This window comes from Chiloscyllium plagiosum, unplaced genomic scaffold, assembly GCF_037043375.1.
Source record: "Chiloscyllium plagiosum isolate Xiang-an unplaced genomic scaffold, Cpla_swu_hap1 HiC_scaffold_33, whole genome shotgun sequence".
Taxonomy (NCBI): domain Eukaryota; kingdom Metazoa; phylum Chordata; class Chondrichthyes; order Orectolobiformes; family Hemiscylliidae; genus Chiloscyllium; species Chiloscyllium plagiosum.
Window position 1 is genome coordinate 42,737,962 of NW_028270171.1, and position 71,532 is coordinate 42,809,493.

A 71,532-nucleotide genomic window follows, 5' to 3' on the forward strand; every position below is an offset into this window, starting at 1 on the left:
TCCCATATCTCTCTATCATCTCACAACCACCCCTCCAACCACATGTAGCCAAAGCACCAACCTTCCCCCCCCCCCACCCCCGTCTGGATTAGAGGAAGAGGGAGACGTCAGAGAGACAGAGTGTGTCAGAGATAGAGGGAGGAGCAGGAGGGAGAGAAATTTAGTCAGAGAGAAACAGAGCGAGGGAGGAGAGAGAGAGAGAGACCGAGTGAGGGGGATGGAGAGTGAGAGAAGGTGGAGAGAGAGTGAAGGAGCAGGGCGAGAGTGAGAGAGAGAGAGAGAGAGACGGAGAGAGAGAGAGAAAGAGAGAGGCAAGGCAGAGATAAGGTGAGGGAGGGAGAGAGAGAGAGAGAAATAGGGGAGGACATAATGAGTGAGGGGTCAGAGAGAGGGGGACAGAGAGAGGGGCAACAAAGATAGAGGAGGAAAGAGAGAGGGGGACAGAGAGAGAGGGACAGAAAGAGGAGGACAGAGAGATGGGGGACAGAGAGAGAGGGGGACGGAGGGGGGGACAGAGAGAGGAGGACAGAGGGGGCGGGACAGAGAGCGGGGACAGATAGAGGGGGACAGCGTGAGGGGGGACAGAGAGAGGAGGGACAGAGGGAGGGAAACAGGGAGAGGGGACAGAGAGATGGGGACAGAGAGAGGGGAACAAAGAGAGGGGGCACAGAGGGCAACAGAGAGCGGGGGACAGAGAAAGAGGATAAGAGAGAGGGGAACAGAGAGAGGGGACAGAGAGGGGGGAGAGTGAGCGGGGGACAGATAGAGGGGGACAGAGAGAAAGGGGGGCAGAGAATGGTGGAGAGAGAAGGTCTCAGAGAGGGGTGGTCAGAGAGAGGGGGACAAAGAGGGGGTCAGAGAGAGGGGGGACAGAGAGTGGGGGAACAGACAGTGGGAGGATAGATAATGGGGGGAAGGAGAGAAAGGCCGACAGAGGTGGGGATGGGGGAGAGAGAGAGAGAACAGAGAGAGGAGACACAGAGGGGGGGAACAGATAGGGTATGGGGAGAGAGAGAGGGGGACAGAGAGAGGGGGCACAGAGAGAGAGAGGAGACAGAGAGAGGGGGACACAGCGCGAGGGGTCAGAGATAGGCAGGACATAGAGGGGGCAGAAAGAGAGGGGGGACGGGGGGAACAGAGAAGGAAGGGACAGAGAGGGGGTGACAGAGATAGAGGGGGAAAGAGAGGGGGGACAGAAATAGGGGACAGAGAACGGGGACAGAGAGAGGGGGACAGAGAGAGGGAGCCAGAGTGAGGGGGACAGGGAAAGGGGGACAGAGAGTGGGGACAGAGATTGGGGACAGAGCGAGGGGGAGAGAGAGAGGCGGGACAGAGAGGGGGGCAGAGAGGTGTGGACAGAGAGGGGGGCACAGAGAGAGGGGGGCAGAGAGATGGGAACAGAGGGGGGAGAGCGTGGGGGAAAGAGAGAGTGGAACAGAGAGAGGGGGGAGATAGAAGAGGTCAGGGAGTGGGGGCACAGAGAGAGGGGTGACATAGAGACGGGTGACAGAGAGAGGGGGACACATTGTGAAGGGTGACAGAGACAGGGGAACAGAGAGAGAGGAGAACAGAGAGAGGGGGAGAGAGGGGGGGAAGAGAGATGGGGACAGAAAGGGGGAACAGAGGGGCGACAGAGAGGAGGGCGGGGAGGCAGACAGACAGGGGACAGAGAGAGGGGGGACAGAGAAAGGAGGGACAGAGAAAGGGGTGGACAGAGAGAGGAGGAACAGAGAGGGGGGACAGAGAGAGGGGACACAGAAAGAGGGGACAGAGTGAGAGTGAACAGAGAGGGGGTACAGAGAGAGAGGGGACGGGTGATCAGAGAGATAGGGGGACAGAGGGAAGGGGACAGAGAGGGGGGAGAGAGAGGGGGACAGACAGAAGGGGACAGAGAGAGGCGGACAGAAAGGGGGGACAGAGAGAGGGGGGACAGGTAGAGGGAGAGAGGGGAAAGAGAGTGGGGGACAGAGAGAGGGGAACAGAGAGAGGTGGAAGATAGAAGAGGTCAGGGAGTGGGGGTACAGAGAGGTGGGGTCAGAGAGAGGGCGACATAGAGACGGGCGACAGAGAGAGGGGACAGAGGGAGAAGGGTGACAGAGAGAGGGGAACAGAGATAGAGGGGAACAGAGAAAGGGGGAGAGGGAGGGGGACAGAGAGATGGGGACAGAGAGGTGGGACAGAGGGGGCGACAGAGAGGGGACTGGCGTGCAGAGAGAGAGGGGCGACAGAGAGAGACAGGGGACAGAGAGAGGGGGACAGAGAGAGGGGTACAGAGAGAGAGGTGACGGGGGAGAACAGAGAGAGAGGGGGACGGGGGGGACAGAGAAAGGGGAGAGAGAGATAGGGGACATTGAGATGGGGATGGGGGACAGAGAGGGGTGAGAGAGAGAGGAGTACAGAGAGGGGGGACAGAGATTGGGGTCAGAGAGAGCGGGAGAGAGGGGTGGAACAGAGAGGCGGAGAGAGAGGTGTGGACAGAGAGGGGGCACAGAAAGAGGGGGACAGAGAGAGGGGCACAGAGGGGAGAAGAGAGCGGGGGACAGACAGAGGGGAACAGAGAGAGCGGGCAGAGAGAGGGGTGACATAGAGACGGGCGACAGATAGGGGAACAGAGAGGGGAACAGAGAGATGGGGACAGAGAGGGGAGACAGAGGGGAAGATGGGGCGCGGAGACAAAGAAAGAGGAGCGACAGAGAGAGACGGGGACAGAGAGAGGGGGTCAGAGAAAGGGGGGACAGAGAAAGGGGTGGACAGAAGGGGGGACGGAGAGAGCGGACAGAGAGAGAGTGAACAGAGAGAGGGGTACAGAGAGAGGGGGGACGAGGGGAACAGAGAGAGAGGGGGTACAGGGAGGGGAGGCCGAGAGAGTGGGACAGAGAGAGGGGGATAGAGGGAGGCGGACAGAAAGGGGGAAGGGGGACAGAGAGAGGGGTAGAGAGAGGCGGGACAGAGAGGGGGACAGAGAGGGGTGGACAAAGAGGGGGGCTCAGGGAGAGGGGGAGAGAGAGTCAGGAACAGATGGCGGAAGAGAGCGGAGGACAGAGAGAGGGTAACAGAGATGGGGGGAGATAGAAGAGGTCAGGGAGTGGGGGGACAGAGAAAGGGGGATCAGAGAGAGGGGTGACATAGAGACGGGTGACAGAGAGAAGGGGACACAGCAAGAAATGCGACAGAGAGAGTGGAACCTAGAGAGAGAGGGACACAGAGATGGAGACAGAGAGTGGGGAACAGAGGGAGCGACAGAGAGGGCGCGAGTGGGGCAGAGAGAGGAGCCGACAGAGAGCGAGAGACTGGAGACAGAGAGAAGGGGGATAGAGGAAGGAAGGACAGAGAAAGGGGGAGCAGAGAGAGGGGGACAGCGAGAGAGTGAACAGAGTGACGGGTACAGAGGGAGGACGGGGAACAGAGAGAGGGGGGACAGAGATGGGGATAGAGAAAAGGGGAGAGAGATAGGGGGACAGAGAGATGGTGACAGGGGCAGAGAGGGGGGACAGAGAGAGGGTGGAGAGAGAGAGGGGGAGAGAGAGGGGGACAGAGAGGGGGACAGAGAAGGAGACAGAGTGGGGGTCAGAGAGATGGCGCAGAGATTGTGGTATAGAGGGGCGGGACCAAGAGTGGGGACAGAGAGTGTGGGACAGAGAGTGGGTAAAGAGTGTGGGGGGCAGAGAAAGGGGTGACAGAGCAAGGAGCGGACAGAGAGAGGAGGTAAAGAGTGTGGGAGGCAGAGAGAGGGGGTGAGCGAGCGAGGGACAGACAGAGAGAGGGGGACAGAAGGAGGGGGGCAGTATTGGATGGGGTTGGGGGACGGGGCGTTGTTGGATGAAGATGGGGAGGGGGGCGGTGTTGGACGGAGATTGGGGGAGGGGCGGTGTTGGACAGGGTTGGGGAGGGGCGATGTTGGACGGGGTTGGGAAGGGCCGGTGAAGGACGGGGTTGGGGGAGGGGACAGTGTTGGACGGGGTTGGGAGGGGGCGGTTTGTACGGGGTTGGGGGAGGGGGCAGTGTTGTATGGGAATGGGTGAGTAGGTGGTGTTGGACGGGTTTGGGGGAGGGGCGGAGTTGGACGGAGATAGGGGAGGGGTGGTGTTGGACAGGGTTTGGGGAGGAGGCGGTATTGGATGGGGTTGTGGGAAGGGCGGTGTTGTACAGGGTTGGGGAGGGGGCGATTTGGACTGATTTGGGGAGGGGCCGTGTTGGATGGGATTTGGGGAGGGTGCGGTGTTGTACAGGGTTGGGGAGGGGGCGGGTTTTACGGTGTTCGGGGAGGTGGCTGTGTTGGATGAGTATGGCGGAGGGGGCGGTGTTGGATGGGGTTGGGGAGGTGGCTGTGTTGGATGAGTATGGCGGAGGGGGCGGTGTTGGATGGGGTTGGGGAGGGGGCGGTGTTGGCCGGTGATGGGGGTGGGGGCGGTGTTGGATGGGGTTGGGGAGGGGGCGATTTGGATGGGATTTGGGGAGAGTGCGGTGTTGTACGGGATTGTGGAGGGGGCGGGTTAGACGGGGTTCAGGAAGGGTTCGGTGTTGGACGGTGTTGGGGAGGTGGTTGTGTTGGATGAGTATGGCGGAGGGGGCGGTGTTGGCCGGTGATGGGGGTGGGGGCGGTGTTGGACGAGGTTGTGGGAGGTGGCGGTGTTGGACAGTGTTGGGAAGTGGGTGTTATTGGAGGGGGATGGGGCAGGGGGCGGTGTTGGGCAGGATTTGGGAAGGTGGGTGTTGAATGGGGTTGGGGGAGCTGGCGGTGTTGGACAGCGTTGGGGAGGGGGCGGTTTTCGATGCAGTTGGGGAGAGGGCGGCGTTGGACAGGGTTGGGGAGGAGGCCATGTTGTATGGTGTTGGGGGAAGGGGTGGTGTTGAAGGGGTTAGGGAGAGGACAGTGTTGGATGGGGGTGGGGGTGGGGGGCGATGTTGGATGGTTTTGGGGAGGGGACGGTGATAGATGGGGATGGGGACAGAGTGGTGTTGGACGGGGTTGGGGAGGGGGCGGTTTGGACGGGGATGGGGAGGGGGCGGTGATGGAAGGAGTTGGGGTGGGGGCATGTTGGACGGGGTTGAGTATGGGTCGTTGTTTGACAGGGTTAGGGAGGGGTCGGTGTTTGACGGTGTTGGGGAGGGGGCGGTGTTGAATGTGATTGGGGAGGGGGCAGTGTTGGAATGGGTTAGGGGACGGTGCGGTGTTGGACGGGGTTTGGGAGGGGGAGATTTGGATGGGGTTGGGGGAGTGTGCGGTGTTGGATGGTTTTGGGGAGGGGGTGGTGTGGAACGGGTTTGGGGGAAGGGGTGGTGGGGGACGGTGTTTGGGGAGGGGGTGTTGTGTGAGAGGGTTGGGGAGGGGGCGGTGTCAGACAGGGTTGGGGAGGTGGTGGTGTTTTACATGGTTGGGGGAGTGTGCCGTGTTAGACGGGGTTGGGGTGGGGGAGATGTTGGACGGGGTTGGGGGAGGGTGCGGTGTTGGACGGTGGTGGGGAGGGGCCGGTGTTTGACGGTGTTGGGAATGTTGCAGTGATGGATGGGGTTGGGTGAGGCGGCGGTGTTGGACGATGTTGGGGGAGGGGGAGGTGTGGGAAGGGTTTGGGGGAGGGTGTGGTGTGGGACGGGGTTGGGGGAGGGGGCGGTGTTGGACAGGGTTGGGGAGGGGGAGGTTTTGGATTGGGTTGGGGCGGGTGTGGTGTTTGACGGTGTTGGGGGATGGGGTGGTGTGGAACGGGTTTGGGGGAAGGGGTGGTGTGGGAGGGTGTTGGGGGAGGGGGTGTTGTGTGAAAGTGTTGGGGAGGGGGCTGTTTCGGACAGAGTTGGGGAGGCGACGGTGTTGTACGTGGTTGGGGGAGGGTGCTGTTGAATGGGGTTGGGGAGGGGGCGGTGTTGGACGAGTTTGGGGTGAGGCAGCGGTTTTACATGGGGTTGGGGAGGGGGCAGTGTTGGACAGAATTGGGGAGGGGGCAGTGTTGGATGGTGTTGGGGGAAGGGTGCGGTGTTGGACAGGGTTGAAGGGAGGGTGCAGTGTTGGGCGGGTTTGGGGAGGGGGTGGTTTTGGATGGGGTTGGGGAGGGGGCAATGTTGGACGGGGTTGGGGGAGGGGCCGGGGTTTGACGGAGTTGGGAATGATGCAGTGATGGACGGGGTTGGGGAGGTGGCGGTATTGGAATGGGTTGGGGGTGGGTGCGGTGTTGGACAGTGTTGGGGGATGGTGTGGTGTGGAACGGGTTGGGGGAATAGGTGGTGTGGGACGGTGTTGGGGAGGGGGTGTTGTGTGAAAGTGTTGGGGATGAGGGTGTTTTGGACAGGGTTGGGGTGGTTGCAGTGTTGGACGGGGTTGGGGGAAGGGGGCGGTGTTGGACGGGGTTGGGGGAAGGGGACGGTGTTGGACGGGGTTGGGGGAGGGGGCAGTGTTGGACGGGGTTGGGGGAGGGGGCAGTGTTGGACGGGGTTGGGGGAAGGGGCGGTGTTGGACGGGGTTGGGGGAGGGTGCGGTGTTGGACGGGGTTGGGGGAAGGGGGCGGTGTTGGACCGTGTTGGGGGAAGGGGGCGGTGTTGGATGGGGTTGGGGGAGGGGGCAGTGTTGGACGGGGTTGGGGGACGGGGCAGTGTTGGAGGGTATTGGGGGAAGGGTGCGGTGTTGGACGGGGTTGGGGGAAGGGGGCGGTGTTGGACCGGGTTGGGGGAAGGGGGCGGTGTTGGACCGGGTTGGGGGAAGGGGGCGGTGTTGGACCGGGTTGGGGGAAGGGGGCGGTGTTGGACCGGGTTGGGGGAAGGGGGCGGTGTTGGACGGGGTTGGGGGAGGGGGCAGTGTTGGACGGGGTTGGGGGAGGGGGCAGTGTTGGACAGGGTTGGGGGAGGGTGCAGTGTTGGACGGGTTTGGGGAGGGGGTGGTTTTGGATGGGGTTGGGGAGGGGGTAGTGTTCGACTGGGTTGGAGAGGTGGCGATGTTGGATGGTGTTAGGGAGGGGTTGATGTGGGACGGGATTGGGAGGGGGTGGTGTGGGACAGGGTTGGTGAGGATGCGGTGTCGAAAGGGGTTGGGGAGGCGGCGGCGTTGGACGGTGTTGGGGGAGGGGGAGGTGTGAGAAGGGTTTGGGGGAGGGGTGGTTTTGGACGCGGTTGGGGAGAGGGCAGTGTTGTACGGGGTTGGCGGTGTGGGGCAGGTGTTGGACGAGGTTGGGGAGGGGGCAGTGATGGACGGTGTTGGGGTGAGGGGGCGGTGTTGGACGGGGTTGGGGGAAGGGGCGGTAATGGAGGGGGTTGAGGGTAGTGGGCATTGATGGAGGTTTTGGGAGGGGGCAGTGTTAGACAGGGTTGGGGGAGGGTGCGGTGTTGGACGGAGGTGGGGAGGGGCCGGTGTTTGACGGGGTTGGGAAGGATGCAGTGATGGATGGGGTTGGGGTGAGGCAGCGGTGTTGGACGATGTTGGGGAGTTGGCGATATTGGAATGGGTTGGGGGAGGGGGCGGTGTTGAACTGGGTTGGGGAGCGGGAGATTTTGGATGGGGTTGGGGGATATGGTGTTTGACGGTGTTGGGGAGCGGGAGATTTTGGATGGGGTTGGGGGATATGGTGTTTGACGGTGTTGGGGGATGGGGTGGTGTGGAATGGGTTTGGGGGAAGGGGTGGTGTGGGACAGTGTTGGGTGAGGGGGTGTTGTGGAACCGGTTTGGGGGAAGGGGTGGTGTGGGACGGTGTTGGGGGAGGGGGTGGTGTGTGAAAGTGTTGGGAGGGGGCTGTTTCGGTCAGAGTTGGGGAGGCGACGGTGTTGTACGTGGTTGGGGGAGGGTGCCGTGTTGGACAGGGTTGGGGAGGGGGAGATGTTGGACAGGGTTAGGGGAGTGTGCAGTGATGGACGGGTTTGGGGTGAGGCAGCGGTGTTACATGGGGTTGGGGAGGGGGCAGTGTTGGATGTTGTTGGGGGAGGGGTTGAGGGGTTTGTGATGAGGTGGTGTTGGACGAGATTGAAGGTGGGGGCGATGTTTGATGTTGTTGGGGGAGGGCGGGGTGTTGGACAGGATTGGGGAGGGGGTGGCGTCGGGAGGGGTTGGGGAGGAGGTGGTTTTGGACGGAGTTGGGGAGGGGGTGGTGATGTACAGGGTTGGGGTGGGGCGGTGTTGGACAGTGTTGGGGTGGGGGCGGTGCTGGACGGGGTTGGGGAGGGGGAAGTGATGAACATGGTGGTGTTAGCGGGCGGTGTTGGATGGGGTGGGAGTAGGGGGCAGTGATGGGCGGGGTTGGGAGGGGGCGGTGTTGGACGGGGTTGGGGGAGTGGAAGTGTTGGACGGGGTTGGGGCAGGGGGCCGTGGTGGACGGGTTTGAGGAGGGAGCAGTTTTGTACGGGGTTGTGGAGGGGTCGGTGTTGAACGGGGCTGGGGGAGTGGGCGGAGTTGGATGGTGTTGTTGGAGGGGGCGGTGTTGGACGGAGTTGGAGGAGGGGGGCGGTGAGGAATGGGGTTGGGGAGGGGGCGGTGTTGGATGGTGTTGGACGAGGGGGCTGTGTTGGGCGGGGTTGGGGGGAGGGGGCAGGGTTAGACCGGGTTTGGGGAGGGGGCAGTGTTGGACGGGGTTGTGGGAGGGTGCGGTGTTGGATGGGTTTGGGGAAGGGGTGGTTTTGGATGGGGTTGGGGAGAGGTGGTGTGGGACGGGGTTGGTGCAGTGGCAGAGTTGGACGGTGTTGGTGGAGGGGTCGGTTTTAGGCATGGTTGGGGGAGGGGGCGGTGTGGGACGGCATTGTGGGAGAGGGTGGTGTCGGACGGGATTGGGGAGGTGGTGGGGTTGGACAGTGTTGGGGAGGTGTGGGATGGGTTTGGGGAAGGGGGTGGTGTGGGACGGGATTGGGGGAGTGGGTGTTGTGGGACAGGTTTGGGGAGGGGGCGGTGTCGGCAGTGTTGGGGAGGGGGCGGTGTCGGACAGTGTTGGGGTGGGGTGCGGTGTTGAACGGGGTTTGGGAGGGGCCTGTGTTGGACAGGGTTGGGGGGATGGGGAGGTGTTTGACGGTGTTGGGGGAGGGTGCGGTGTTGGACGATATTGGTGAGGGGCCGGTTTTGGACGGGTTGGGGAGGGGGCAGTAATGGACAGGGTGGGGTGAGGGGGCAGCGTTGGACGGCGTTGGTGTAGGGGGCGGTGATGGAGGGGGTTGAGGGTAGTGAGCAATGATGGAGGTTTTGGGAGGGGGTGGTGTTGGTCGGGTTTTGGGGAGGGGGCGGTGTTGGATGTTGTTGGGCGAAGGGGCAGTATTGCACGGGGTTGGGGGAGGGGGCAGTGTTAGACCAGGTTTGGGAGGGGTGGTGTTTGAAGGGGTTCAAGGGAGGGGGCAATGTTGGTTGTGGTTGGGAATGGGGCAGTGTTGGACGGGTTTGGGAGGGGGTGGTTTTGGACAGGGTTGGTGAGGTGGCGGAGTTGGATGGTGTTGGTGGAGGGGTCGGTGTTGGACATGGTTGGGGGAGGGGTTGGTGTGAGATGGATTTGGGGACGGTTTGGTGTGGGATGGGGTCGGGGAGGGGGCGATGTTGGACGTGGTTGGGGAGGATGCGGTGTTGGACGTGTTTGGGGAGGGGGTGGTTTTGGATAAGGTTGGGGAGGGTGGCGGTGTTTTACAGGGTAGGGTGGTGGGGCGGTGTTGGACAGTGTTGTTGTGGGGGCGGTGCTGGACGGGGTTGGGGAGGGTGGCGGTGTTGGACGGGGTTGGGGGAGGGGGAGGTGTTGTACGATATTGGTGAGGGGCCGGTTTTGGACGGGGTAGGAGAGGGGCCAGTGATGGACGGGTTTGGAGTGAGGGGATGGTGTTGGACGGGGTTCGGGGTGGGGCCGGTGATGGAGTGGGTTGAGTGCTGTGGGCGGTGATGGAGTTTTTGGGAGGGGGCGGTGTTGGTCGGGTTTTGGAGGGAGGGGGAGGTGTTGGATAGGGTTGGGGAGGCGGTGATGTTGGGCAGTGCTGGAGGAGGGGTTGGTGTGGGACGGGTTTGGGGAGGGGGTGGTGTGTGACGGGTTTGGGGAGGGGGTGGTGTGGGACAAGGTTGGGGAGGGGGCAGTGTTGTACAGGGTTGGGGGTGGGGCGGTACTGGACAGTGATGGGGTGGGGGCGATGTTGGATGGGGTTGGGGAGAGGGAGGTGTTGGACTAGCTTGAGGAAGGTGATCTGGTGAACAGGGTTTGGGAAGGGCCCGAGTTGGACGGGGATGGGGGAGAGTGCAGTGTTAGACGGGATTGGGGAGGGGTCGGTTTTGGACGAGGTTGGGGGAGGGGGCGGTGTTGGACGGGGTTGGGGAGGGGGCGGTGTTGGACGGGGTTGGGGAGGGGGCGGTATTGGATGGTTTAGGGTGAGGGGGCAGTGTTGGGTGGGGTTGGGGGCAGTGTTAGACCGGGTTTGGGAGGGAGCGGTGATTGAAGAGGTTCACGGGAGGGGGCAATGTTGGATGTCGTTGGGGGAGTGGGTGTTGTGGGACAGGGTTGGGAAGGGGGCGGTGTCGGACGGGGTTGGGGTGGCGGCATTGTTGGATGTTGTTGGGGAGGGGGAGGTGTGGGACGGGTTTGGGAGAGTGGGTGGTTTGGGATGAGGTTGGGGGAAGGGGCAGTGTTGGACGGAGTTGGGGGCGGATGCGGAGTTGGACGGGTTTATGGAGGGGTTGGTTTTAGACGGGGTTGGGGAGGGATGGTGTTGTACGGGGGTGGGGGGTGGTGCGGTGTTGGACAGTGTTGGGGTGGGGGCGGTGTTGCACGGGGTTGGGGAGGGCCGGTGTTGGACGAAATTGGTGAGGGGCCGGTTTTGGACGGAGTGGGGTGAGGGGGAAATGTTGGACGGCGTTGGTGTAGGGGGGGTTATGGAGGGGGTTAAGGGTAGTGGGCGGTGATGGAGGATTTGGGAGGGGGCAGTGTTGGTCGGGTTTTGGATGGAGATCGAAGTTTTGGATGGGGTTGGGGTGGGGGCAGTGTTGGATGGTGTTGGGCGAAGGGGCTCTGTTGTACGGGGTTGGGGGAGGGGGCAGTGGTAGACCGGGTTTGGGAGGGGTGGTGTTTGAAGGGGTTCACGGGAGGGGGCAATGTTTGTCGTGGTTGGGGATGGAGCGGTGTTGGACAGTGTTGGGGAGGGGGAGGTGTGAGATGGGTTTGGGGGAGGCGTTGGTGCGGGATGGGGTTGTGGGAGGGGCTGATGTTGGACGGGGTTGAGGAGGATGCGGTGCCGGACGGGTTTGGGGAGGGGGGCGGTGTTGTACGGGGTTGGGTGGTGGTGTGGTGTTGGACATTGTTGGGGTGAGGGTGGTGCTGAACGGGGTTGGGGAGGGGGAGGTGTTGGACTAGGTTGAGGGAGGGTGCGGTGTGGAACGCGGTTTGGGAGGGGCCGATGTTGGATGGGGTTGGGGGGTGGGGGAGGTGTTGGACGTGTTTGGGGGAAGGTGCAGTGTTGGACAATATTGGTGAGGGGCCAGTGTTGGACAGGATAGGGGAGGGGTCAGTGATGGACGGGGTTGGGGTGAGGGGGCAGTGTTGGACAATATTGGTGAGGGGTCAGTGATGGACGGGGTTGGGGAGGGGGAGGTATCGTATAGGGTTGGGGTGGTGGCGCAGTTAGGCTGTGTTGGGGAAGGGGTTGATGTGGGACGGTTTTGGGGGAGGGGGTGTTGTGGGACAGCTTTGGGGAGGTGGCGGTGACAGACGGGGTGAGGAGATGAGGAGGTGTTTGACGGTGTTGGGGGGAAAGGGAGGTGTTGGACGATATTGGTGATGGGCCGGTTTTGGACGTGGTAGGGGAGGGGCAGTGATGAACAGGGTGGGGTGAGGGGGCAGTGTTGGACGGGTTTGGGATGGGGCAGTGTTGGTCGTGGTTGGGGAGGGGACAGTGTTGGATGGGGTTGTGGGAGGGTGCGGTGTTGGACGGGTTTGGGGAGGGGGTGGTTATGGACAGGGTTTGTGAGGTGGCGGAATTGGATGGTGTTAGCAGAGGGGTCGGTGTTGGACATGGTTGGGGTAGGGGGCAGTGTGGGACGGCATTGTGGGAAGTGGCAGTGTCGGACAGGATTGGGGAGGGGGCGGGGATGAACAGAGTTGGGGGAGCGGGGGTGTGGGACGGGTTTGGGGGAGGGGTTGGTGTGGGATGGGGTTTGGGGAGGGGGTGGTTTTGGACGGGGTTGGGCAGGGTGGCGGTGTTTTACGGGGTTGGATGGTGGGGCGGTGTTGGACGGGATTGGGGAGGGGGCGGTGTCGTACAGGGTTGGGGTGGTGGCGCAGTTAGGCTGTTTTGGGGAAGGGGTTGGTGTGGGAATGTTTTGGGGGAGGGGCTGGTGTGGGACGGGCTTGGGGCAGTGGGTGTTGTGGGACAGGTTTGGGGAGTGGGCGGTGTTGGACGGGTTTGAGCGCAGGATGCGGAGTTGGACGGATTTATGGTGGGGTTGGTTTTAGACGGGGTTGGGGAGGGGGTGGTGTTGTACGGGCGTGGGGTTTGGGGCGGCGTTGGATAGTGTTGGGGTGGGGGCAGTGTTGTACAGGATTTCGGAGGGGCCGGTGTTGGATGGGGTTAGGCGGATGGGGAGGTGTTTGACGGTGTTGGGGAGGGTGCGGTGTTGGGCGATATTGGTGAGGGGCCGGTTTTGGACGGGGTAGGGGAGGGGGCAGTGACGGACGGGGTGGGGTGGGGTCGGTGTTGGACGGAGTCGAGGGTAGTGGGCGGTGATGGAGGTTTAGGAAGTGCTGGTGTTGGTCGGGATTTGGAGGGCGAGGGACGTGTTGGACAGGGTTGGGGAGGGGGCGGTGTTGGATGGTGTTGGGCGAGGGGGCAGTGTTAGACTGGGTTTGGGAGGGGTGTTGTTTGAAGGGGTTCACGGGAGAGGGCAATGTTGGTCGTGGTTGGGGATAGGGCAGTGTTGGACAGGTTGGGGAGGGGACAGTGTTGGACGGGGTTGTGGGAGGGTGCAGTGTTGGACGGGTTTGGGGAGGGGGTGGATTTGGACAGGGTTGGTGAGGTGGCGGAGTTGGATGGTGTTGGTGGAGGGGTCGGTGTTGGACATGGTTGGGGTAGGGGGCAGTGTGGGACGGCATTGTGGGAAGGGGCAGTGTCGGAATGGATTGGGGAGGGACAGTGTTGGGGAGGGGGAGGAGTGGGACAGGTTTAGGGGAGGGGTTGGAGTGGGATGGGGTTGGGGAGGGGGCGATGTTGGACGGGGTTGGGGAGGATGCGGTGTTGGACGGGTTTGGGGAGGGGGTGGTTTTGGACGGGGTTGGGGAAGGTGCCTGTGTTTTACGGGGTAGGGTGGTGGGGCGGTGTTGGACGGGATTGGGGAGGGGGCAGTGACGTACAGAGTTGGGGTGGTGGCGCAGTTAGGCTGTTTTGGGGAAGGGGTTGGTGTGGGACGGTTTAGGGGGAGTGGGTGGTGCGGGACGGGATTGGGGAGGGGGCGGTGTCAGACGGGGTTGGGTAGGCGGCATTGTTGGACGTTGTTGGGGGAGGGGGAGATGTGGGACGTGTTTGGGGGAGGAGTTAGTTTTGGACGGGGTTGTGGAGGGGGTGGTGTTGAACGGGGTTTGGGAGGGGCTGTTGTTGAACGGGGTTGGGGGATGGGGAGATGTTTGGCGGTGTTGGGGGAGGGTGCAGTGTTGGATGATATTGGTGAGGGGCCGGTTTTGGATGGGTTAGGGGAGGGGGCAGTGATGGACGGGTTTGTGGTGAGGGGGCGGTGTTGGACGGGTTTGGGGGAAGGGGTGTTGTGCGACAGGTTTGGGGATGGGGCGGTGTCGGGCGGGGTTGGGGAGGCGGCAGTGTCGGACAGTGTTGGGGCGGGGAGGTGTGTGGGGGGTTTGGGGGAGGGGCCAATGTTGGACGGGGTTGGGGGAGGGGGAGGTGTTGAACGTGGTTGGGGGAAGGTGCAGTGTTGGACGAAACAGGGTTGGGAGGTGGGGCGGAGTTGGACAGTGTTTGGGTGGGGGCGGTGTTGGACGGGGTTGGGGGGAGGGGGAGGTGTTGGATGGGATTGGGGGAGAATGCAGTTTTGGACGGGATTGGGGAGGGGTCGGTGTTAGACGAGTTTCTGGGAGGGGAGGGTGTTGGACTGGGTTGGGGGCACGGTGTTAGACGGGGTTTAGGAGGGGTTGGTGTGGGATGGGGTTGAAGGTGGGGGCGATGTTGAATGGTGTTGGGGAGGGGTTTTTGTGGGACGCGGTTGGAGGAGGGGGTGGTGTGGGCTGGGTTTGGGGAAAGGGGTGTTGTGGAACAGGGTTGGGGAGAGAGCATTGTCGGACGGTTTTCGGGAGGCTGCGGTCTTGGACAGTGTTGGGGGAGGGGGAGGTGTTAGACGCTTTTGGGGAAGGGGCGGTGTTGGACGGGGTTGGGGAGGGGGCGGTGTTGGACGGGATTGGGGAGGGGGCGGTATCGGACGGGGTTGGGCAGGCGGAGGTGTTGGGTGGTGTTTGGGGAGGGGATGGTGTGGGACGGGTTTGGGGGAGGGTGTGGTGTGGGACTGGTTTGGAGAGGGGGTGTTGTGTGACAGGGTTGGGAAGGGGGCGGTGTCTGATAGGGTTGGGGAGGCGGTGGTGTTGGAGGGTTTGGGGAGGGGGTGGTTTTGGACGGTGTTGGGAGGAGGCAGTGTTGAATGTGGTTTGGTAGGGTACGGTGTTGGACGGGCTTGGGGAGAGTGAGAGGTGTTGGACGTAGTTGGGGGAAGGAGCAGTGTTGGCCAATATTGGTGAGGGGCTGGTTTTGGACGGGGTAGGTGAGGGGGCAGTGATGGACGGCATTGGGGTGAGGGGGCGGTGTTGGACGGGGTTCGGGGTACGGGGCAGTGATGGAGGGGGTTGAGGGTAGTGGGCGGTGATGGGGGTTTTGGGAGGGGGCGGTGTTGGACGGGTTTGGGGGAGGGGGTGGTGTGGGACGGGGTTGGGGAGGTGGCGGTTTTGAACGGTGTTGGGGGAAGGGGAGATGTAGGACGGGGTTGGGGGAAGGGGCGGTGTTGGACGGAGTTGGGGAGGGAGAGTGTTGGTCTAGGTTCGGGGAGGGTGCGGTGGTGAACGGGGTTTGGGAGGGGGTGGTGTGGGACGGGATTGAAGGTGGGGGCGGTGTTGAATGGTGTTGGGGGAGCGGTTTTTGTGGGATGAGTTTGGGAGAGGGGGTGGTGTGGGACAGGGTTGGGGATGGGGCGTTGTTGGGCGGGGTTGGGGCGGGGAGGTGTGGGGCGGGTTTGAGGGAGGGGCCAATGTTGGATGGTGTTGGTGGAGGGGTCGGTGTCGGACGGGGTTGGGGAGGCGGCGGTGTTGGGCTGTGTTGGGGGAGGGGTTGGTGTAAGACGGGTTTGGGGGAGGGGGTGTTGTGGGACAGGGTTGTGGAGGGTTGAGGAGGATGCGGTGCTGGACAGGTTTGGGGAGGGGGTGTTTTTGGACGGGTTTGGGGGTGGGGCGGTGTTGTACGGGATTGAGGGGTGGGGCCGGTGTTGGACAATGTTGGGGCGGAGGCGATGTTGGACGGGGTTGGGGAGGGGGAGGTATTGGACTAGTTTGGGGACGGTGCGGTGTTGAACGGGGTTTGGCAGGGGCCGGTGTTGGAAGGGTTTGGGTGGAGGGGGAGTTGTTGAACGTGGTTGGGGGAAGGTGCAGTGTTGGACGATACAGGGTTGGGAGGTGGGGCGGTATTGGACAGTATTTGGGTGGGGGCGGTGTTGGACGGGGTTGGGGGGAGGGGGAGGTGTTGGACGGGGTTGGGTCAGAGTGCAGTTTTGGACGGGATTGGGGAGGGGTCGGTGTTGGTCGAGTGTCTGGGAGGGGGCGGCGTTGGACTGGGTTGGGGGAGGAGGCGCTGTTGGACGGGTTTGGGAGGGGGTGGTGTGGGACGGGGTTGGGGAGGGGGCGGTGTTGGGTGGTGTTGGGGGAGTGGATGGTGTGGGACGGGTTTGGGGGAGGGGTTGTTGTGGGACAGGGTTGGGGAGGGGCGGTGTCGGACAGGGTTGGGGAGGCGGCGGTGTTGGACGGGTTTGGGGAGGGAGTGGTTTTGGACGGTGTTGGCGAGGAGGCGGTGTTGGAAGGGCTTGGGTGGAGGGGGAGCTGTTGGACGGGGTTTGGGAGGGGGTGGTGTGGGACGGGGTTGAAGGTGGGGGCGGTGTTTAATGGTGTTGGGGAGGGGTTTTTGTGGGACGCGGTTGGGGGAGGGGGTGGTGTGGGCCGAGTTTGGGGGAAGGGGTGTTGTGGAACAGGGTTGGGGAGAGAGCATTGTTGGACGGGTTTCGGGAGGCGGCGCTCTTGGACAGGGTTGGGGAGGGGGAGGTGTTGAACGCTTTTGGGGGAGGGGCGGTGTTGGACGGGGTTGGGGAGGGGCGGTGTTGGACGGGATTGGGGAGGGGGCGGTGTCGGACGTGATTGGGGAGGCAGAGGTGTTGGGTGGTGTTGGGGGAGTGGTGGTGTGGGACGGGTTTGCGGGAGGGTATGGTGTGGGACTGGTTTGGGGGAGGGGTTGTTGTGGGACAGGGTTGGGGAGGGAGCGGTGTCGGACAGGGTTGGGGAGGCGGCGTTGTTGGACGGGTTTGGGGAGGGGGTGGTTTTGGACGGTGTTGGGAGGAGGCGGTGTTGAATGGGGTTTGGTAGGGGCCGGTGTTGGACGGGCTTGGGAGGAGGGAAAGGTGTTGGACGTAGTTGGGGGAAGGAGCAGTGTTGGACAATATTGGTGAGGGGCCGGTTTTGGACGGGGTAGGGGAGGGGGTAGTGATGGACGGCATTGGGGTGAGGGGGCGGTGTGTGACGAGGTTCGGGGTAGGGGGCAGTGATGGAGGCGGTTGAGGCTAGTGGGCTTTGATGGAGGTTTTGGGAGGGGGCGGTGTTGGACGGGTTTTGGGGGGGAGGTGTTGGATGGGGTTTGGGCGAGTGGGCCGTGTTGGACGGGTTTGGTGAGGGGGCGGTGTTGGACAGGGTTGGGGAGGGGGCGGTATAGGACAGGGTTAGGGAGGGGGAGGAGTTGGACGTGGCTGGGAAATGGGGGAATGTTGGACGGGATTGGGGAGGTGGCGTTGTTGGGGGAGGGGGCGGTGTTGGACGGGGTTTGGGAGGAGGTGGTGTGGGAAGGGGTTGAAGGTGGGGACAATGTTGGATGGCGTTGGGGAAGGAGTTGGTGTGGAATGGGTTTTGGGGAAGTGAGTGGTTTGGGGGAGGGGGTGGTGTAGGACAGAGTTGAGGGGGCAGCTTCGGACGGGGTTGGGGATGAGGTGATTTTGGACGGGGTTGGGGAGGGGGTGGTGTTGGACGGGGTTGGGGAGGGGGCGGTGTTGGACGGTATTGGGGAGGGGGTGGTGTGGGACGGGTTTGTGGGAGGGGGCGGTGTTGGATGGGGTTGGGGGACGGGCCAGTGTCGTACGGGGTTGTGGAGGCGGCAGTGTCGGGCGGTGTTGGGGAAGGGGATGGTGTGGGACGGGATTGGGGAAGGGGTGGTGTGGGACGGGTTTCGGGGAGGGGGTGTTATGGGACAGGGTTGGGAGGGGGCAGAGTTGTACGGGGTTCGGGGGTTGGGCGGTATTGGATAGTGTTGGGGTGGGGGCGCTTTTGGACTGGATTGGGGAGGGGGAGGTGTTGGACTAGATTTTGGGCAGGTGCGGTGTTGAACAGGGTGTGTGAGCGGCAAGTATTGAACGGGGTTGGGAGAGGGAGTGTTGGACGGTATTGGGTGGGGTCGGTGCTGGACGGTTTTGCGGGAGGGAGCAGTGTTGGATGAGTTTGGGGGGAGGTGGTGTGGGATGGGGTTGAAGGTGGGGGCGGTGTTGGAAGTTGTTGGGGAAGGGGTTGGTGTGGGATGGGTTTGGGGTAGGGGGTGTTGAGGGACAGGATTCGGGAGGGGGCAGTGTCGTACGGGGTTGGGGAGGCAGCAGTGTTGGACGGTGTTGGGGGAGTGGGTGGTGTGGGACGGGTTTGGGGGAGGGGCCAGTGTTGGACGAGGTTGGGGGAGGGGCCGGTGTTGGACGGGATTGGGAAGGGGGCGGTGTTGGACGGGGTTGTGGAGGCGGCGGTGTTGGACGGGGTTGGGGTGTGGTGCGGTGTTGGACAGGTTTGTGGGAGGGGGCGGTGTTGGACGGGATTGGGGAGGGGTCGGTGTTGGACAGGTTTGTGGGAGGGGGCGGTGTTTGACTGGGTTGTGGGAGGGGGCTGTGTTGGACGGGGATTGGGAGGGGGGGTGTGGGATGGGGTTGAATGTGGGGGCAGTGTTGGATGGTGCTGGGGCGGGGTTTGTGTGGGACGGGTTTGGGGGAGTGGGTGGGGTGGGACGAGTTTGGGTGAGGGGGTGTTGTGGTACAGGGTTGGAGAGGGGGCGGTGTCAGACGGGGTTGGGGAGGTGGCGGTGTTGGACGGTGTTGGGGAAAAGGGGAGGTGTGGGACGGGTTTGGGGGGAGGGGACCGTGTTGGACGTGGTTGGGGGAGGGGGCGGAGATGGATGGGATTGTGGAGGGGGCGATGTCAGACGTGGTTGGTGAGGCGGGGTCTTGGGCGGTGTTGGGGGAGGGGGAGGTGTGGGCCGGGTTTTGGGGAGGGTGTGGTGTGGGGCGGGGTTGCGGTAGTGTCCAGTGTTGGACGGGGTTGGGGAAGGATGCGGTGTTGGACGTGTTTGGAGAGGGGTTGGTTTTGAAGTGGCTGGTGGAGTGGGCGGTGTTGGATCCTGTTGGTAAAGGGGGCGATTATGAACGAAATTGGGGGAGGGGGCGGTGTCGGACGGGGTTGTGGGAGGGGGAGGTTTTGGACGGGGTTGGGGGAGGCAGCAGTGTTGGGCGGTGTTGGGGGAGGGGTTGGTGTGGGACGGGTTTGGGGGAGGGGGTATTGTGGAACAGGGTTGGGGAGGGGGCAGTGTTGTATGGGGTTGGGGAAGGATGCGGTTTTGGACGTGTTTGGAGAGGGGTTGGTTTTGAAGTGGCTGGTGGAGTGGGCGGTGTTGGATCCTGTTGGTAAAGGGGGCGGTTATGAACGAAATTGGGGGAGGGGGCGGTGTCGGACGGGGTTGTGGGAGGGGGAGGTTTTGGACGGGGTTGGGGGAGGCAGCAGTGTTGGGCGGTGTTGGGGGAGGGGTTGGTGTGGGACGGGTTTGGGGGAGGGGGTATTGTGGAACAGGGTTGGGGAGGGGGCAGTGTTGTACAGGGTTGGGAGGTGGGGCCGTGTTGGCCAGTGTTGCGGTGGGGGCGGTGTTGAACGGGGTAGGGGAGAGGGAGGTGTTGAACTAGTTTGGGGAGGATGCGCTGTTGAACAGGATTTGGGAGGGGCCGGTGTTGGACGGGGTTTGGGGAAGGGGGTGGTGTTGGATGGGTTTGGGGGGAGGTGACGGTGTTGAGCGGGGTTAGAGTTGGGGTCGGTGTTAGACGGGGTTTGGGAGGAGGTGGTGTGGGACGGGGATGAAAGTGGGGGCGGTGTTGGAAGGTGTTGGGGAAGGGGTTGGTGTGGGATAGGTTTGTGGGAGGGAGTGGTGTGGGATGGGGTTGTGGAGGGGGTGGTGTGGGACAGGGTTGGGGAGCGGGCAGTGTTGTACAGAGTGGGGGGTGGGGCGGTGTTGGACAGTGTTGGGGTGGCGGCGCTGTTGGATGGGATTGGGGAGGGGGAGGTGTTGGACTAGGTTTTGGGAGGGTGCGGTGTGGAACAGGGTTTGTGAGAGGCCAGTGTTGGACGGGGTTTGGGGGAGGGGGTGGTGTTGGATGGGGTTGGGGGAGAGTGCAGATCTGGACGGGATTGGGGAGGGGTTGGTATTGGACGGGTTTCGGGGAGGGGGTGGTTTTGGACTGGGTTGGGGGAGGGGGCGGTGTTGGACGGGGTTGGGGGAGTGGCCAATGTTGGACGGGGTTGGGGGGGTGGTGTTGGACAGTGTTGGAGATCGGAGAGGTGCTTGTTGGGGTTGGGGGGATGGGGCCATTTTAGACGGGGTTTCGGAGGGGACGATGTTGGACGGAGTTGAAGGAGAGAGTGGTGTTGAATGGGGTTGGGGAGGGGGCAGTATTGGATGGGATTTGGGAGGGGGCGGTGTCAGACAGATTTGGTGAGGAGGCGGTGTTGGATGGGTTTGGGGAGGGGGCGGTGTCGGACGGTGTGAGGGGAGGGTACAGTGTTGGGCAGGTTAGGGGAGGGGGTGGCGTTTGACGGGGATAGAGATGGGGCGGTGTTGGATGGTAGTGGGGAGGGGGCGGTGATGGGGAGGGGGCGGTGTTTGATCGGGTTGGGGAGGGGGCAGTGTTGGATGGTGTTGAGAAGGGGCCGGTATCGGACAGGTTGGGGAGGGGTTCGGTTTTGAATGGTGCTGGGGGAGTGTGCAGTGTTGGGTGGTGTTGGTGGAGGGGGCAGTGTTGGATGGTGTTGGCGATGGTGCTGGTGTTTGATGGGGTTGGTGTAGGTGGCAGTGATGGACGGGGTTGGGGTGAGGGGGCGGTGTTGGACAGGTTTGGGGGCAGGGAGCAGTGTTTGACAGGGTTGGGGAGTGGGCAGTGTTGGACGGTGTTGGGGGGTTAGGGTGGTGTTGGAGAGTGTTGGGGGTGGGGGCGCTGCTGGACGGGGTTGTGGAGGGGGAGGTGTTGGACTAGGTTTTGGGAGGGTGCGGTGTTGAACAGGGTTTGTGAGGGGGAGGTGTTGGACGGGGTTGGGGGAGAGTGCAGTGTTGGACGGGATTTGGGTGGGGTCGGTGTTGGACGGGTTTGGGGGAGGGAGCGGTGTTGGATGGGTTTGGGGGGAGGTGGCGGTGTTGAGCGGGGTTGGGGTTGGGGTCGGTTTTAGACGGGGTTTGGGAGGAGGTGGTGTGGGACGGGGTTGAAACTGTGGTGGTGTTGGATGGTTTTGGGGAAGGGGTTGGTGTGGGATAGGTTTGGGGGAGGGGTTGGTGTGGGATGGGGTTGTGGGAGAGGGTGGTGTGGGACAGAGTTGGGGAGGGGGCAGTGTCTTACGGGGTTGGGGAGGCAGCGGTGTTGGGCGGTGTTGGGGGAGGGGTTGGTGTGGGACGGGTTTGGGGGAGGGGTTGGTGTGGGGTGGGGTTGTGGTGGGGGTGGTGTCGGACGGGTTTGGAGGAGGGGGTATTGTGCGACAGGGTTGGGGAGGTGGCAGTGTTGTACGGGGTTGGGAGGTGGGGCGGTGTTGGACAGTTATGGGATGGGGGCGGTGTTGAACAGGGTAGGGGAGGGGGAGGTGTTGGACTAGGTTGGGGAATTGGGGCAGTCTTAGACGGGGTTTCGGAGGGGGCGATGTTGGACGGTGTTGGGGGGTCGGTGTTGGACATGGTTGGGGGAGGGGGCGGTGTTGGACGGGATTTGGGAGGGCGCAGTGTCAGACAGGTTTGGTGTGGAGGCGGTGTTGGACGGGTTTGGGGACAGGGCAGTGTTGGATGGGGTTGGGTAGGCGGTGGTGTTGGACGGTGTTGGGGAGGGGCGGTGTTGGAGGGGGCAGTGTTGGACGCGGTTGGTGAGGGGGCCATGTTGGGCGGTGTTGGGGAGGGGCGGTGTTGGACATGGTTGGGGGAGGGGGCGGTGTTCGATGCGGTTTGTGGAGGGGACAGTGTTGGACGGGATTTGGGAGGGGGCGGTGTCAGACAGGTTTAGTGAGGAGGCAATGTTGGACGGGTTTGGGGACAGGGCGGTGTCGGACGGGGTTGGGTAGGCTGCGGTGTTGGGTGGTAGTGGGGAGGGGGCGGTGTTAGGGAGGGGGCGGTGTTTGATCGGGTTGGGGAGGGGGCAGTGTTGGATGGTGTTGAGAAGGAGCCGGTATTGGACAGGGTTGGGGAGGGGTTCGGTTTTGAACGGTGCTGGGGGAGTGTGCAGTGTTGGGTGGTGTTGGTGGAGGGGGCAGTGTTGGATGGTGTTGGCGATGGTGCTGGTGTTTGATGGCGTCGGGGTAGGTGGCAGTGATGGACGGGGTTGGGGTGAGGGGGCGGTGTTGGACAGGTTTGGGGGCAGGGAGCAGTGTTTGACAGGGTTGGGGAGTGGGCAGTGTTGGACAGTGTTGGGGGGTTTGGGTGGTGTTGGACAGTGTTGGGGGTGGGGACGCTGCTGGACGGGGTTGGGGAGGGGAGGTGTTGGACTAGGTTTTGGGAGGGTGCGGTGTTGAACAGGGTTTTGAGGGGGAGGTGTTGGACGGGGTTGGGGGAGGGAGCGGTGTTGGATGGGTTTGGGGGAGGGAGCGGTGTTGGATGGGTTTGGGGAGGAGGCGGTGTTGAGCGGTATTGGGGAAGGGGTGGTGTTGGACGGGGTTTGAGAGGAGGTGGTGTGCGACGGGGATGAAAGTGGGGGCGGTGTTGGAAGGTGTTGGGGAAGGGGTTGGTGTGGGATAGGTTTGTGGGAGGGAGTGGTGTGGGATGGGGTTGTGGAGGACAGGGTTGGGGAGGGGGCAGTGTCTTACGGGGTTGGTGAGGATGCGGTGTTGTGGGACAGGGTTTAGTGAGGGGCAGGTGTGGGACTGGTTTGGGGGAGGGGGTGGTGTGGGGCGGGGTTGGGGGAGGGGGCTGTGTCGGACAGGGTTCGGGACGGGAAGGTGTCGGACGGGGTTGGGGGAGGGGTTGGTGTGGGACGGGTTTGTGGTGGGGGTGGTGTCGGATGGGTTTGGGGAGGGGGTATTGTGGGACAGGGTTGGGGAGGGGGCAGTGTTGTACAGGGTTGGGAGGTGGGGCGGTGTTGGATAGTGTTGGGGTGGGGGTGGTGTTGAACAGGGTTTGGGAGGGGTTGGTGTTGGACGGGTTTCGGGGAGGGGGCGGTTTTGGACTGGGGTGGGGTAGGGGGCGGTGTTGGACGGGGTTGGGGGAGTGGCCAATGTTGGACGGGGTTTGGGGAGGGGGTGGTGTTGGACAGGGTTGAGGAGGGGGTGGTGTTGGACAGTGTTGGTGATTGGGGCGGTGATTGATGGGGTTGGGCAAGGGTGTAGTGTGGGACCAGGTTGGGGGGATGGGGCCGTTTTAGACGGGGTTTCGGACGGGGCGATGTTGGACAGGGTTGGGGGAGAGGGTGGTGTTGAATGGGGTTGGGGAGGGGGCAGTGTTGGACATGGTTGGTGAGGCGGCGGTTGTTGGATGGTGTTGGGGTGGGGCGGTGTTGGACATGGTTGGGGAGGGGGCGGTGTTCGATGCGGTTGGGGGAGGGGGCGGTGTTGGACGGGAGAAGGGAAGGGGCGGTGTCAGAAAGGTTTGGTGTGGAGGCGGTGTTGGACGGGTTTGGGGACGGGGCAGTGTTTGACAGGGTTGGGTAGGCGGCGGTGATGGATGCTGTTGGGGAGGGGGCGGTGTTGGACGGTGTTAGGGGAGGGGGCGGTGTTGGACGCGGTTGGTGAGGCGGTGGTGTTCGACATGGTTGGGGTAGAGGGCAGTGTTCGATGCGGTTGGGGGAGGGGGCAGTGTTGGACAGGGTTGAGGTGATGGAGCTGTGTTTGACAGGTTTGGGATGGGGGCGGTGTTGGACCGTGTTGGGGAGGGGGTGGTGTTTGATGTGGTTGGGGGGAGGGGGCAGTGTTGGACGGTGTTGGGGAGGGGGTGGTGTGTGAAAGGGGTTCGCGGGAGGGGGCAATGTTGGACGGGGTTGTGTAGAGGGGCAGTGTTGGACGGGGTTGGGGGAGGGGCAGTTTTGCACGGGGTTGGGGAGGGGGCGGAGTTGGACGGTGTTGGGGAGGGTGTGGTGTTGGACGGGTTTGGTGAGGCAGCGGTGTTGGACATGGTTAGGGAGGGGGCAGTGTTCAATGCGGTTGGGGGAAGGGGCAGTGTTTGGCAGGGTTGGAGTGGGGGCGGTGTTGGACCCTGTTGGGGAGGGAGCGGTTTTGAACGGGGCTGGGGGAGGGTGTGATGTTGGATGGGGTTGAGGAGGGGGCGGTGTTGGATGGTGTTGGGGTGGGGGCGGTTGTGAACGGGGCTGGGGGAGGGTGTGATGTTGGATGGGGTTGAGGAGGGGGCGGTGTTGGATGGTGTTGGGGTGGGGGCGGTTGTGAACGGGGCTGGGGGAGGGTGTGATGTTGGATGGGGTTGAGGAGGGGGAGGTGTTGGACTGTGTTGGGGATGGGGGCGGTGTTTGATGTGGTTGCGGGGGGGGCAGTGTTAGATGGGGTTTGGGAGAGGGCGGTGTTGGACAGGGTTGGGGGAGGGGGTGGTGTTGAATGGGGTTGGGGAGGGGGCAGTGTTGGACGGGTTTAGCGGAGAGGGGCACTGTTGGACGGGGTTGGGGAGGGGGCAGTGTTGGACGGGGTTGTCGGAGAGGGGCACTGTTGGACGGGGTTGGGGAGGGGGCAGTATTGGACGGTGTTTGGAAGGGGCCGGTATTGGACAGGTTTGGGGAGGGGTTCGGTTTTGAACAGGGCTGGGGGAGTGGGCAGAGTTGGGTGGTGTTGGTGAAGGGGCAGTGATGAACGGGGTTGGCGTGAGGGGGGCGGTGTTGTACAGGGTTGGGGAGGGGGCGGTGTTGTCGGTGTTGGGGAGGGGGCGGTTTTGAACGGGGCTGGGGGAGTGTGCGGTGTTGGACGGGGTTGGGGTAGGGGGCGGAGTTGGACGGGGTTGGGGCGGGGGAGTTTGAAGGGGTTCGCGGGAGGGGGCAGTTTTGGGTGGTGTTGGTGAAGGGCAGTGTTGGATGGTGTTGGGGAGGGGGTGCTGTGGGATAGGTTGGGGGAGGGGCAGTGTTGAACTGGGTTGTGGGAGAGGGCAGTGTTGGACGGGGTTGGGGAGAGGGGGCGGTGTTTGACGGGGTTGGGGAAGAGGCGGTGTTGGACGGGGTTGGGGAGGGGCGGAGTTGGACGGGCCTGGGGGAGTGGGGGGTGTTGGACGGGGTTGATAGAGGGGGTGGTTTTGGACAGGTTGGGGGAGGGTGCAGTGTTGGATGGTGTTGGGCAGGGGGCAGTGTTGGGCGGAGTTGGTGGAGGGGGCAGTGTTTGGCGGGATTGGGGTGAGGGGGAGGTGTTGGACAGGGATGGGGAGGGGGCAATTATGGTCGGGGTTGGGGGAGGGGGCAGTGATGGACGGGGTTGGGGTGAGGGGGCGGTGTTGGACGGGGTTTGGAGGATGGGGCAGTGATGGACGGGGTTGGGGAGGGGGCAATGAGGGACGGGGTTGGGGAGGGGGCGGTGTTGAACGGGGTTGGGGGAGGGGGCAGTGATGGATGGGGTTGGGGGAGGGGCGTTGTTGGACGGGTCTGGGAGAGGGGGGTATTGGATGATGTTGGGGAGGTGGCGGTGTTGGACGGGTTTAGGGAGGGGGCAGTGTTTGACTGGCTTTGGGAGGGGGCGGTGATGGACAGTGTTGGGGAGGATCGGTGTTGGACATGTTTGGAGAGGGGGCGGTGTTTGACGGGGTTGAGGAGGGGGCAGTGTTGGACGGGGTTGGGGTGGGGGCGGTGTTGGACTGGGCTGCGGGAGGGGGCAGTGTTGGACAGGTTTGGGGAGGGGCCGGTGTTTGACCGGATTGGGGAGGGGGTGGTGTTTGATGGGGTTGAGGGATGGGGCGATGTTGGACGGGGTGGGGGGAGGGGACGGTGTTGGACGGGTTTGGGGAGGGGCCGGTGTTTGATGGGGTTGAGGGATGGGGCGATGTTGGGCGGGGTGGGGGGAGGGGGCGGTGTTGGGCGGGTTTGGGGAGGGGCTGGTGATGGATGGGGCTGGGGGAGGGGGTGGTGTTGGGTGGGGTTGAGGGAGCGGGCGGTGTTAGATGGGAATGGGGTGAGGGGCTGGTGTTGGATGGGTTTGGGGATGGGTCGGTGTTTGACGGGGTTGGGGGATGGGGCAGTGTTGGATGGGGTTTGGGAGGGGGCAGTGATTGATGGGGCAAGTGGGAGGGTGTGATGTTGGATGTGATTGTGGGAGGGGGCAGTGTTGGATGGGGTTGGGTGTGGGGACAGTGTTGGATGGGTTGGGGAGGGGGCGGTGGTGAATGTCAGGCTGTGGGCGTTTTTGGACGGCAATGAGGGTCAGGCTGGTCCAGGTGTGTGGTCGGCAGTGAGGGCCAGGAATTGGGTGGTGTGTGGACGGTGGTGAGGATCCAGCTGGGGGCAGATTGTGGACGGCCGTGAGGGTCAGGCTGGGGTGGTAAGTGTCAGGCTGGGGGTGGTGAGGGTCAGGCTGGCGACGGTGTGTGGAGGGCAGAGAGGTTCAGGCTGGGGGTGGTGTGTGGATGGCCGGGAGAGTCAGGCTGGGGGATGGTGTGTGGGCAGGATGTGAGGGTCAGGCTGCAGGCAGTGTGTCGGTGCAGTAAGGGTCAGGCTGGGGGCGGTGTGTGGGTGGCAGTGAGGGTCAGGCTGGGGCTGGTGTGTCAGTGCGGTGTGGGTCAGGCTGGGGGCAGTGTGTGGATGGCAATGAGGGTCAGGCTGGGGGCGGTGTGTGGACGGCAGTGAGGGTCAGGCTGGGGGCGGTGTGTGGACGGTGGAGTGGGTCAGTCTGGGTATGAGGTGTCAACAGTGGTGAAAGTCAGGCTGAGGGCGATTGAGGGCAATGTCTGGACGCGGGCAGGGTCAGGCTGGGGGGGTGTGTGGACGACAGTGAGGGTCAGGCTGAGTATGATGTTGGACAGCGATGAGGGTTAGGCTGGGGGCGGTGTGTCTGGGCGGTATGGGTCATTGTGGGGGCGGTGTGTCAGGGGCAGCAAGGGTCAGGCTGGTGGCAGTGTGTGGATGACGGTGATGGTCAGGCTGGGAACGGTGTGTGGGTGGGGTTGAGGGTCAGGCTGGGGGCGGTGTATCCGGGCTTTGAAGGTCCGGCTGAGGGCGTTGTGTTGGGACAGTGAGGGTCAGGCTTTGGCAGTGTGAGGACGATAGTGAGGTTAAGGCAGGGGGTGGGTGTGGACGGCATTGAGGGTCAAGCTGGGAACGGTGTGTTGTTGGCAGTGAGGGTCAGGCAAGTGGTGGTGTGTGGACAGCAGTGAGCGTCAGGCTGTTGGTGTTGTATGGACAGCGGTGAGAATCTGGCTGGGGCGGTGTTTCGGCGGCCGTGAGGGTCTGGCTAGGGGCGGTGTGTGGATGGCACTGAGGGCCAGTCTCGGGCGGTGTGTGGGCAGGAGTGTGGGTCAGGCTGGGGGCGGTGTTGGACAGCAATGAGGGACAGGCTGGGTGCGGTGTTGAATGGCGGTGAGGGTCAGCCTGGGGGTGATATTGGACGGCAGTGAGCGTCAGGCTGTTGGCATTGTGTGGACAGCGGTGAGGATCAGGCTATGGCGGTGTTTCGGCAGCCATGAGGGTCAGGCTCGGGGCGGTGTGTGGATGGCACTGAGGAGAAAGTGAGGTCTGCAGATGCTGGAGATCAAAGTTGAAACTTTATTGCTGGAACAGCACAGCAGGTCAGGCAGCATCCAGGGAACAGGAGATTCGACGTTTCGGGCACAGGCCCTTCTTCAGGAATGAGCAGAGAGTGTTCAGCAGAAGAAAATAAAAGGTAGGGAGGAGGGACTTGGAGGAGGGGAGTTGGAAATGTGATAGGTGGAAAGAGGTCAAGGTGAGGGTGATAGGTCGGAGTAGGATGGAGGCGGAGAGGTCAAGAAGAAGACTGCAGGTCAGGAAGGCGGTGCCGGGCTGGAGGGATCCGGCTGAGACAAGGTGGGGGGAGGGGGGATGAAGAAACTGGTGAAGTCCAAGTTCATCCCCTGCGGTTGGAGGGTTCCCAGTCGGAAGATAAGACGCTCCTCCTCCGACCGTCGGGTTGTTGTGGTTTGGCGGTGGATGAGTCCAATGACCTGCATATCCTCGGTGGAGTGGGAGGGGGAGTTGAAATGCTGTGCCACACGTTGGTTGGGTTGGTTCGTCCGGGTGGCCCAGAGGTGCTCTCTGAATCGCTCCGCAAGTAGGCGGCCTGTCCCCCAATATAGAGGAGGCCACACCGGCTGCAGCGGATGCAGTAGATGATGTGGGTGGAGGTGCAGGTGAATCTGTTGCGGATATGGAAGTTTCCCTTGGGGCCTTGGAGAGAAGTGAGGGGGGAGGTGTGGGCGCAAGTGTTGCACCTCCTGCGGTTGCAAGGGAAGGTGCCGGGAGTGGTGGTTGGGTCGGTGGGGGGTATGGATCTGACAAGGGAGTCGCGGAGGGAGTGGTCTCTACGGAAAGCTGATAGGGGAGGGAAGGGAAATATATCCTTGGTGCTGGGGTCTGTTTGGAGGTGGCGGAAATGACGGCGGATGATGCGCTGTACATGGAGATTGGTGTGGACGGTGGTGAGGGTCACGCTGGTGGCAATGTTGGACAGCGGTGAGGGTCAGGCTCGGGGCGGTAAGGTCAGGCTGGTTGTGGATGGTGGTGAGGGTCAGGCTGGTCAGGCTGGGGGCCGTGTGTCAATGGCGCTGAGGGTCAGGCTGAGGGCGGTGGGTGGGTGGCAGTAAGGGTCAGGCTGGGGTGGTGTAGAACGGCGGTGAGGGTCAGGCTGGTGGCAATGTTGGATAGCGGTGAGGGTCAGGCTCGGGGCGGAAAGGTAAGGCTGGGTGTGGTGAGGATCTGGCTGGGGGCAATGTGTCCAGGACGGTGAGGGTCAGGCTGGGGGGTAGTATGTGGATCCTGTTGAGGGTGAGGCTGGGGGTGGTGAGTGGACGGCGGTGAGTGTCAGGCTGAGGATATCGTGTGGATGCTGGAGAGGGTCAGGCTATGGGGCAATGTGTGGGTGACATTGAGGGTCAGGTTGGGAGCGGTGTTGGATGACAGTGAAGGTCAGGCTGGGGGTGGTGTGTGGGCAGCAGTGATGATCAGGCTGGGGACAGTGTTTGACGGCAGTGAGGGTCAGGCTGGGGCCAATGTTGGACGGCGGTGACTGTCAGGCTGGGGGTGGTATGTGATCAGCAGTGAGTATCAGGTTGGGACTGGTGTTGGACGGCAGTGAGGGTCAGGCTGGGGGCGGTGTTGGACAGTGGTGAGGGTCAGTCTGGTGTCGGTAAGGTCAGGTTGTGGGAGGTAGCTGCAACGGAGAGCTGGAACTGACAACCGAAGCGGCAGATACAAATCACTATAAATGCCGGAGGAAACATCACAGAAGCGCTTCACAGGAGGCTCCCAAGCACTGAGGGTGTCACCTAGACAGGGGACGAAACGTCTGCAACACAAATTTCCAGCTCGGCGAACATCTTCCTTGTCTCTAACAATCCCTCTCCAGCCTCAGACCCCTCCCTAACTCTAATCCCCTCCAGTCTCTCAAAGCTGTGCTATATGTGCCTTTCTTTGATTTCGGCCTTGAGGATACCCCATTTTTATTTCTCACTTGATGACGGCCCTTTCAGATTCCTGCGTCGAGCTCCAGAATTTCTTACTAAACCCCTCCATTTCACTTTCCTCCCAAACACATTGACACACTGTATGGGCGGCATGGTGGCACAGTGACCCGGGTTCAATTCCGGCCTCAGGCGACTGACTGTGTGGAGTTTGCACGTTCTCCCCGTGTCTGCGTGGGTGTGCTCCGGTTTCCTCCCACAGTCGCAAAGATGTGCAGGTCAGGTGAATTGGCCATGCTAAATTGCCCATAGTGTTAGGTTCGGGGTATGGGTGGGTTTCGCTTCGGCGGGTCGGTGTGGACTTGTTGGGCCGAAGGGCCTGTTTCCACACTGTAATGTAATGTAAAAAAAATGTAATCAATCATGTGTCATCTATTCTACTATCATTTTTTCTGACCTGGTTTCAAAGGTGGCCGATCATATTCCTGTATTAAGTGTCTTAAGGTTTACAGCACCGAAAAAGGCTCTGTAGGCCATTGAGTCTGTGCCAGTAAAGAAAACTATCACCAAACTATCCTGATCCATTTTACAATACACAGTCATCCGCACCATCTGTCTTGGTATCACAAGTTTGCACCTAAATATGCCTTACATGCGATTGGGAATTCTGTGCCTCCCACCCTTCCAGACAGTGAGGTTTAGTTCAACTGGTGCTCGATGATGGCATCACCCACAGGAACACAGAGCAGCTGGGTCTGTGCAAACCAGAGATCGCCCACACATTGGGAAGGATGGCAGGGTCCCTGAGAGGGGGCACAGGAGATTTACCAGGATGGTTCAAGGAATGGGGGATTGTAGTAGCATGTTTAGGATATTCTTTTAAATTATTCGTTGGTATGATATAGTTGTTGTTGATACATTGGGTTGATAATATCGATCTACAATAGATGGATTCTCCTTCTCAACCTCTCCCCTTGCCTGGGCTGGGGTAATCTTCCGGTTAAACCACGACCAGACATCTCTCCCTAATGAGAGAGCAGCCCTATGGTCTGGTAGGACAATGCTGCCTTTACCTTTTACACAGTGATGCCACTGTACCTCGGGGGTGGAGAGAGGGAATGCTGAGGGTGGTGGATGGGACACCATTTAGGCACAGTGCTTTGTCCTGGAGGATGTTCATGTTCTTTAACATTGCTGGGAGCTGCACTGATGCAGGCAAGTGGACACCGTTCCAACACAACCCTGATGTGTACCTTATAGAGAGCAAACAGACATTGGGGAATCAGGGGTTTGGGGAAACTGAGATTGTTCTCCTTGTCGCAAAGGAAATTGAGGGGAGCTGTGACAGAGGGGTTTACAAAAGTTACCCGTTATAATAATGAACCTTACACCCATCAGCTCATTGTACAAGGAAGACAGGACACATTGAAGGTGTGGGGAGAACTCTTGAGAGAATGGGATGATTTAAAGGAGAACTTTTATGCAGTAAATGGGATTGAGCTGGAACACAATGTTCACGCACAATGGGAATATCCAGGTCCTGATGAATTGAGTAATTCTGTCAGGGTTTGGCGTTACAGTTACTGAGATTACCATCTAAATGTCCACCTGTAGTATCCTCTAATACAAGTTATAAAATCTGTCACTGTCAGTTCAGGTTAGAAACTCACACCATCCCCTCCTCCTGGGCCAGGATGACTGTACACATTACCCTTTCTGGAGGTCAGCAGTTAGTTCAGGGGGAAATCTATGTGGGTTTCTAGGAGTTTCCACCTTGGGAATTCATGTGACTGAACCCGGCAGAATTTTCATAGATGGGACAGAATATTCCAAGAGTCAGTGCGATGTGGAGAGCAGGATTTCCTTCCTTTTCTTTCCTTCCGTGTTGCCGCTGTGCCTCATCAATAAGACATGGGGAGTGAAAGGCTCATGCAGCGCGATGGGCAAGTTGTCTCCATTCTGACCAATGGGCAGCAAGCTCCTCCTAGTCATCCCATAGAGTCTCACGGAAAACAGAGCAACACTACACGCTTCCCACTGTCCAGGACTCCCAGTAAACGTTTAGAAGAATTGGTGGGAATCTGTCAGAAAAGGCATAACTGTAAAGTTCTAAGAGGACTTTGAAGAGGGAGAGATGCACAGGAGAAGGGGGCAACAAGTTGCCAGATGGAGTATAATTTGGGAAAATGGGAAGTTGGTCATTTTGGAGGAGATAATAAAAGAACAGAGTGCTATTTAAATGGTGGAAACTGTAGAAAGTTGCACCACAAAGGGACCAGGGTTAATTGTGCAGGAAACACAGAAAGCAGCAGATTCTGGGTCAGTCACGGAATCAAGTGTTCGGCTTCAGATTCGTCAAGTTTAAGGCAACACCGACACGGGTCAGGGGTTTCAGTAACAATGGAGCTGGGGTGAGGGGGAGACAAGCAACATTTTAGAGATTGGAATTCCTGGTGTTTGTGATTGTGTAGATGTCTGATCAGAAGGTCACCTTGGGGTTACAGATATAACAGCAATATTGTAATCAAAGTTTGTGCGAAGATTTGTAGCTCGGCTGCTTGTTGTTGTGGTTCTGTTCGCCGAGCTGGAAGTTTTTGTTGCAAACGTTTCGTCCCCTGGCTAGGCGACATCATCAGTGCTTGGGAGCCTCCTGCGAAGCGCTTCTTTGATGTTTCCTCCGGTGTTTATAGTGGTCTGTCCCTGCCGCTTCCGGTTGTCAGTTTCAGCTGTCCGCTGTAGTGGTTGGTATATTGGGTCCAGATCGATGTGTTTGTTCCAGGAGGCTCCCAAGCACTGATGATGTCGCCTCGCCAGGGGACGAAACGTTTGCAACAAAAACTTCCAGCTCGGCGAACAGAACCACAACGGCAATATTGTGAAGAATGTAGTTCTACATCAGATATTTCCCAGTGGGGGGGAGGGGCTCAGCAGTAAGGGAATGTAATTTGTAATAGCAACTGAAGGCAATGGCTTTAACCATTACAATGTTTCACTGGAGAAAATTGCAGCTAATCGAGTAGGGGGAGTGTGATGAGCAGTTTGATAACTGAGTAATGAAGAGGGATGACGGGGAGGTAGAGTTGGGCAGTGTCAGTGTACATGTTAAACCTCACACTGTGCTTTTGGACAAAGCCACCTCCTGGCAGTATGTCGGTGAGAAACAGGAGGGACCAAGGAGAGATCCTTAGATTCCCAACAGTGTGGAAACAGTCCCTTCGGCCCAACAAGTCCACACCGACCCTCCGAAGAGGAACCCATCCAGACCCATTCCCCTACGTTTACCACTGATTGATGCACCTAACACTACAGGCAATTTAGCATGGCCATTTCACCTAACCTGCACATCTTTGGAATATGGGATGAAACCGGAGCACTCGGAGGAAACCCACGCAGACACGGGGAGAATGTGCAAACTCCACACAGTCAGTTGCCCGAGTCTGGAATCGAACCTGGGTCCCTGATGCTGTGAGGCAGCAGTGCTCACCATTGAGCCAACGTGCTGGCCAACCCTTGAGGGACACCACATGCAATGAATTCAGAAAGGAAATCAGAGAGGTTATCACAGCTGCAGAAGTTACCATTGTCGAGGAGGGTCTGCCTACTGAGGCAGTATGGGTGTAAATTAGAAGCAGTAAGGGAGCAGTCACCTCATTAGGGGTTTACTACAGGCCCCCAAACAGCAGCAGGGAGATTGAAGAAAGCATAGGTCGGCAGATTTTGGTAAAGAGTGAATGTAATAGGGATGTTGTAATGGGTCTTCCCCGTTGACAGCGAAGACGAAAAGATAATTGCCAACTGCTCTGCAATTTCCTCTCTTGCTTCCCACATAATCCTAAAATATATCCCGTGTGGCCCGGGGGACTTGTCTATTCTCAAGTTTTTCCAAATGCCCAACACATCTTCCTTCCTTTACCAGTCCGTTTCATACTCTCCTCTTCAATAATACGGTCCCTCTCATTTGTAAATACTGAAGAAAAGTACTCATTCAAGACCTCTCCTATCTCTTCCTACTCAATACACAGTCTCCCACTACTATCCTTGATCGGACCTACCCTCGTTTTCGTCATTCTCATGTTTCTCACATACGCATAAAAGGCCTTGGGGTTATCATTGATTCTATCCACCAAAGATTTTTCATGCCCTCTCTTAGCTCTCCTAATCCCTTTCTTCAGCTCCCTCCTGGCTATCCTGTATCCCTCCAACGCTCTGTTTGAACCTTGTTTCCTCAGCCTTATGTAAGCCTCTTCTTCCTCTTTACTAGACATTCAACCTCCCTCGTCAACCAATGTTCCCTCACACGACCATCTCTTTCCTGCCTGCCGGGTACATACATATCAAGGACACGTCGTATCTGTTCCTTGAAAATGTTCCACATTTGAATGACATCCTTCTCTGACAGCCTATGCTCCCAAATTATGCTCCTCAGACCCTGTCTTGCAGCATCGTAATTGTAAAATCAACCCTGTTGCATGCACACATCTCCCTCCACAAGTCACAGAATTGTGGTCACCATCATCAAAATGGTCACCCACTAACAAGCCCATTACTTATCCTGGTTCGTTACAGAGTACCAAATCCAATATGGCCTCCTCTCTGGTCGGACAATCTACATACTGAGTTAGAAAAGCTTCCTGGACATACTCCACAAATACTGCCCCGTCCAATCAACTTAATCTGAAGAGCTTCCAATCAATATTTGGGAAGCTGAAATTGCCCATGATGATTACCCAGTGGCTTCTGCACCTTACCAAAATCTGTTTCCCAATCTGTTTCTCCACATCTCTGCTGCTATGAATGTCCTGGACCACTGTAGTGTTCCCAAACAGGGAAGGGGCACACTGGTCTGTTAATTGATGTGCAGTCGCCATTCATCCGTTCTGTCGCCTCTGCTCGGTTTCAGCAAAGTACCATGCCTCAAAGCATCTTTGCCTGCAGCGTGTTTTTTTTTAGTTTAGCGTCATTCTAAACATTATGGCACGGACACCGCACACAGGGACTAACACCTTCAACAAATTATCTGGGTTGACACTAATTGTTAAAATTCACCTGAGAGTGTAACTATGAAAAGAAAGTTTTGTGATTTACATAAGAAAGAAATGAACCTAACATAGTAATTCTAACAGATGGAAGACTTAACAAACAATCGAGTTATTTTTCAAAGTATAATTTCAGTTACGTCACACTGTAACCTTTTGCTATAAATTCTGTATCTTACAACTGTGTACTCCACAACCACCAGATGAAGGAGCAGCTCTCCAAAAGCTAATGCTTCAAATTAAACCTGTTGGACTATGACCTGGTGTTGTGCGATTTTGAACTTCGGAATTAGAATGTGGATCTCACAATTAAAACAGTAATGAGGAAGCATTTATTCTCTCAGACAGTTCTGGAACGGTATAATGTCTTGTAGCAGAAGGCTGTTGAGGAAGGGTCATTAGGTGTAATCAGGTTGAGATCGGCAGATCTTCTAACAGCAAAGATATCAAGCGTTATGGGGAAAGGCAAGAATGTGCAGTTCAAGGTTTGCAGATTAGACATGAAACCATTCAGTAGCTGAACAGACTTGATGGTCTGAATGGTGTCTTTCTGTTCCTAAAATTGTTGGCCTTAATGTGAAGCTGGAAAATCGACCTGAGTAAAATGTGCCAAATTAAAAATATGTGGTCCCCCGGAACACTGAACCGAGGTGAAATGTACAAAGAACTACACACAAAGAGCTGAAAATGTGGGTAATTGACTTGGAGTGATCAGTATACCAAAGTAAACAGCAAAACCAATATTCAGTGCGGACATTGAACCTGGCTCCACTAGGCATGAAGTTGGCTCTCACAAACCATCAATCCCCATCGATTTTCCTGACACCCTCTCCGTTCTTCATTGCAGCTGACAACTGTAACATTTAGGAAAGCGATTCTGTCTGCTGCACAGCATCATTCTGCTTGGAAAGATCATGCAGAATTTCATATGGATTACTGTAAACGTTAACATTTAACAAGCCATGACAGGGAAAACATTGAATACTTATCCCTATGATACCAGGGAAGACTTCTGGTAACATTACCCTGGACACCATGAGATTCGTCATTCTATTCTGCCATCCTTCTGTGCATGATCCCCTCAGCTCTATTCCGGTCTTGTTGGTTGGTTTACAATACTGAGGCTATCCAATCATCTGTTGCATTTCGGTTTCTGATGTATGAGACCTTCTCTCTGAGCTGGCAATGTGCTGGCTCGGTGGTGATAACACTGGTCTTGTAAACTAGAAAAGTGCTTGAAATAGCCCATTCCTGTTTTTCAATCCAATAACTTGAGGAAAACGGTTCGGCAGGACAGGAAAAACCGAGCGTGAGCAATGATCCCGTTTGGCAGCAAGAACGAGGTGAGGCAGTACAAACTACAGAGTTTTGGGGAAAGAATGGGCCAGGAACACTGGGACGCAAGAGACTTAATGCTTCATTTCTTTGCAGTAACTAGACACTGGTGTTAAACTCTGAAATGGGACAATATCAGCCAAGTGGGTGAATTCTTACTTTCTGCTTGTTTTTCCAGAGGCCTGTGTCACTCTTGGGGAAATGTGTCTGCGTGCTTCAGTCTGTGGGTAACATAAGGATTCACTGCTGCTTCATTCAGCCACACGGGTATTAGAACGAAACGTCTGTTAATGACATGCGAATAAAGAGACTTTCAATCATTTCATGTTTATGCTGCATTAATCTGCGGTTATTGATCCACAGTTTAGATTCAGTCCCTGCAGTTAACATGCTGACTTCTCCAGTTTTTCATAGCTCAATGTGATGCATCAACTGTGTGTATAACGTGAGGGAGCTTGTTTCCCATATCTTGTGTTTATATGTGTCTTATGTCCAGCCTTCACCAATGGTTAGAGCAAGGGGAAAGGATGAGACCAATGTGTACGTCTGTCCGTGCCCATGCACGGCACCCACATCGGTAATTCTCTACTGTGCATTTACAGCAGTTATCGGTACTCCTACAACCAGCCCCTGCCCCTTTTGAAATATCTCCATTGTATTGTGCTGTGTCTCTGTGCTCATTTCGCCAAGGTGAATCACTTCTACCCAACCTGCTACAGATTTCATCTGACAAAACACGCATTAAGAATCCCATGCATAAACATGCACTTCGCATCTCTCGCTATTTGGTTTTCCTGGATCTCTTCAGACAATAAAAGTTCACGGCAACTTGACTTGGAAAAGAAAATGACGTTCATTTTAATTATTCCAATTCAATCTACATTTCAATGCAGTTTAGGCAACAGGCTCAAATTATTCTTTGAGACTTTATAATAGCGTCGATGCATATAAATACACTGTTGGAGTTCCAATTTCAAAACGACAGCTGTGATCATCCAAAAATAGCAACATTGAAAAACGTCTGGAACAGCGACAAGAGTAGGATTCGAACCCACGCGTGCAGAGCACAATGGATTAGCAGTCCATCGCCTTAACCTCTCGGCCACCTCGTCAGGCGTGGGACGAGCCCTCTGATCTTATGAACAAGCGAATTGCGTACATTATGCACACCAGAGATATTTCTCCTTGGTATTGGTGAAATGATAAATAGCAGAGTATGGTTCCAAGAGTATGGTCCGACCTCTGGGTTGTGGGGCAAGAGCACTCCCACTGTGACACTCTGCTCACAGTGATCAGAGCAAGAATGAAGAAATGACTATGCAACAAGATCTGTTGAATTCTAAGAAGATTTGAAGTCAATGGAGTGGAGAGCCGGTGACAGCAGGAGATGTAAAGTTGTGTGTGAGGAATTGTTTTCCAAACTGGAGGAGAGTGCATAGTGCTCAATGTCATTATTCGGAACACCTTTCTTCTGCTCAGATTTTTTGACACGCCCTTGTGTACAGGACAGACAATTTCAAAATCGTAAATAAGGCTAAACCGAAAATTGAATTCAACAATGCAAAAACCTTGATCTGTATCATTTTCCTAGGCCATGCAACACCAAGTCACTGTATGATCACAGCAACACAGTGAGCAAGTGCCAGAAGAAAAATGAGTGCAGTGCCAGAGCGCATGCTGGAAGCAGCAATTGACACACGGGGAAGTGCATTTCCCATAACATGAACACTTCCCAAACAGCAGACTGCGGTGGAAGAATTGAGAGGGGTTTACACTTTGGAATTTGATGCCAGAGACACAATGGAGATCTGTCATTGAGTCTGTTCAAGATGACGATTTTAACATTTCTACCGATGAAAAACAAAATAAAAGGCTCATGGGTCAGGGAATGCAAATGTTGAATTTGTACATTTCACCAAACTACCCATCTTTGCAATGAGTAGCTCACCACATTCCTCAAACGGGGTCAGAACCACTGGTGAAGATGATCGCATAATGCCAGTTACCAGCTACGGAATCAGAGAACCTGGGTTCCTTACCGTTAAGGTACAGCCACGAATGCGGAGGTAAGCATTAATGTGTCGCTTCAGTGCTGCAGGTGACCAGTGCATGGTATCTCAGTGCCAGTATAGTGGGCTGTGCTCTGCCGAAGTTTTAAGTTTGAGCCTCACATGGAGCAGCTTCGATTTGTCGTCGTGTTAAGAGGTACGGATGGAAGGTGATATTGAGCAAAGTCAAGTTTATGGAAAAGTACCAGTTTTTGTGGATTGAGAAACGACCTTTTCTGGATAATGACACCTTGATCAACAAACATGCTGCAAATATTTAAAACGTGAAGAGACATGTGTGGAGAGAGAGCCGAAGGTGATTTTTTAGTAGATGGATGACGTTTCCCATGTGCACTGTGTTAAATTCCAGGAAAATCGATGTTCAGCTGGTTTCATGTTATGCAGTTTGTTGCAAACTCGCAATGGTCATTGTAATAATATAAAAAAGACTGATCGCATAGGAGCGTCGGAATATTGTTTTCAATTATAGTCTGAGCATCTTTCAGCTGAAATGGTGTGCTGCAGAGAAGTACAGAAGGTTAAAAATGCAAAAAAGACAGGGTCTACTTGGTGGTGGAGATAAGAAAGCGTGAAATACACATAATATCATGAGAATGTGGTCAAATTTTTAAAGTAAGTGTTGCGTCTACAAGTGACGATTCAATTGCTAGTCATTAGGATGCAACTTCTGCCTGTAGTTATTTTAGGACATCAGCCCCATTTAGAATGCTTCACCTTGAATAATACGCTACACCTTTCAAATCCATGAACTTTTTATACTCAGACTTATTCAGCTGTACGTGTTCATGAAATGCCTTTGTGTCTGAAAACAACCAAATTCGAAATTAATCCACACCCACACGTTTTCTTTCTTTCAATGGTAAATTCCTTCCTTGTATGTTTGCTCGTGCGTCTTTTAAAACACTTCGAAATCGGAAATCTACGTTTTATTTCTGGAAAGTCATTCAGGATTCCAGTAGCTTTATTGAGTGGAAGAAACTCTCATCCAATCTTTTCTTAACCATTCACTAATACTTTTGAAGCTCGAACTAAAGTTTTTGATTCACTCAAAAGAGGGAATTTCCCCGATTTAGTCACTTTAAAAGTCGCATTATGTGAAAATCTCTTTTGTTTACTTTTAAACTTGAGTGTTTCTGGTCCAGCATTTCCACATCTCGTGAATAAACTCCTTCACGCCGATGAAACCATTTCTATTCTTTCTGATGTCTTTATGTCTCGGAAAACCCCGTCCCTGGGCTTCCGAATATCCTGATATTCAGTAAGCAGCATCTGTGCCTTTTCTAACCTCTTCACATGTCTTTGGTGGAGAATGAGGACAAGGATTACACACAGTGCTCTGAGGCTGACCTAAAGATTTCACAATTACGTGATGAACTCTTTGCTTTTTAAATATAATTTCTCTAAATCTCCATGTCCTGAGTGAGTCTCAGCTATTTCTAATGGTAACTGAAATTCAAATACATCACAGTCGGGCTCTAGTCTTTCCAGTGCAGACTGATTCTGGGCAGTAAATATAATTACGAAATGCCACCGTGGATCTGAAATCAACACTTTCCACATAGTAATTGTTGTAGCTATTGTATTGTATGTCCGTGTTCTAGCCCACTTTGTTCATCACTTCATGTGCCTCTGTATTGAGTTCTACTGAATTATTAATTTGTGAATGGAGACATTCCCTTCACCTCTTAATCGAAACTCCATGGAGCATTGAATAATTGTACTTATATGCTTCCAGAGGACAGTCCTGCCATTACTGCGATGAATCAGTGAACTTTCTCCACGTATCCTCGAAGGCAAGGATTTCCTTCGACAGTTTAGGAGATCATTACAGCACTGAAGTCCATGTATGCATTCATTAAAACTAAAGCAGTTGCAGCAAGAGTTTCAGACTAAGATTTTGCAGTCCGCTTGCATTGCTTGTCCTAAAAGATACATTCCAAATTGTGGTATGTTTGTGAATGATAGCATTTTCGGAATCTTGAGCAATGACATTTAATTTTGCTCGAACACTATCATTCATTGTTCTCTCTTTCCCTTATGGTTCTCCATTTAATATCCTGTATTTTCTCAGTTTATCTTACTGTTTCAACAATTCAAATAATCTCGCTCCTGATTACCAATCTGACTGAGAATACCATAATTTTGTTAATTTATATGCCGTGCAGCTGTAGGGCACGGTGACCAAGTGGAAAGGCATTGGTCACGTGAACTAAGTAGCAGTGGCGGGCTGGTGCAATCTGGCCATTCGATCGTAGTCATATTCAAAACATTTAACATAATCTTGAGCCAAATCATATTCGTAGAAAATAAGAAAAAAAAGTGAAAGAACCACCGATGTTGAAAATCAAACAAAAACAGTGGTTGCTGGAAAAGTTCAGAACGTCTGGCAGCATCTGTGGTGGGATGGACCCAGTGGAGCTGAAAAGTTAAGTGTGATTCATCTGCACAAATGCTGCCAGCCTTGCTAAGGCTTTACAGCAATTTCTGTTTATGTTTGAGATTGGCGGATGTTCCAGCACGTTATGAGAACAGTGCTTTCTGGAGGTAAACAGACAGCACAGACCTGGGAGTGTGAAATGAAACCGCAATAATGAATGAATCAAAAGTCTGATGCTGGAAAAGCAAAGCAGGTCAGGCAGCATCCGAGGAGCAGGAGAATGGACGTTTCAGGCGTAAGCCCTTCATCAGGAATGAGGCTTGTGAGTCGGCGTGAGGCACACTGTTGAAGCCAGGCGCCAACTCGCAGACAACTCTTTCTACTGCCCCCGATCACAGCCTCACCTCTGATCATCTCCCAGACAATCACAATCTCATCACCTCTGGGGAATCTCCCATCAACATTCTCCAACCTCATTTTACATGAACCCCTCACTCCCCATTTCTACCTCGTTCCTTAGTTCTGTTGTCTCAGACTGCGCCTGTCCGACACGACTCATCTCTTCCTATCTCAACACCTTCCTGTCTCCACAGACCAGGAAATCCCCACCTACTTTCGTGACACCACCTATGCACTTCATGCCTCCAACACGTTTGTTTCCCTGGCCCACAATGCGTCATCTTTAACCTTGGACGTCCAGTCCCTGTATACATCCATCTGCCATGACGTAAGTCTCGATGCCCTCTGTTTCTTCGTCTCACCCTATCCCAACTAGTACCCTTCCACCGACATCCTGCTCCACCTGGCTGAACTAGTCCTCAACCTCAGCGACTTCCCCTTCCAATCCTCCCACTTCCTCCAAGCCAAAGGGTTAGTCATGGGCACCCGCATGTGACTTAGCTTTGCCTGATTCTTTGTCAGATACGTGGAATTACCCGTCTTTCGCAGTTACACTGGCACCTCTTTCCACCTGTTCCTCCACTACTTTGATGAATGCATTGGCGCCACTGCATGATCCCACGAGGAGTTTGAACAGTTCACCAACGTTACCAACACTTTCCAGCCCGACCTCAAATTCACCTGGATCATCTTGGCAAATTCCCTCCCCTTCCCAGGCCTGTCCATCAACATCTCAAGGGAATGATTAATTACAGATATATACGGCAAGCTCACCGACTCCCACAGCTACCAATACTACACCTCCTCTCACCCCACTTTGTGTAAAAACGCCATCCCTTATTCCTAATTCCTCCACCTCCACCACATCTTTTCCCAGGATGACCAATTCCACCTCAGAAAGTCCCAGTTGGTCTCCTTCTTCAATAATCACAAATTCCCTTCCCACGTGGTTGACGATGCCCTCCATTGCATCTCCTCCACTTCACTAACCACCGCCCTTGAACCCCACCCCTCCCGCAACAAGGACAGAACCCCATGGTCCTCAACTTTTACCACACCAACCTCCGTATAAAACACATCATACTTCACCACCTCTGCCATCTCCAAACAGACCCCACCATCAGATATATATTTCCCTCCCAATCCCTATTATGATTCTGAAAAGGCTATTCCCTCCCAGATCCTCCCCCCATCGGGTCTACAACCCCCAATAAGCCCACACCCCATTACTGGCATCTTTCCATGCCTCCGCAGGAAGGGTAAAACCAGCACCCACACCACTCCACTCATCTCCGTCCAAGGCCCCAAGGGATCATTCCACATCCGTTAGAAATTCACCTATACCGCTTCCAATGTCATCTACTGCATCCGTTGCACCCAGTGTGGTTTCCTCTACGTCTGGGGTCAGGACGCCTTCTTGCAGATCATTTCAGAGAACATCTCTGGAACACCCGCACCCACCAACTTCACCATCCCGTGACTGAGCACTTCAACTCCCCCTCCCACTCCATCAAAGACGTCCAGGTCCTGGGCCTCCTTCACCGCCAAACCATAACCACCCAATACCTGGAGGAGGAACGGCGTACATTCCGCCTTGGGACTCTGCCAAGCACGGGATATGTCTGGATTTGAACAGTGTCTCATTTCTCTTCCCCCAAGTCCCAAGCCTCAAACTTGGCACCGCCACCTGGGCCTATTCCATCACTGCTCCTTCTAACCTATCATCTTCTCCCTCACCTTCATCCAACTATCGCTTTCTCAGCTAACTCCCCTCAACCCCACACCCCTAACATTTATCTCTCAGTCCCGAATCACATGCCTTATTGCTGGTGAAGGGCTTATGCTTGAAACGTGGAGTCTCTTGCTCTTCGGAAGCTGACTGACCTGCTGTGCTTTTCCAGCACACCACACTCCCGACTCTGATCTCCAGCATCTGCAGTCCGAACTTTCTCCTAGGAATAATCAATGACGTTGGAGTGAAGATGCTCCTGGATTGCAGTGATCACAGTGTGACTGAGTTGTGCGTTTATTTTGGGTGAGGGCAGGCTGGATCTGAGACGAGCGCTTAACACCTAAACAACGGGAATGGTATCAGATAACGAAGTTAGGGCGGGCTGAAGTGAAGTGGAAAATTCTGGCAGAGGTGGATCAATACAACTGCATCATATCACCCAGACTGTAAAAGACATGCAGAAGGAGCAAATCAACTTCAGTGCAGGCACAATGACAGGTAAAGTGGAACGGAGAAAATACAACACACTGAGACGGAGTGGAATTATTTATGAGAAAGGGTTCAATGTTTAAGCTATTTTGCACACAGACTGCCCACACATTGGAAAAAAGGAATTTCCAGCAGTGTAACGTCGATATTTGCCTGCGACATCACAATTCCGAGAGACACTGACATATTATCTTCTGTAGCAGCGTGGCCAAGGAAAAGCATGATTGGCCCATCAATCAGAATTCAATACTTCCAAGCTCTCCTCTGCACTGTACAAACTATTTGCTGCTCCTGTAGTCAGATCCCAATCGCTTCACAGTGTATCTTTTTCTGCTTCCTGTCTCACGTAAACACTTGAAACCTGATCTAATCACCAGTGTTTCCACTTTAACCCATCTTTTGTAACTCCTGAGCTGACACAGGTACGAGTGACCGATTGGCCTTCTCGAGCGCTCTCACTCTGATATGATCTGAATGATAAAGTGTAATGTGTATGATCCGCAGGAGACATTGCGGAATTTCCCCACACGGGATGGTGCTGTTTATCCCATCCCAGCGGACTGAGCTGCCTCCATTGTTAGAGCTGTCTCCATTGGTAGAGTAACACACAGTAACAGTGAATATCTTTTGATGTCATCCTCGAAGGTGCATGCTCCAAAAAGATGAAGACTGCGGGAATCTGCTGTGGTCAGCGCTAACACAAAGGCCCAGCGGGAGCCTGGTCGGCCCATATACCAGAAATTCATGGATAAAAAGATTCTTCTTTGCAGAAGAACCCGATTCAAACCATCATCTTAACACCTCCTGGGGAGGAAATGGATGTGGGTGGGCGGACAGTCTCAATTAGTTCCAGCATTTACAATCTTGCTTCTGAAAAACAGGTTAGTAAATTTTGAAGAGCTTAGATATTTCTTCCTGGTGTTCATGAAATGATCAAGAGCAGAGTCCGGTTCCCTGAGTATGGTCTGACTTCTGGGTTATGGACTGTGATATTCTGCTCACATGATCTGAACACATACAAAGAAATGACTCTGTGACAAGATCTGCTGAATCGGATTCCATGAAGAACAGAAGCTGATGGAATGAAAAGAGCCATAAGAGCGGGAATGTAGCAAGTTATTTTCCAGACCCGAGGAGAGTGCACAAGCTGTTTCCAGGAGTCAATATCTGTATAAGTTGACCGAATCAGTGTTGGGTGTCATTGTACTGCATCTTGTATACAACAGTGCAAAAGCACGGAACTTTTGTGTAGAGGGGACAACTTCAAAATCCTCAACGAGGCAATACACACAAACCAGGTAAACAACAAAAGATCCACACACATTAGTATGAAGACATGGGATAGACGTCCTTGCTCAACTTTCGCTCAAAATCGCTCTCCAACTAATTCCTAAGACTGAGATTCGAACACTGAATGGTCTTTGTCAATACAAAATGCTATGATCTCACAACTTCAGCATTTCATATGCCCCCTTGCATATGTCTGACAATAGTAATTGATCCCTCACTGTGTTACTTCCGCACACGTAGAGAAGAAATAACTATAAGGACAACAGTCATGTATGTGACTGGGATTTTATCCGATTCTGTTGCAGCCAATTGATTCAGATGTAATTGAAATTGCTTCCACCTTTCCTCTGTCGGTAATAAGATTGCATAGCGTAGTGGTGAATTTTCATGCATTGAATTGGACTCGGCATCCTATCTCAGATTGAAATTTAATGGGATATGATGAATGACACGAGCAGCGTTTCTTGGAATATAAAGACATTAGGAATTACACGGCCAATGGTTCACTTGATACCATGTCGTTAGAAACTATGGAAATGAGGTTTACTGGATGATAAAGCCACTAGAAAAGAATAGAGGAGTTTTAATGGAATGTGGCATAGATAAAGAATAATGCGGGAGAAATCAGGAAGGATTTAGTTGTGTCCGAAGAGAGGTCACCCAGCTGATGTGAAGTTGTTCAGAGTAATTTCGAGGGAAAGTCCCTCGTTTAGGTGAGTGGAAACTAGAGGTTAGAGCTTCAAACCCAGCGGGGCACGATAAAGATGTTTGGAGTAGGCATTCTTTATTCTGAGAGTTCTTGAATTCGGATAGATGAATTTTCATAAATAATACAATTTAGCAGCTGTTTCCAGAATATTTGAAATGCGTGTTCTGGCACAGAAGGAGTGAATTAAACAGCGACAGAGATTCTGGGCTGCCTAGACGGTCATGCAAAAGGGAAATATTCTCGAATTGGTTAACATTCATAGGAAAGAAATTGCAAAGCACATGCAACTGAAAATATTGAATATAAGAAGATCTGGTGGAGTTGGAAGGTACAGCAGCTCATTCTACATGAAATATTATATAATGTAAATGCACTGAGCTAATTGGTTTAGCTCTACATTGAATGGAAGTCTGTTAGCTCAGTCTGCTGACTAAATGGTTTATGAGAAAAGTGAGACCAGCAGCGTGGGATTAATTATCTCACTGTCTCAGGGTTCTACAAGGATCATCATCTCCCCTGCTCTCCTGATCAGTAACACTGTGGTGCCTCGAGTGAGCAAGATTTGGCCTGTCGATGTAAAGCGTCATTATCATTGCCATCTGTTGTCTTGAACATTTGGTCATAATCAACCGAAAGGGGAGTGAGTCCATTTAATACTCTTTGATCTCCGCTTGAAAAATCCTGTGTCAAGACACAACCTGATTCCAGTTTGACCCCCTGTTCCTCCCAACAGCAACACTACTTGTCCAGATCCTTTACCAGGTTTACTGACAACATTCAAACTCCACAAAGAGATAAACCTAATAATTTCGACGTGTTTAATGAACTGTGCAGCTCTCGGGAAGTGGAATGATATGAAACGAGTCAAACAGACATTCCCGGGATTTGATCCAGTGCTGGGTCAGCGGTTTGAGGAAGGTCATCAAGCTGAAACTTAACCTCCGTTTCTTTATCCACAGATGGATATTCAACTGGGGAATATTTGCAGATTTCTATTTAATAATTGGCATGTTTCTGAAAGACAAAACTTTTTCCCACGTCAGAAACTGGAATTTTCAAATAAATGCTACTTTACTCAACATTGTTTTCAACAGCGTTTCTGTCTAATACTTAAATAATCCGTGGTCAATGTCAGTAACAACATCTTTCGAGAAGCATTGAACTTACAACCTTGGCATTTTATGCACCTTTAAGTATGAGGTGCTGACCAATTGCGCGACTGGAGCCGCAGACAGCGAAACTGTCACGTGACCTACACATACCTTGGGAACTTTAACTCAACTGCACTATTGCTGCTGTGATGATTAGATTCCCTACACTATGGAAACAGGCCCTTCGGACCAACAGGTCCACACCAACCTTCCGAAGAGTGACCCAACCAGAACCATTTCCACACTGATAAATGCACTATGGGCAATTTAGAATGGCCAACATACCTGACCTGCACAATCTTTGGACTGTGGGAGGAAAATGAAACACCTGGAGGAAACCCACGCAGTCACGGGGAGAATGTGCAAACTCTACAGAGACAGTCCACCGAGGCTGGAATAGAACTTGGGACTCTGTTGAGGCAGCAGTGCTAACCACTGAAACATAACACTGTGGGATTTTTTAGTGGTGATGTGCTGCCGCAATAATCCCTCAGTCACTCACCCTGCCTCATTTCCCTGAAACGTCTGGTTCTGTAATTAAAGCGAATGCAGACAAGGTGAAACTGACATGAACCTATGACTATTGAAGCATCAGGTTCACGAAAATGATACAAAAGGGAGACAAAAATGTGAAAAATAGACGACATTGAGAAATGGGTTTCCGTTGGTTCCTGCGTTGTTTACAGACAATGTTAGCTTGCCGCTGTCGCAGGGCTTTTCCTTCAATCAGCTTCAATCGGCACAGAATTCGAATCAATGAAACCTCACCAACTTCCTTCTGAAAGTTCAGACAGGTAACATGAAACTTATTGCCTTCATCAATAATCTTCACCATTCCTACAATCAAGAAAGCGATGCACACTTTCCATGAATATTGAAGATGTAAAAATGGTATGCAAGAATAAATTCAATCACAGTTGAAATTGGAAAGTAGGAAGAATGCATAGAAAGACTCAGCATGTCAGAAATTCATGTGACCCGAACTGCAGACCAGAAGAGTGGAAATCTGTCCCTGAATCCCAATATCCACACGTTTGCTTGCTCCATGTACCAGTTGGAAACCTGTGTGAAGATAGCTTGCAGTCTGACAGAGCGCCTGAGAGAATCCTTCACTACCTGATCTAAAGTTACAATTGGAGCTGTCTATTCTGGCTGTGAGAGCAGTGGTGTCAAGAGGAGGACTTTGATATTCCGTCGTGTCGATTCACATTGCCCTCATCAAATTATTATTGAAAGCCCTTTGTAAGAAACAGCACAGAAAGAGTGGAACAGGAGGAAACTATTCCAAACACCTGTCCTTCTCGCCGTTTGATATCATCATGGCTGACCAAACACGCCAATGTCTTTCACCAGCTCATCCACAACAATTTGTCACACAACGGGATAAATACATTTAAGCAATCAAAAGCTTCTGAGGTACTTTGGGAGGGAAATGTGTTTACAGACAGTGGGTTTCTGAACGAAATTTGCAGGTTTTGCGGGTGAGCACCTGATTCTAGTCTGATCTTGTTTCAAACGATATGATTCCGTAAAAACTTACAATCAAAAAGGTAAGGAATTAGCTCTGGTCAGTAGCAGTGACAAGAACTCTAGACGACAGGGAGTGGCGATGATGCAGCACAACAATCAATTATTCAGCTGAAAATTGAAGTAAACACTAATTCTGGTGCGGTTCAAACCTACAAACATTGAACAGCAAAGTTCCTAAAGTTGCAGAAATCTAACACGCTTTTTATTGCGCCACAGAGCCTCAGTCACCACAATTTTACTGCACCCAAAGTTGCGGTTGTCGTGGAGAAAATGTCAACAATCACCAGGAGATACGGGGAGTTTTCAATGAGTAGATCTTTTATTTGCAAACAATAACCGTGACATTTAGAAAGCAAATTCTTGAATGCCGCCGAACGTCAGGGTCCATGGCATAGAGTCATTGAGATGTACAGCATGGAAACAGACCCTTCTGTCACCCCAATCTAGTCGCACCTGCCAGCCCCTGGCCCATATCCCTCCATACCCTTCCTATTCATATACCCATCCAAATGGCTCTTAAATGATGCAATTGTGCTAGCCTCCACCACATGCTCTGGCAGCTCATTCCATACACGTACCACTCTCTGCATGGAAAAGTTACCCCTTAGGTCTCTTTTATATCTTTCCACTCTCATCCTAAACCTACACTTTCTAGTTCTGGACTCCCTGACCCCATGGAAAAGACTTTGTCTATTTATCCTATCCATGCTCCTCGTAATTTTGTAAACCTGTATAAGGTCACCCCTCAGCCTTCGACGCTTCAGGGAAAACAGCCCCAGCCTGTTCAACCTCTCTCTATAGCTCAAATCCTCCAACCCTGGCAACATCCTTGTAAATCTTTTCTGAACCCTTTCACATTTCACAACATCTTTCCGACAGGAAGGCCACCAGAATTGCACGCAAAATTCCAAGTGGCCTAACCAATGCCCTGCACAGCCGCAACATGACCTCCCAACTACTGTACTCAATACTCTGACCAATAAAGGAAAGCATACCAAACGCCTTCTTCACTCTCATATCTACCTGCAACTCCACTTTCAAGGAGCTATGAAAATGCAATCCAAGGTCTCTTTGTTCAGCAACACCCCCCAGGACTTTTCCATTAAGTGTATAAGACCTGCTAAGATTTGCTTTCTCAAAATGCAGCACCTGGCATTTATCTGAATTAAACTCCATCACTTCATACCTTTTCTTTAATCATGTTTTGTTAGCTTATCAGAATGTCCAACTGTGTTAGTCAGCATTACCTCACTCCAGCTATACAATAAACCAATAGTGTTAGTCCTCATTATCGTTCTACTTCTGCCACGATGGGTTTTCCTAATTCTACTTAATATTATTCAACTGTCACTATTAGGTATTCTACTGCCACCTGTGCTACAATAATCTTCCATCCCAGACTAATCTCCCATGATTAGCTATTTAGCTACCCAATCTATCACAACGTTTTCCTGTCCCAAGCTGACTCTCCAACCACTGATTAGATATTTAATGCCATATCCTGCTACAAGCGTCTCAAGCAGGCTGAATCTACTAGCAATTTATTATTTAAAGTCATGTCTTAAGTATTTATGCTCACGATTTGTCCCAACCTGTCATGATGATAGTTAGTAGGCCACCCTGACGTTACTAATTATTATTATCTCAGCCTGCCATAGTAACCTTTCAGCCTCAGTCTGACTCTGCTAATTGGTGTAGGATCATTCACCTCTTCTTATCCCATCTTGCCACAGCGGCCTCATCCTGCCCCAGTGACCTTTTGACGAGTTCCGCACACCCCTTGTAACAGATCACCAGTAGTTGCCATGCTTTTACCCTTCCCACGCTTTCATGCTCTTTATTTTCTGTACAGGGTTCGGATATTTCATCAGACATTTTCTTTATCTTCACTCACTTTTCAGTAGCTGGTCCTTATCCATGTGTGCTCTAGCTTCTCAAGTATTCGGCTAAATACTCCTGAAATATTTTGATGACTCATAGTTTTACCACACGTTCAAACAGTGAAGTCCAAACAAACAACACTCTCAGAGTGAAAGCGTTCTTCCTATATCTCGTCTGAACATCCTCTCCTTTGTGTTTAACGGAGATTCCTGGTTGCTAACTCTTCCCAGAAGACGTTTATTGCTATCACACATACCGATATCCTTAATGTGCACCTTAATCCCTTCCTCACTCAGCCTTCTCCGCTCTGAGTTAAAGAGCCTGAGATGAGCTCTTCTATCTTCGCCATGGCGAGACTGTCATGCTAGAGAAGTACAGCAGGTCAAGCAGCATCTGAAGAGCGGGAGAATCGACGTTTCTGGCATAAGTCTTTCATCAGGAATGAGTCTTGTGGGTGGGGACTGAGAGATAAATGGGAGGGGTTTGAGGTTGGGTGCACGGTAGCTTGGAAATCGAATGGTGGATGGAGGCGGAGAGAATGTGATAAGTCAGAGGGGGAGAGATGAATGGGTCTGGAGGGTGGTGCTGAATTGAATGATATGAGGGAGGGGAAATGAGGAAGCCGTTGAAATCCACGTTTATCCCGTGTGGTTGCAGGGTCCAAAGGCAGAATATGAGGCGTTCATCTTCCATGCGTCAGGTGGGAACGATTTGATGGTGGCTTATGCCCGAAACGTCGATTGCCCTGCTCTGCAATTCACATGACAGGAGAGATGTGAAAACCAACGAATAAAAAAAGGACAAAAACCTATAGATTTAGAGTTAATGGAATTGGAAACAGTGCAGACAGAAACCATTTGGCCAGATGAGTCTGCACTGTGCCGTGGAAGAGATTCACACTCCCCCACTCTATCTTTCTAAACCAGTATTTATGATCCACCCTCAAAAATAGAAATTACTCCAAAAGCTCAGCGAGCCAGGCTGCATCAGTGCAGAGAACTTAGAGTTGACATTGCAATTTAAAAACGGTTCCGAGGAAGGGTCTGTTGATGCGAAATGGTCATTCTGTCTCTTATTTACAGCACTTACAGTCCATTCAGACTTTGTTTGCCATTTACCTAAATTGCACACCTTTGCATTGTGGGAAGGAATCAGAGCAGCCAGAGGAAACTCACCCGGAAGAGAGAGAACAGGAGTGTGCAAATTCCACACAGGCAGTCACCCAAGTCTGAAATCGAAGGCGGGTTTCTGGCGTTGAAGGCGCAGTTCGACCCACTGAGCCCTCCCAATATGCCAGCGCCCATCCTGGAAGCGAATTGAATTCGATCTCGTGCAGTGACAGGCGGTGGTACTACCCAGGAATTGTATGCAAAAAGAAGCCTATTTGTGAATACTGGAAATTAACATTTGCTTAACTATCCGAACTCTTTTTAAAAATTACTTGGCCTATAGCCTTGGATGACGTGGCATCACAAATTCACATCTGAATGCTTCTGAAAGTTATGAGGATTTCTGCCTCTCCAAACCTTGCATGCACTGATTCCAAATTAAAAACAACCGCTGTTTCAAAACATTTGCCTGCACATTCACTCAAAACTTTCCTCTTCTATTCTTAAATCTATGCCACCCTACTTCTCCCCCCGTGATAGAACTCACCATCAAAGCGAAATGATTATTTCAGTCTATGCCATCCTTATTGTTTTGTACACCTCAATCATGTTTCCTCAATTTTTTCTGCTCTTAGAAAAACGCCTCCAGTTTATCCAATTTCTCGACATAACTGAAACTTTTCTACCCAGACAATATCCTGGTAAATCTCTCCTGCATCATTTCCAGTGCTATCATATCCGTGCTATTAGGCGAATTGCAGAAATGTACACAATAGACAAGATAGAGCTAAATGAACAAGTGAAATAAATGATGTAGAAGTCCACAGATAAAGGTATTTTCGAATAAATGTTCTTTTCCTCAGTGCTACCCTGTGTCCTTTTCCTGAGCCTGATATCCCAATAATCTCTGGTCCATGTGGCAAAAGCTGCTACATGAGAATTGATCTCACAACCACGGTATCGAAATAGATTGACTGGTTTGAAGGTGAGCACGTGGTTCTTCTATGACGGCACAGAGGCGCATGAAATGCCAAAGCTGAGAGTGTTCCTGGTCAAAGGCGGGGAGGAAGAGCATATTTGTAACCGTTTATTCGATTATTAAGATACAGCAGCAGCATTAACCCGCACTGCAGATTGGCTCAGCGGAAGCGTGTTGGAGCCTGAAGCAGGAGGTCGATTAATTGAAAGCATTCTCTGAATTTTCCTTAACAATGCGCTGTTTTGTTACTTTGACAGTAAGAGCTGTTTTTGATCACATCGTTCCACATCAGCCTTTTGCTCCCAGTAAACACTCCAATCCAGCGTACATCACTTTCATTCCAACACAGCCACATGTCATGTTCTCATTTCCTCTGTGATACTTGGAATTGACAATGTCATTCTCTGAGATGCAGCAATGTAGCATGAAGTTGGTAGTGTAGTGAATAAAGAAGAACAAAGAACACAGAAACTTTACAGCCCACGAACAGGCCCTTTGGAAGTCGAAGCCTGACTCTGTCTAAAACTATTAACCAATTCCTAATTGTCTGCATCCCTCTGCACCCCACCTACTCATGCAGCTGTCCAGGCGCACCTGAAATGAAGCTACCGTGCCTTCCTCTACCACCTGTGCTGGCAACACATTCCAAGCACCTACCACCCTCTGTGAAAAATACTTCCAATGTCTATCTCTCTTTAACTTTTCACATCCCAACTTGAACGCGTGACCTCTCATTACTTAATCCCTCACCTTGGGACAAAGCTTATCTCTATCCATCCTGCCTATACCCTTCATGAAATTGTAGACGTCAATCAGGTCCCCCTCAATCCCTCCTCAGAGCAAACATCTTCCATACCAGGCAACAGCCTCAGAAATCTTCTCTGTATACTCTCCTAAACGTCCACATCGTATTGGTAATTTAGCTGCAAAACAATGCACAGCATTCTAAATATGGTTGAACAAAAATCTTGTACAAATATAGCATGACCTGCTAGCTCTTATACTCAATGCCCCGTGCAGTGAAAGATAGCTTACCATATGCCTTCTTGTCCACTCGATCCACCTGTGCAGCATCTTCAGGGTACAAAGGACCTGAATTCCCAGATCCATCTGCTCATCAACTTTACCCAGGCTCTTCCGTTTTCTTGGATCTCGAATTAGACTTCACAAAATGCAACAGCACACATTTGCCTGGATCCAACTCCACCTGCCACTTCTCCGCTCAACTCTCCTGTCTATCTATTTTCTGTTTCATTCTTTGACAGTCCCCTATGCTTTCTGCTACTCCACCAATCTTCGTGTCATCTGCAAATAAAATGGCGATATTTGGGCCAGCAACCCTTGGAGAATGGAGCTTGGCAGCTGCTGCTAATTAGATTTGATGAATTCGAAGTTTGTGAGAAGATATGTTGCTCGGGTGCTCGTTGTTGTGGTTCTGTTCGCCGAGCTGGGAATTTGTGTTGCAGACGTTTTGCCACCTGTCTAGGTGACATTGTCAGTGCTTGGGAGCCTCCTGTGAAGCGCTTCTATGAGGTTTCCTCTGGCGTTTACAGTGGTTTGTATCTGCCGCTTCCGGTTGTCAGTTCCAGCTGTCCATTGCAGTGGCCGATATATTGGATCCAGGTCGATGTGCTTGTTGATTGAATCTTTGGATGAGTGCCATGCTTCTAGGAATTCCCTGGCTGTTCTCTGTTTGGCTTGTCCTATACTAGTAGTGTTGTCCCAGTCGAACGCATGTTGCTTGTCATCTGCGTGTTTGCCCTATGTAGTGTTTTGTGCAGTCACAAAACTGCACGAAAAACTACATAGGACAAACAGGAAGACAGCTAACGATCCGCATCCATGAACACCAACTAGCCACGAAATGACCCGAAAAGCTATCCTTATAGCCACACACGCAGATGACAAGCAACATGAGTTCGACTGGGACAACACTACTATTAGAGGACAAGCCAAACAGAGAACAGCCAGGGAATTCCTAGAAGCATGGCACTCATCCACAGATTCAATCAACAAGCATATCGACCTGGACCCAATATATCGGCCACTGCAGCGGACAGCTTGAACTGACAACCAGAAGCAGCAGATACAAACCACTATCAATGCCAGCGGAAACATCACAGAAGCGCTTCACAGGAAGCTCCCAAGCACTGAGGATGTCACCTAGACAGGGGACAAAACGTCTGCAACACAAATTCCCAGCTCGGCGAACAGAACCACAAGAGGTTTGATGAATAAAATCTGAATATAAACCCGCTCAGAAGAAGAGTGACAAAAAGATTTAATTTGCTGGAAACCCATTCATTTATGTCCCTTCAAAAGGGAATCTGCCTTCCTTAACGAGACCTGACAACATATAAATCCCACGCACAATAGTACGGGTCACCCATAAATTCCCTCTGAATCAGTTCAAGGAGAGTTAAGGATGAACAACAAACGCTGTTTAGACTATGATGGCCACACTCCGTGGGAGAATAAGGAAGAATAAAGAAGATACATGGATGACGGGGAAAATCGGGGGTCGTGTCAGCGTGGACACAAATTCAACTGATTATCCAAACTAAATAGACAAAAGGATAACCACGCCTCCATGAAGTCAGGTCCATGAGGGTGGGGTCTGTAGAAAGGGATTCAATTACCCGCTGAAATGTAAACTCACTTGCTCAGTCACAATGTGGACAGGTCATTCAACGCTCCCATATTTGAGAAGGAATCAGTCAGGAGACCGACCTGCAGAGTTGGCATCAGGTTTACCAATGATTGCTAGGGTCCGATTCTCTGTTATTGCAGGTTTTCATCCCATCCAGCAATGAACCACGCTTAGATGCCTGTTTCCGGTGGAGTACAACTGTTTCCTGATGTAGATAGATAATTCAAACTTAGTTGTAGTAGCCATGTTTAGAAGTTTACAGACCATGCAACAATTGGTCCAGTAGTTGACTGTGATGAGTACTATCAGAGAGTGCAGGGATGTATCAATCAGGTGAAAAGGCAAAATTGCGAATGGAATTGAATCCAGACCAATAAGTGGTCATGAATTTGCGGAGTTGTAACAATAACAGCGAGGATTCTGAGTGGTGTACAGGAACAAAGTGATTTTGGAGTGGACATTCAGAGATCTCTGAAGATTGTTGGACAGGGAGATCAGTTGTTCGAGAGGGTTTTTGGATATTTTCTATTGTTGCCCACAGGCTGAGGATTATAGTCGATCTTTAGCAACCGCCAGTTTCGGAAACAACTGAAGGAGTGAACACAAGTCTGGTCAATGCGATAATCAACATTTTTAAAATTTTTAAAATAAAAGGTTGAGGGCTGAATTATAACTCTTTGCCCATCAAGACCGTTTCACCCCTCAATGAATTTACCACTGATTCCTCTGAAAAACATGCTGGTATGTGCATTTGAGGGTAAATTGTAAATTGCGACGTTTCATTGCATCTTCAACCTTGTCGTTATAGATGGTACAGTTTTTGAGCTTTGACGGTTCTGTCAACAAACCCTGTATGACCTACTTCAGGGAATCTTCTAGGTGGCGCACTCTGCTGCAATTGTGCCTGAGCAGTTGAGGGAATAAATATTTAGGTGTTGAACAATGTACATTTAACTGACTGTATTATCGTGGAAGGTGTCCAGTTTTTTCAGTGGTATTGAAGCTGCACCCACCGCGGCAAATGGAGAGAGTTCTGTTAAAAATCTAATCTGTGCGTTGTGGACGATGTAGGCTTCACGGAGACAAGGGTTGAGTTAATAATCAAACAAGGTCGACCGACGGACATGATATTTGGAGTCAACATCTTTAAATGGGCGTTCAGGTTCCATTTCTCCTAAATACTAGCTCCCAGGCGATTCCATGTAGGAATTCAGTTACAATGAAGCCATTGAATGTCAATCGAATATGATTAGATTCTCATTTGTCAGGGTTATCATTGCTGTATTTGGTCCTTCTGTGGATCAATCCGATTCCAATCGCTTTCTGATTTCAAGTTCCAATTCCCATCTGCGCCTGAAATTTCAAACCGTTTCCTTACTTAAATGTCTCCACCTGCCTTAATAGCATGTGAGGACGCTGCAGGGGACAACAGAGACTTACGAGGATGTTGCCAACTCTGTATAAAATGGAGCTTCGTTAAATGAATGGTTAGACTGGGATTATTCTCCTTGAAACAAAGGAGGTGGAGGGGATCTCTATAATCATATAACACCAATTATAAACGTTCCATATTCGTGGAATCTTGACAGTGTAGATACGGGCCAATGGTTTGCCCTGTGCTGAGAGAAGAGCACCAGAGGACATAATCTCAGAATTAGGTATTGCCCAATTAATTCAGAAATGAGGAGTAATTTCTTTGCTAAGGAGCCAAAAAATCGGTGGCATTTTTCAGCAACCGCTGCTGACACGGTGTTGTTGGGAATTTTCAAACTGTGCTGAAAATGTGTTGCTGGAAAAGCGCAGCAGGTCAAGCAGCATCCAAGGCGCAGGAGAATCGACGTTTTGGGCATGAGCCCTTCTTCAGGAAATCACAGTTTTCAAACTGTGCCAGATAGTTAGTCAGAAAGATTATGAAAATTTGTCGAAGTAACTGATCAGAAAGGAGTTAAAGATGATCAGATTAACCATGAGTTCGTTGAATGGTGGGGCAGACTCCATGGGCTGAATGGTAAACTTCCAGTTGTGTAACATTTGATCTCACGCCATATTTTATTCATAAGTGCAGAATTGTGAGGGGATGGGATGACGTGATAGTAAACATTTATTAAACTGATCAGACAGATCTGGAACAAGGCACATAAACTCAGGAAGAAGAAATGTACTATGACCTGGGGATAACAAATGACACTGGGCACAGCACAGGTCGCTGTGTACAGAAGCTGGGCTTGCTGGAGAACGTTGGTGGACCTTATACAGTTGGCAAGTCAGTGATCACGCTGGATGATGGATCGTTGTACGATTCACACACATCAGAAATTTGTGAAAGAATGAAGGGTTCGTTTCATTGGAGAGGTTTCCTGCGGTTCCAATTCCGAGTGACTGTTTGAAATACTGACCAGGTCATTGAATGAAGTGTTAGGTTAATATACTCATGGACAACCCCACTGAATAAACCTGTGCTCCCGATCTATTGTCATTAGTTTTTCTTTCTTTCAATGTAAATTCATAGAAAGACAAGATGGAATGTGGGGCGTAAAGAAAAATGCGTTCCTTCTCATTACACCAACTTACTGTACAATTGAATAGAATGACTGCTCTCACTCTTCATTTCGACTTTAATGTGGTGTCGATTATTCGTGAATCTCCCGTGCAGTGAACGGCAAGAACAAGATTCTCGATCCAGTCCAGAGTGTGAGGTGCAAAGAAAAACTGCTGGAGTGGATTGTGAAGTCAGCAACCAGAGTGTGACTCGAATCGTGAATGCGGAACACAGCAGTATAATAACTTACCACCATAATCGCTCGGTCTCCTCAGCACATTTTGTAGTGGGGTGAAAAATGACCTCATCAGGTTATATGTGGTGAAAGTCATGGATCAGAAATTTCCAGAGCGGAATCGAATCCACATCATTGTGTTTCTGCTTTCACCAGAATTATGATAATAGCAAATTCCAATAAGAAGCTATGCTCGTCAGAATGAATAGCTGTCAGTGATACATTCTGAGTCAGAACTGTGTCAGAATCAAACAGAGAATAAGAATTTTCCGTCATATTCTCACCTACATTTGACTCATAATGTCTTTAGTCACTTTCTCTCTCACGTGAAGAAGCAGCCATGGAGAGGGCAATAAAGGTGATGTTGTGGTTCAATGGCCTTCTCATATGACTGAACCTGAATTGGATTAAACCGCAAGAAACGCTGTTTTGTTCGTTTCATTTTAATTTTGCTGCAACCTCACAATGTTCATTGTAATAATCAGAAGTGAATTAGATAAATCTCATTGTAACGATTAATGTTGTATTCACATTTGCTCCGACTTTATTTCAGCTTAAGGAAAATATGGCTTAAAAATCAGAGTGTTAAAATGCAAAAGAAAACCCACCAGTTTTGTTGCTCGTTGCTTTGGCAGATTTCACCGAGTATAAAATGGACCAAACATCATGGTGTTTGTCCTCACAGCTTTAACGCATGTGGTGAAAGCAGGATGTCGATCTCCAAGCAACTGGTCACTTCTTATTCATTATGTAATATCGTCCCTTCACAATGAGAAAAATCCAATCAGTTCCACTTACAATGTTTTAGGTGGAATATTATGGCAAATCTTTCAAAATCCAGTCTTTTTGAAACCGAATCTTATTCAGCTGCACACGTTCACGAAATTTCTTTACATTTAAAGTCAACCCACTTAGACATTGTTTCCCCGCAACTTCCGACCGACTACACCGCACCCCTACACCTTTACCGAGCCACACGCTGTCTCCCTCCTTGTGAAATTTATTCCTTGTATGTCACTAAATGTGGCTTTCCAAATATTTTGAAAAACAGATTCGGAGTGACAGCGATTGTGTTCTCATCATTTCTTTGTCCTTCAAAGGTTTTATCAAAGGTTTTTAATGTCTAGCGTCTCGATGTTTACTTACTTGAAAGAGGGAATTTTCCACTTATTTACTCTGTCCAAACATTTCATAACCAGAAAACACTCCAATTAAGTCTGTCTTGCTTCAGGGATAACTGTTCTAAATTTTCGAAGACAACAAGTGAATAAAATCTCATCCTCATACACCCCGTCAGCATTGTGTCTAACGGCTTTACACCCCAGTAAACACCGTCATTACCCTCTCTGAGAGAATCACCGAATCCTACAGTGCAGAAAGATCATTTCAGTCAATCAAGCCGGTGTCGACTCTCTGAAGAGCATATCACCAAGGCCTATCTCTCCTCCCCATTCCCTTATATTTCACCCGAAGAAGGGGCAATCCTTCCCATTATGATGTCAAATAAAGCTGTTGGGCTATAACCTGGCGTCCTGTGACTGCTGACATTGTCCCCGCGTTACCCGTGGCTAATTCACTTAATTTACTTAATTCAATCCCTGGACACGAGAAGGCAATTTAACTTGGCCAATCAACATAACCCTCAGACCAATCAGCAATGCGAATTACTGAGTCAATGTTCCATCATAGTGAGCAAAACCTGAATCATTTTTAATTGCTTTACACCCTGGTAACTCAGCCTCATCAAAGCAAATCAACCCAAATTCAATGTCTCGAAACGCTACTCTGTGCTTTACAATCTGATTCGTGCTGCGCGAAATGTTTCTGCACTCATATCTGAATGCTTTTACGCTGTTTCTTCCTCACCTTCCTGCTTCCAATAAACACTTCAATTCGGAACAAGTCTGCCAAATGTTTTCCATTCCAACACTGTAACAAGGTGCAGTTTGCAGAGGTCACATGTTTGCGCTTTCACTGACACTCTGCCTCCCTGAGAGCTGCAGTTATTCCCCACTTGATTCAGGCTGAACTGTCCTTCCCGTGACATGCCCCATCGAGAATGGAAGGACTGGCATCAATACCCGCACTTGGGAATGGAGCGACAGCTTTGAAATATTTACACTGTCCCCAGTGGAGAATTGAGCCCTGTGACAGGCGGGGGCACCAACCACTATACTACCGAGAACAAGAGTGTCAAAGGAGGCCCTTCAACCAATTGTGGCGACACTTGTCAAAAACAACTGCCTAATGAACTGAATCCCATTTCACAACGTTTATCCCACAGCCTTGTATGTCTTGGCATCACAAGTTCAAATCTGAATGTTTGTTCAGGTTCTAAGGGTTTTTGCCACTCTGAAAAATGCAGACAGTGTATTCCAAATTCCAACCACCAACTGGCTGATTCAAATGGATCGGCTGATAAAGCAGTTTCGCACATCTTCTCAAACCATTCTGCCTTTCTCCTTAAATCTCTGGCCCCTGCTAATCGATCCTTCCATCAATGGCAAACTCGTTCTGTCAACTCTGTCCATACCCTAACTCAATCATGTCTACTCTCCATCTCCTTTGCACTGCGACAAACAGTCCACTCTGTCCTGTCTTTCTTCACAACTGAAACTCTTCATCCCATACAATATCCCGGTAAATATCTCCTGCAATGTTCTCACTGTGATCACATCCATGCGATAATGTGACTTGCTAAACTGCACACAACACTCTTGCTTGAGCCTAATGAACATTTGTTTTAAAATTTCTACATTAGTATGAGGGCGATTCTGGCTAAGCAGAATTTATTACCCATTCTGAATTGCCCAGAGGGCAATTGAGACTCACCCATATTGTTATGAGTCTGAAATCACATGCAGGCCAGACCAAGTAAGGACAGCAGATTCCTTCCTGAAATTACATCAGTGAACCAGATTTTTTTTTCAACAATTGTCAATGGATATATAGTAATCATTAGATTCTTCATCGCAGATATTTGCTGAATCAAAATTTTACAATATGGCATGGTGGGGCTCAAACCCGAGCACTCAGACTATTAGCTCGGTGTCTCGATTATGAGTCCTATGAAATTACCACAAGAGCAACACAGAAAGCCATAAAAGCTGATCATTTCCAGTAAAAGCTATTTTCCCCAAAACTGGCCTGGGTCTTTTCCACGAGCCTGACGCTCCAATTGTCTCTGTCCTATGTCAGTAAAAGCTGCTACAAGGGGATTGATTTCACAACCGCGGTATTCAAATGGATCGACTCGTTTGGAGGTCCCGATGGTGGGATTGGGGCACGTTCACCCAGCAAAAGTGACCGCAGCACAGACAGAACAGTATGAATGTGAAAGAGAGTGATAGATTGTGCATTGCCTGAGAGAAATGGGAGGAGGGACGGAAAGGAGGTTTAATGATCGTGGGAAGGAGAGAAATCTCTGACAACGGGTGTGTTTGAATCCTGATATATGAAACGCAGAGATGTGAGAGAGCGGAATTTGAAGGTAAAACAATTAATTTCTTACCATGTGTCACAAAAAGGACAACGGAGAGAAAACTTAGTGCCGTGATTTGGTTTCAAATCGAGGTTGCTGTGGTCACAATGCAAAATACAGATGACCACGATCATAGCAACAACAGAACAGGATGCTTGCACGCAGCAATAAGTGTACTAGCGGAGGAAATGTTCAGAAAAACAGCAAATGTACAATATCAGTACTCAGCGAACAGTGACAGGCATGTGGGAACAGAGGATGAATTGAATCTTCAAATTCGATGTCTTCAGAGGTTGGGGAGATCCTTGAATGAGAATGTTGAAAACTGAGATTGATAGATTTCGCCAAAATATCAAAGACTCGGGGGACAGTACAGGTTTTTGTTGAAATGTATGCTTCAGCAGCATTTTAGCTTACCATCGGCGACTTCACCAGCTTCCTCAAGGCCATAACCAGTGTTGCAGTTAATCACACATAATCCCAGTTCACAGCCTCGGATTCAGAGAAACTGTGGCACAGCCTCCCAGATCCAACCGGAAATGGGAATGGGATGAGTGCGCGATGTTACTCTCTGGTTCCAGTGATGCAATAGTTGACAATGCGGTCCTTCTATGATGGTATAGGGGCGCACGAAATTCCTCATGCTCCTGATCAAGGGAATAGTTGTCCCCGTTTATACTCTCATAGCGATTTAAAGTGCATCTTGCTAAGACAGCTGAGTGGCACAATTGGAGCGTGTTGAGCCGTTAACTTTACAGTGGTGGGTTTAACAGATTATTTTGCTGTTTGGATCTGTGTTTCCGACACTGACGGTGGCAGCTGCATTTGCTTGCATCAGCTCAGAATCAGTTTCTTCCACACAGTCAAGACTTCAACCTGGAGAAGGTGGTGTTGGGGTGATATTTTGAACTGGTTGTCCTTGGGGGTTGGGACACGGAAAAGGTGATGTTTAAGTTCGACGAATAAAACCTGGAATGCAAGCCTGACCTCAGAAACAGAGATAATAACTTTAATTTCCTACAATCCCATTCATTCATGTCCCTTATACAGAATCTTCCCCAGTCCTGCCTACGAGAGACTCCAGGGCCAGACAAACATGAGCTGACCCTTAATTCAAGAATCCCCATCGTTTGGGGAAGCAGGGTAGTCGGCCTTTCCAGTCCAGACGGTCCATCCGAAGCGCATCCCACCAGACCCCACGTATTCCCTATCCCATAAAACTTCATTTCCCATTGTTGATCTCTGTAACTGGCACATCTTTGGTCAGAGGGAGAAATAAAAACGCAAACACACAGAGAATGTGCAGACAGCCCATTCTGTGCAGACAGAGCCCCGAGGCTGGGATCGCACCCGGGTGTGTTGCATAGCCAGGTAGCAACGAACAAGGGGCGAAGAATAAATGTTGTCCTGACCAGTGATACTCACACCCTGTGGGTGAATGAGGAAGAATGAAAACACATTAACAACATCGAAAACAGGATTTGTATCTGTGTGGACACAATTTGAAAGGATCGTTCACCCTGGGTAGAAAAAAGGACGCTGATACCACAGAGAAAACAGAGCAATGTGGGAACTGCTGGAAGAGATCCAATTAACCACAGAAATGGAAACTAATTTAATCAGTAACACTGGGGAGAGACCGTTCACCAGTCCCGTGTGTGGGAAGGGATGACTGAGCAAAACAACCTCCGAGACTCCAGCAGGATTACATATCCCATCAGGTGTTCGGTTATGCTGTCAATGCTGCTGTTAACCCCAACCAACTGTTTGCTCCATATCGTAGAGTCATACAGCATGAAAACAGGCCCGTCAGTCCAACCAATCCATGCTGAACAAACTAATCTACTCCCATCTGCCTCCTCCTGTACCCGCTCAGCGGTGAAAATGCTCTTGTAGTTTTACTTCTGTGTTGTTGATCCAAAAACCCAAGTAATATTTTGGGGACAAAGGGTTCAGGTCCTGGCATGACAGATAGTGGAGTTTGAATTCAATAAGCACCTGGAATTGAAGAGTCTGGTGATGACCTGAATCAGTTGTGTGGAAAATCCCATCTGATTCACTCATGCCACTTCGGGAAGCAAACTGTCATATTCCTCTGCTCTGTCCCACAGGATACTCCAGATGGATAATGTTGTGGTTGACTCTTAACTGTCCTCTTGGAAATAACTGATGTACTAGGCATGACTAAATTTATTTTAAAAATCCCACTTTCCCATTCATGGTTGGATCGAATTATTCTTTAAATGTTGCAAATGTGCCCTCATCCATCACTTCCTCAGCAAGTTAATTGCACACGTAAAACACATTCTCTAAAAAAAAAGCCTCACATGTCTTTTTTTATTAACTCTCTCTCTCTTCATCTCAAACATATGCCCTCTCGTCTTAAAATCCCCCTCCTGGGAAAAGCCAGCTATCGTTAACTCTAACTTGCCTCTCAAGAATTCATAAATTTCTGTCAGGTCGCTGCTCAAACCCCTAACCTCGAGTGAAACCAGTCTCAACTAGGAGAAAGTGAGAACTGTAGATGAGGGCTCAGAGTCGATCGTGTTGTGCTGGGAAAGCACAGCAGGTCAGGCAGTATCCGAGGAGCAGGAGAATCGACGTTTCAGGGAAGAGCCTGATGAACGACACTTGCGCGAAAAAATGATTCGCTGCTCCTCGCATACTGCCTTACCTGTTCCCGATCGGGAATCTGAAAATAGTCTCAGCCTATCCAGCCTTTCATTATAACTCAAACCTTCCACACACGGCAACATGCGTGTATACCTTTTCTGAACCTGCTCCAGCTGAATAATATCATTCCTACAACTGGGCGACCGGAACTGGACATAATATTCCAGAAGAGGCCTCATCAATGTCCTGCAAACCTTCAACATAACGTCCCGACTACTATACACAAAGGACTGAGCAATGAAGGGAAGTATGTTAAATACCTTTGACCACCTTGTCTGTAGGTGATGCAAACTACAAGGAATTATGTACCTGCATTCCTAGCTTCCGTGTTCTCCAACACTCTGCAAAGCCCTACGCTTTTTGTTGTACCAAAATGCAATACCTTCCATTTATCCAGATTGAACTCCATGTTACATTTTTCAGTCCAACGACTCATTGGATTAATATCCTTTTGAAACTTAGATAATCTTCCTCACTGTCTACAATGCTGACGTCGCCTGCAAACCTACGCAGCATGTCAGCTGTGTGTTCCACTCTTTTCTCATATAGATCAATGATTCATATTTACTTGTAATGATCGTTATTCAGCAGTGTGCAGATCATACAAGTTAGTCATGCAATTAACCATGAGGAAGACAGCCGCAGACTACAGAGAGATATTAAACAATTGGAAATAAAAATGGTGAAAACAATTCATTCCAGGGAAGTGGATGATAGTGAAGCAAAATCAAACTTCAAACCAGCCACCCACGCTCCAGTTGTGGCACTCAGCTGTCTCAGCAAGATGCTCAGTAGATCGCTATGTCATTATAAACGGGAACAAATTTCCCTTCTGCCCCGCCTTTGACCAGGAGCACTCGCAACCACGGAACTGCTTACGCCTCTAAACCGTCATAGAAGTACCGTGCATTTTCCGGTTGTGTCACTGGAGCCATCGAGTATCTCTGCGACCTCATTCCCATCCCGATTTCCAGTTGGATCTTTGTGACTGCACCAGTCAATTCCGCTGATTCTGGGGCTGGGAACTGGGACTCTGTGGCAGCAGTGGTTGCTGCCTTGTGGGGGGAAAACTGGTGAAGTAGCCGATGTTAAACTGCATTGCTATTGGAGCATACATTTCAACAAAACCTGCACTGTCCCCGGAGTCTTTGATGTTTTGGAGAAATCTATTTATCTCAGCATCAGCATATTAATGATGGGATCACCACAGCCTCTGCAGGCCCCGATGTTAAACGGTCAGCCCATTCTGAGTTCCCACATATCTGTCACTGTTCGCTAAACACTGATACTGTGTGTTAGGTACTCTGCCTAACATTGTCTATGTTACTGTACTTATAGCGCCCGTGTAGTGTGCTGATAAGTGGGATGCCGCGATCGTATAGTGGTTAGTACTATGCGTTGTGGCCGCAGAAACCTCGGTCCGAATCCGAGTCATGGCAGTAGTTTCTCTGTCCGCCCCAGTTTTTGTGAAGCAGACAAAGGTATAAGTTGTTTGAACATGGTAATTTTGTCCAAGGCAATGATCTTTTTCCTTCAAATTCTGCTCGCTCATAACTCGGTGTTTCATATGTCAGCATTCAAATCCACCCGTTCTCAGAGACTTCTCCCCTCCTCCCATCATTAACCCGACTTTCCGTTCAACACCGCCATGTCATTAATTTGGGGATGCCGGTGTTGGACTATGGTGTACAAAGTTAATAATCACACAACACCAGGTTATAGCCTTGCATGTTTAATTGAAGCACTAGCTTTCGGAGCGCTGCTCTTTTGTGGAGTCATTTCCTATTTTATTAAGGCACTGCAGAATCAAACACTGACTCTCACATTGATACCGTTCCGTCCGTGCTGCTGTGGGTGAACGTGCGCCAACCCCACGATCGGGACCTGCAGACCAGTTGATCCATTTGGTTACCGCTGTTGTGAGATCAATACTCATGTAGCAATTTTACTGAGACGGACAAGAGATTATTGGAGGGTCAAGCTCAGGAAAATGACACAGGACAGTATCGGGGAAAAGCAACACCATTGGAAAAAATCAGTTTGATCGGTTTTCTGCAATGGCTGAGCGCTCTTACCACTGGACTGTTAATTCAGACACCAGGGACTTGTGTTTGACTCCGACCATGCTAGGTGGTAGAATTGGGATTCAGTAAATATCTGGAATTACGAATCTAATAAATCCCATAAATCCATGGTCAATTGTTGAAAAAAAAACATCAGTTTCACTGACGTCCTTTAAAGAAGGAATCTGGCATTTTTATCTGGTCGGGCCTCCATATGACTGCAGACTCACTGCAATATAGTTGAGACTCAGTGCCTGTTGTGTACTTAGAAATAGCAAAATATGCTGTAGAGCCAGCGATGCGCTCATACAGTAACAGAATAAAAAAAGTTTATTTGGCTCTAGCTCGAGTACTGTGTGCAGTTCTACATTTCACATTATAGCATGGATGTGATCGTACTGGGAACAGTGCAAGATTCACTGGGGTATTGTCTGGCTGAAGAGTTTCAGTTATGAGGACAGACTGGGGTTGTTTGTCGCCGAGCAGCGGAGATTGGGGAAGACATGACTGAGATGTACAAATCAATCAGGGACACGGATCGGATAGACTGAAAGAAGCGTTTCCTGTTGATGGAGGGATCGAATACTGAGCCAAATGATATCGGGAAAAGGCAGAAAAGTTTGAGTAGATGTGCGCAAAGCGTCAGAGAGGCGGAAACCCTTTTCACCTGAAAAAAAAATCAGATGAGACTTTGTGATGCCAAGACATATAAGGCTATGGGCTGAATGATGGAAAACTTGATTCAGGTCGTTAAGCAGTTGTGTTGGACAAGTGCAGCAACAACAGGCTGAAAGGCCCCCTTCGGCGTTGTTATCCTCGGCAGTATCGTGGTTAGTGTCCCCGCCTGTCACAGGGCTCAATTCTCCGCTGGGGGCATCGAAAAGGTTTTAAACCTGTCGCTCTGTTCTCCAGTGAAGGTAATTCATGATTGGCCTTCCATTCTCGATTGGATATGTCACAGGAAGGACAGTGTTGTCTGAATCAGCTGGAGAAGGACTGTAACTGCTGGAGAGAGAGTGTCAGTGAAAGTGCAAACACGTGACTTCTGCAAACTGCACATTGTATCTGTTTTGGAATGAAAACCATTTTATCGATTTGATTCTGACTGAAATGTTTGCTTAAAGCAGGAACCTGAGGAAGAAAACGGGGTAAACCCATTCAGATCTGAGTGCAGAAACATTCCCTGCAGCACGAATGAGGTTGTACAGCGCAGAATCGCGTTTGGATACTTTGAGTTATGGTTGATAGGCGCTGCTTGCTTTCACTAGGCTGAGTTACCAGTGTATAAAGCTATTAAACATGATGCAGATGGTGCTCACTGTTATGATATAATTGCTGAGTGGCTCGCACTGATTTTAGATCTGCAGTTGAGGTGGATTGACCATGTTAAATTGCCCTGTCACGTCCAGGGAGTGAAATCACTAAGTTAAGTGAATTAGCCATGGGTAATGCGGGATAATGTCAGCAGTCACACGATGCAATGTTTTATTCCAGTAGGTTTATTTGAAATCACAAGCCAGAGGGCTGTTCTGTCTTCAGGTGAAATATATGGGATAGAGTGCGGGGATAGGTCTGGTTGAGATGCTGTTCAGAGTGTCCCTACAGACTCGATTGGGTGAATTGTACTTTCTGCATTGTAGGGAATCTGTGATTCTATCAGAGAGGACACTGTGGGCGCTAACTGGGCTGCTAAGACATTAGAGACGATGCTGACGGTGTTTAGTGGGGATGGGATTTTATTTATTTGCGTGTTGGAAAATTTGGAACTGAACCAAGGAAAACCGAATGGAAGTTTTCCAGAGTATGTGAGGTTTGGAGGGAGGAAATAGGTGGTAAATTCACTCTTTCAAGTTACTAAATTTCTGAACGTCGGGTATTCAAAACCATTGATGTAGGACAAAGAAATGATGGGAGCAGAATTTCTGACACTCAGAGAATCCGTTTCCAAAATATTTGGGAAGGCACATTTAGAGACACACAAGCAGTGAGTTTCACCAGGAGAGAGAGAGACAGCCTGTGGCCAGATAACAGTGTAAAAGTGGTGTGTGGGGGATGGAAGGTGCGAGGAAACAATGTCTAATTTGGATGAATTGAAATGCAAAGAAATATCAGAAACGTATGCAGCCGAATACGAGTCAGCAAAAAATGCAGAATTTTGAAAGATTTGCATGAATATTCCACATTAAACATTATAAATGGAACTGAGCAGATTTTACTGATTGTCAAGGAAAGATATTTCGTAATGAATAGGAAGTGACGCGTCGCTTGGAGGTCGATCTTCTGCTTGAATTTCATGCCTTAAAGATGGGAGGACAATCGCCATGATGTTGGGTTCATTAGATACCCACTGAAACCTGCCAAAGTAACTTAGCATCAAAACTGGCTTTTTCTTTGTAGTTAAATTTTCAGTTGTTCTCATCAGTATTTTCTTTAAGCTGAAATAAATTCGGATCAAAATTGAATACAATATTAAATATTCCAATGATATAAATCCAATTCACTTTCGATCATTGCAATTAGAAGAGTGAGGGTGCAGCAAAATTAATAAAATGAAACGAACAAAACTGCATTTCCGGGAACTTTTCCCAGTTCTGGTTCAGCCATATGAGAAAAGCCATCGAGCTAAACCATCAACTTAATTTCTCTCTCCATATATACTTCCTCACGTGAGGGAGAAACTGTCTGAAGAAATTGTGAGTCAAGACTAAATATGCGTGTGAATTGACTGGAATTTCTTGTTCGCTGGTTCATTCTGAGACAGTTCCGACTCGAAATCAATCAAGGACAGCTATTCCTTCCAAGGATGGTGTCAATTCCTTGGTTTTTGCTGATATTATCAGTCCCCTGAAAGCAGAAATATAATGGTGTGGATTAGATTCCGATCAGGGAATTTCTCATCCCCTATTAGCACCATTTGTAATCTTGACAGGGTAACATGTGAGCTCCTTTGTTTTGCGAGGAAATGGCCCCGAGGTTATGGCGAGGGTTGGTATTTCATGGTTCACATGTGGGTTCAAATCCTACTCTGGTTGTTACTTTTATTAAACGCAGCTGTGGTTTTCCTTTGTGCCTCGCATGTTTAATGTACATTAGATGGAGAGTCTTGCTCTTGCAATTCATTGCACTGGAGATTTGCGATAAATTGATACCACATCAAAGTCGAAACAAACCAATTTGATTCTGTTGTAAGTTGAATTGGGATAATGAAAAGGAGTGCAACTTTTGTTTCCTCCCTTCATTCCATCTTGACTTTATATGAATATACATCGAATGAAAGAGAAACAAATAAGGAGAGATCGAGAGCAATAGTTTATCCAGTGGGATTGTGAATGAGTATTTTGATGTAACAATCCACCCAAAGATCTGATCAGTATTTCAAACAGTCAGTTGGAACTGGAACTGCAGAAAACTTCTCCAATGAAACAAACATTTCATTCTTTCACAAACTATTGCCGTGTGAATCACACTGCGATCGATCATCCAGCTTGATCACCAAGTTGCTAACAGCATTAGATCGACCAATTTTCTTTAGCAATCACAACTTCTGCACATACCCATCTGCGGTGTGCCCAGTGCCATTTGTTGTTTCCAGGCCACAACACATTTCTTGTTCATGGGTTTATCAGCGTAGTTCTTGATCTTTCTGATAAGTTTGAGAAACCTTTTCTATCACTTCATCCCATCCCCTCAGAATTCCAAATTTATCAATAGAATAATACATTCGACCAAATGATGTAGGATTGGAAGTCGGCCATTCAGCCCATCGAGTCTGCTCCACCATTCAAAGAAACTCATGGCTGATCTGATAATCCTCAACTCCATTCTCCAGCCTTATGTCGACAGAGCTTCGTCTTTCTGGTTAAATATCTGTCTGGCACATTTTGAAAATACACAATAACTCAGCTAAAACAAAAGTTTCTGGAAAGGGTTCCACAGAATCACTGGCCCCTGAGCAAAGAAATTACTCCTCATTTCTGAATTAAATTGGCAATAACGAATTGTGATTTCATGTCCTCTAGTGCTCTCCTCATACCAGAGGACATACCACCTGCCCGTAACTACCCTGTTAAGATCCCATGAATATTGAATGTATATAAATGAACACTACTATCACAGGGCAAGCCAGACAGAGAACAGCCAGGGAATTCCTAGAGGCATGGCATTCATCCACAAACGCCATCAACAAACACATCGACCTGGACCCAATATACCAACCACTACAGTGGACAGCTGAAACTGACAGCCGGAAGTGGCAGGGACAGACCACTATAAACACCGGAGGAAACATCAAAGAAGCGCTTCGCAGGAGGCTCCCAAGCACTGATGATGTCGCCTAGCCAGGGGACGAAACGTTTGCAACAAAACCTTCCAGCTCGGCGAACAGAACCACAGCAACGAACACCCGAGCTACAAATCTTCGCACAAACTTTGAACGTTTATAAATGTTATTATGTGATAATAGAGCTCCCCTCCGCCTCCTTTGTTTCAAGGAGAATAATCCCAGCCTAACCAATCATTGCACGAAGGTCCAGTTTATCCAATGTTGACAACATCTTCGCAAATCTCTGCTGTCCCCTGCAGCGTCCTTACATATTATTAAGGCAAGTAGAGAAATTTATGCGAGGAAACGATTGAAATTTCAAGCACAGATGGGAAATGGAACTTGAAATCAGAAAGCAACTGGAATCAGATCGTTCCACACAAGGACGGAATACAGTAATGATAACTCTGACAAATGAGAATCTAATCCCATCCCACTGACATTCAATGGCTTTACTGTAACCAAACTACCCCATGTAATCGTCCACAGAGCTAGTATTTAGGGAAACAAGGTTTTGAACTGGCTATATAAACACTTTGACAACAAAAACATATCCTTTGGTAGTCATTTTCTTGATTATAAACTCAACTCGTGTCACCGTGAATCCTACATCGTTTGCAACGCACAAATGAGACGTGGAACGCGACTCTCTCCATTTGCTTAGATGGGTGTAACTTCAATAACACTTAAGGAACTGGATACCATTTGCGACAATACAGTCACTTGATTGTACCCTCTTCAATATCTGCAATATTCATTCTCTTCACCGCTAAGGTACAATTCAGCAGAGTGCACCAACTACAAGATGCACTGGAGTAAGTCATCTGGGCATTTTGACAGAACGTTCAAAGTTCAACAGCTGTCCTGACTATAAGGACAATGTTGGAAGATGCAACGAAACGTCACCATTTGCAAGTTACCCTCCAAGGCGCATAGTACCCTGACTTGGAAAGGAATCAGTGATAAACTCATTGAGTGGTGAAACAGTCTTGATGGGCAATATTGCATATTTCAGCCTTCCATCTTTTGTCTTACAATTTTAGACAAATGTTGATTTATGCGGTGACCAGACTGTGCTCAGTCCTTAAGCTGTTCCCTAAACTGGTGGTTGCTAAAGTTCTACTCTCATCCACAGCCTGTGGTCAACAACAGAAAATATCCGAAAACCCTCTCAATCAACTGATTCCCCACAAGATTAGAGTGGTGTTGGAGAAGCACAGCAGGTCCGGCAGCATCTGAGGAGCAGGAGAAATGAACGTTTCGGGCAAAAGCCCTTCATCAGGAATGAGACTGGCAGCATATGGGATGGAGACATAAATGGGAAGGGATGGGGCTTTGGAGAAGGTAGCTGAGAGCGCAGTAAGTGGATGGAGGTGGGAGGTGAACGTGATATGTCAGAGAAGAAGGTGGAGCGGATAGGTGGGAATGAGGATGCATAAGTGGGACAGGTCAGGAGGACGGTGTTGAGCTGGAAGTTGGGAACTGGGGTAAGTTAGGGGAGGGGAAATGAGGAAACTGGTGAAGTCCAAATTGATGCCATGGCTTTGAAGGGTCGCATGGCGAAAGATGAGGTTTTCTTCCTCCAGGCATCAGATGGTGAGGCGGTGACGATGGAGGAGGCCCAGGACCTGCATGTCCTCGGGAGAGTGGGAGGGGCAGTTGAAATGTTTGGTCAAGGCACACTGGGGTTGATTCTTGCGGGTGTCCTGGAGATATTCTCTGAAGTGCTCTGCGAGAAGACATCCAGTCTCCCCAGTTTAGAGGAGACCACATCGGGAGCAATAGATACAATAAATGACATGTGTGGAAGTGCAGGTGAACTTTTTATGGATGTGGAAGCCTCCATTGGACGGAGGTGAGGGGGTAGATATGGGTGCACGTTTTGCAGTTCCTGCAGTGACAGGGGAAGGTGCTAGGAGGAAAGGGTGGATCCTTGGAGGGCGTGGACTTGACGAGGTAGTCACGGAGCGAACGGGCTTGGCAGAAAGTGGATAGGGGTGGGGTCCGTTTACAGGTGGCGAAACTGCCATCGGATGATGTGATTTATGCGAAGGTTGGTGGGATAGAAGATGAGGACCTTGTTGTGGTTGGAGGTGTGGACTTTGCGGGCGGAGGTACGGGAAATGGATGAGATGTGTTTGAGGGTATCTTCAACCAGAAAGGAGGGGAAGTTCCGGTCTTTAAAGAAGGAGGACATCTGGTGTGTTCTGTGGCGGAACTGGTCCTTTGGGAGCAGATGCGATGGAGGTGGAGGAATTGGGAATACAGGATAACATTTACACAAGAGGTAGGGTGGGAGGAGGTATAATCCAGACAGCTGTGGGAATCAGTGGGTTTGTAAAAAGTGTCAGTAACACTGACCTCGAGGGATATGTTTCCCTCCCCACCCCTATCCACTTTTCACAAAGACTGTTTCCTCCACGACTACCTGGTCAAGTCCACACCCTCTAATGACCCAC

The 71,532-nt window shown here is 51.6% G+C and overlaps 1 non-coding gene across 1 annotated transcript; it reads right to left on the minus strand.

Annotated features, from left to right (window-relative positions):
• Nucleotides 1-36,426: 36,426 nt before the first annotated feature.
• On the minus strand, nucleotides 36,427-36,508 carry trnas-gcu (transfer RNA serine (anticodon GCU)). The gene has a single exon. It is a non-coding gene; the product is annotated as a tRNA-Ser (tRNA).
• Nucleotides 36,509-71,532: the final 35,024 nt, after the last annotated feature.